Source organism: Urocitellus parryii, chromosome 9, assembly GCF_045843805.1.
Source record: "Urocitellus parryii isolate mUroPar1 chromosome 9, mUroPar1.hap1, whole genome shotgun sequence".
Lineage (NCBI taxonomy): Eukaryota > Metazoa > Chordata > Mammalia > Rodentia > Sciuridae > Urocitellus > Urocitellus parryii.
In genome coordinates, this window is record NC_135539.1 from 22298731 (window position 1) to 22367236 (window position 68506).

Sequence of the window (68506 nt, forward strand, 5' to 3'; positions counted from 1 at the left end):
ATTTTGCACCACATAATGAAAAATAACCAATTAACCATAAACCTAATTTGATTCAAACTCTGACAACTAAGACTAGAATGATTAAAGCACATAATAAATGAACTTAAAATCTGAAACTCCAGAGAGCAGGTCTTTCCAACTCCCCTTTCTCTACCTGTTAGAAGTTGCCTGAAATTCCAGTCTTCACCTCTGCTCACGGGTTAAGTTTGTCTCCCTGTGCATCTTCACCAGCAGATGAAGAACTGTCTGCAGAACCAATCACTAGCCTCCTACTTTGCAGCATTATTTCTCAAAATTATATAGATGGCTTTCTTATTCTAATTTCACAAACCCACCTAAAAGCATCATATGCTGGCATACTCGCTGCAGCCTATATAACAGAGGACTGAGAACAACTTAAGTGTCAGCAAGAAGACTGGCTCATTATGTCATCTTGTCCCCCAACCCCACCCTGGTTTTGGGAATCCAACCCCGCCGCCGCGGGGAGAAGGAGCCCAGGTCGCGCAGAGGCCCAGCCACGCCCGTCCGCGCGCGGCACCTGCAGGCCCTGCCCGCCTACGTTCTCAGGTCTCGGGTCCGCCCAGGTGAACCCCGGCCCCCGCACTCCCTGAACCGCCACAGGCCCAGAGCACAGGCCCCGAGAAGTCCAGCTCCTCCCGAAAGCAACCGCGCGGGGCCAGGGCGCGAGGGCGGGTCCGCAGGCGCCTAGCGGCCACGACCAATGAACGCACGCCGACCGGCCTATGGACCAATGGCGGAGGCGCGTGGCACGCTGGGGCGGGACCACGGGGGGCAACGGCGGCGGTGCGTCCGCACGCTGGGGGCGGGTCCGGCGCACCCGACTTTTCCAGAAGCTGGTGAGAGCGCCGCCCGGCCACGCGCTGCCGGCTCAGGTTCCGTGCGCGCCCCCTCTTCTTTTCTCCGGACAGCTATGGCGGCCGTGAAGACTCTGAACCCGAAGGCCGAGGTGGCCCGCGCGCAGGCGGCGCTGGCGGTGAACATCAGCGCTGCCCGCGGGCTGCAGGACGTGCTGCGGACCAACCTGGGGCCCAAGGGCACCATGAAGATGTAAGGCGGGCGGGGTCGCGTTTCCGCCGGTGTGCGCTCGCTGCGCCGCCCCTCTCCTGCCTCCGCGGGCCTTGGAGGGGTGGGAAGGCGCCCCGGGCCCCGGGGGCTGGCACGGGAGGCCGGCTGGGTTCCTTGACAAGGCGCAAGCTGACTTGGCGTTTTTGCCCCCCCCCCCCACAGGCTTGTGTCTGGCGCTGGGGACATCAAGCTCACCAAGGACGGCAACGTGCTACTGCACGAAATGGTGAGGTTCCCGTTCTGGTCAGGTCGTCGTCTGCCCCAGCTCGTTTGCCTTACAGGAGGGATGGGAGAAAATCGTGTCCGAGATTCCCCGCAGACGGGAGAGGACCAGGAGAGCGACATGGTCGGGACGGAGTGCCAGTGCTGTGCAGCCAGGGGCCCTGAGCCTGAATACCGGCTCTCCTGCCACTTGTTGTCTGGGTTAAAGGATTGTTTTAGTCCATTGTCATTTGAGAAATTAGGGGCGGTTGACACAACCAGCTGGGCAAAACAGCAAGATTTTCTGTTTTCAATTAAAATCCCTTCGACTGGGGTCGTAGCTCACAAGACTGATTGCTTGCCTAGCATGTGCGAGGCTCTGGTTCCTTCCCCAACAGCATACAAAAAAAAACCAGGAATACCTTTGATACATCTCTCCACCTTAAGTCCCAGGGATCGGTGTTGTTGAAAGGCACTGTGGCACACACCTGTAATCCCACCAATTTGCAAGGCTGGGAAGCCAGCCTGGGCATTCTGGGGAGCCCCTGTCTCAAAATTCTTGCTCATATCTGTTCTTCCAAAACTTATCAGCTCATACACATTTCTTTCTCTTTTTTATTTTATTTTATTTTATTTTTGTCGTTGATGGACCTTTATTTATTTATTTAGATGTGGTGCTAAGAATCAAACCCAGTGCCTCACACTTGCCAGGCAAGTGCTCTGCCACTGAGCCACAACCCCAGCGCCCCCCCCCCCCATTTCTTTCCTCTAATTTAAGTTGAGAATAGAATTTGGGATTTTGATAGTAGTATCCATGGTATCAATATCCAGATGTTTTTTAATCACAGGATTATGAAATGTTTGTTTTTGCATGGCTAAATGGTAGCCTTTGCTAATGACAAACAAAGTTATAGTTTAAATTTGTTGTCAGAAAAGCCATATTTTTTACTTTAGTTTTGGTTGGTTTTTATTGTAAAATATGACAACTACAGAAAAGCATATTAAACATTTATTGTTTAATAATAATTAACAAACTGAACACAGGAAGAAACTAAGAAAGAAACTGCCACCTCAGAAGTCCCCTTTGCCCGCACCTCTTCAGTTGCCATAGATTTTTTTTTTCCTTGAAAAATTATAAATGAACAGAAAAGTTGAGAAAATGAAACATTCACATGCCCTTTAGTGGGTTTTTCTTTTTTACATTTTTGCTTAATTTTTCCCTCTTGATTGGAAGTGAATCACAGACATGGCATCTCATTTCTGAAATGTTCTTTATATCTGGGTGATGGGAATTGAGCCCATTGTCCATCCTAAGTGTGCACTCTCACATTGAGCTATACCTCCAGCCCTTAAAAATGCTCTTAATGGGCTCATCATCCTCCCAAAAATGGCCAAAATGTCATTATTGTACCTCTTAGCAGCTTTCCTTTTTCCTTTTTGTTTTCCCCCCTGGTAACGGGAATCACTTAACCACTGAGCCACATCTCAGCCCTTTTTAAATATTTTATTTAGAGCCAGGTTTTGTTAAGTTTATTAGGTCCTCTCTAAGTTACTGAGGCTGGCTTTGAACTCTTAATCCTGCCTCAGCTTTCCAAGCCACTAGGATTACAGGTGTGCGCCACCAGGCCTGGCACTGATGCAGCTTTACATATAGTCTGTGTGTGTTTCACATGTGTCTTTCCTGGATGGCTGCTGAAGTTCCCCAGGTGCAATGGAAAGATCTGTCTTTAATCTATTGCTGTGGGACTGACAGGTGAGCAGCATCACCTGCTAGCATCCCTGCCAGAGTGCTTATCAGCCAGTTTAGGTGAAGTAGGAAGCAGTGTGCAAGATTGTATATGTGGACGTACTAGAGATTGAACTCAAGGGTGCTCTGCCACTGAGCTACATCCTATATTCTTTTTTTTTTTTTTTAAGGTGTAGTTGGACACAATGCCTTTCTTTCTTTCTTTCTTTCTTTATTTATTTATTTTTGTGGTGCTGAGGATCTAACCCAGAGCCTTGCACATGCTAGGCAAGCGCTCTGCACTGAGCCACAACCCCAGCCTCATGGCTTAGATTCTTAATCAGCCAGGCTCTGTGATCCCAGGAACTTGGGAGGCTGAGGTGGGAGGATTACAAGTTTAAGACCAGCCTGGGCAATTTAACAAGACCCTGTCTCAAAATAAGAAGGGCTGGGAGTGTAGGAGTGTAACTCAGTGGTGGAGCACCCGTGGATTCAATCCCCAGTATCGCAAAAAAAAAAATGTATCCCCAAAGATAGAGAAGGCTGAGAGCTGTTCAAGGTTAAAGGAGCATAGAAAAACCAAAGGCGGTGCAGGAGATTTGGTTGAATCCTTTGTGATTAAGAATCTGGAGTGGCTTCAGAGGCATGGTGATTTTCCTGTTTTTACAGGAAAATTTTTCTTTCCCACAGTGACTCCTTGGAAGATCTTTGCTAATAGGGTCCCACTAAGTTACCACAGATGACCTTGAATTTAAAATCCTCCTGGCTCACTTGCCCAAATAGCTGGGATTGCCAGTGCGCACCTCCATATATTTTGATCATCATAGATTGATATGCAAAATAGCAATTTGCAAGTTTTTTGTTAAAGGAGTATTAGCCAAATATTTGGGCAATTAAGGTAGACAGCATTTAAAGAGATTCTCAACAGATTGGTTTCAAGGTATATTTATTTTAAGTAATGTAATTTAAGTAAATTTTTTTCCTTTTCAGCAAATTCAGCACCCAACAGCCTCCTTGATAGCAAAAGTAGCAACAGCCCAGGATGACATCACTGGGGATGGCACCACTTCCAATGTCCTTATCATTGGAGAGCTGCTCAAACAGGCAGACCTCTACATTTCTGAGGTACATAGAATTGTCTTGTCTCAATTGTGTGTAAGAAATGTGATGTTTGTAAATTGATGTGTTAACAGTAGCTGAGGCCACACAGCATGTAAAGAGCAGGAGGTATAAATCTGAGAACCTGGGTCTTTATCGTGGTGGAAATAGAAATGTTTGATGATGGATATGTTATGGAATCTTTGTTGGCCTGCAAGTTTTTTAATCAAGTTACGTTTCATTTTTTATTTCTATCTAGCTCTACAACAAATTAATAATATGAGATGTAGAGGTCTGAACTAGCCATAGTTACAAGGAAAAGGTCAGCTAAATGTTAGACATTTGAGTAAAAAGAATTCTACAACTTTTTGTGGGGTAGGGGTACTAGGGATTAAACTCGGGGACACCCAACCACTCAGGCACATCCCCAGCCTTGTTTTGTGTTTTATTGAGAGACAGGGTCTCACTGAGTTGCTTAGAACCTCGCTTTTGCTGAGGCTGGCTTTGAATTCAAGATCCTCCTGTCTTAGCCTCCCGAGCCGCTGGGATTACAGGTATGCACCTCCACGCCTCACCAAATTCTACAACTTTTTTTTTTTTTAGCCCTGAATAGTTCCAAATTTAAAGCAAACCTCGGTGAGTAACTAATCCACTGTCAGAATTCCCTGTGAAGAGAGAGCGAGCAGATGTTTAGTCTATATTTATTTTGATTGCTAAAGATGTGAATTAATTTCAGATTGCTTGTAGAAAAGTTAAAATGTTCCTACTAGCTGGGTGTGGAGGTGTACAACTGGAATCCCAGCTACATGGGAAGCTGAGGCAGAAGGATTTCAAGTTTGAGGCCAGCATTGGCAATTTAGCAGGACCTTGTCTCAAAAATAAAATAGGACTAAGGATGTAGTTCAGTGGTAGAGCACTGCCTAGCATGCATGAGACCTTGGTTTAATCCCCAGTATGGGGGTGAGGGAGTTCCTACTAATAACAGATTTCTAGGGATCACTTTTAGGTTTTGATATTATCCCTGGTGATTTGCACAGCAAACACCCAAGTGTGCTTTATAGTTCACTTGGCTTTGACGCTGTGCTAGAGCAATGTCTGTTCTTTTCCTCTGCATTGAAAGGTATATTCTGTTCTTTCAAATGTATTCAGAAAGTCAGCACATCATGCTGCTTTGGTTATGTTAAAAGGCATGAGTGATCCCAAATCGCCCTTCAGAAATTATCTGAACTTCCATGAATAATTGCATCTAATGGAAGGTGCCAGGTTTAGTGGCAGTGTTTTGATTGTGTGTTTATTACAGGGTCTTCATCCTAGAATAATCACTGAAGGTTTCGAAGCTGCAAAGGAAAAGGCCCTTCAGTTTTTGGAACAAATCAAAGTAAGCAGAGAGATGGACAGGGAGACACTCATAGATGTGGCCAGAACGTCTCTCCGTACCAAAGTTCATGCTGAACTTGCAGACATCCTGACAGAGGTATGTGTTCAATTGGTGTGTGTGGTGTAGTAAACATGGAAAATACCTTAGAGCAGAAGCATCGGTGTTCTTAGCAATTCCAATTAGAAGGTACTGTCTGAAACCTTCAGTGTCCACCATTTGAAGTAAGTAGGTTCATTTCTGTCCAGGCAGTGATATTTAATCCAATTCCCTGATATATGAAGTGAGAAAATACAAAGAACAACTTACCTCACCAGGTTATAAAAATACAATTGGAACTTTCATTAAAATGCTAATAAAACAATTTTTTGAAAGGAATATAAAATGAAGGTTTAATTAGAAAGCTCCTAGTTAATCAGTAATTTAAATATGGTGCATATGTGATGGTTTAATACATGTGTCCAATGTATAACAATCAAATCAGGGTAATTAATTAGCATTTCTGCTTCCTTGGGTATTGACCTTTCCATGTTGGGAATCTTCTGACTCTTAGTTCTTCATGTAATTATAGTAAGCTATAGTTATTAGTATTTTCAGCAAAATAGGAGTGATTATTTAATATTTTAGAACTGTAAATGACTAGAGCCTTTTATTTCTACTGTAGTCTCATTACTCATAGGAAAAATCAGATTTTAAAGTAAAGAAACTCAAAACTTCTAAAGAAGAACTTCAGTATTTTAACATTTTATTTTATTTTTTGGGGGGGGTTATTATTTTTTAGTTGTAGTTGGACATAATTTCCTTATTTTATTTATTTTTATGTGGTGCTGAGGATTGAACCCAGGGCCTCACAAATGCTAGGCGAGCACTCTACTGCTGAGCCACAACCCCAACCCCCAATGTTTTTAACTTTTGCAAATTGAATTTATATAACAGTTGTACTCCCATTGTAGGCTGTAGTGGACTCCATTTTGGCCATTAAAAAAAAAGATGAGCCTATTGACCTGTTCATGGTTGAAATCATGGAGATGAAACATAAATCTGAAACTGACACAAGGTAGGTGATAGAGTTCTGTTGAACCACTTCTGAGTGTCTGTTGGGGTTGAACCTTGTGCCTGTGAGCAGGGGCTCCACCCCTGAGCCAGTCTCCAGCCCTGAAATAATAATAAAGTGGATTTATAAGTTGGATGTTCACAAAAATAAATATTTATATGTTTGGGTAAACATAATTTATAAGGAATAAATTGCAGGGTAGTCCATTTGTTCCTAGTGATATTTCCTCTTGAAGACCGGGGAGGGTATGCTGTGTTTTTTAAAGACGGAGGTAATATTTATTTGAAGGAGGCAATCAAGAGTTTGATGTCTGCCATTTGAGAGTATCTGCAGAATTTTCCATTGATGATAGTGGTGTTACTCTTGTTGGAATAGCCTGTCTTGCGCTCTGTAATACTGCTTTTTCACAATTGACCATCCCTAGGTTTCACTAGAAACTTCAGATAATTCAAGAGAGAAAATTAATGGTATAAAAATTGTCAGTATAATCTTTTGAGTGTTTCAGTTTTGTCAGTGAAAGACTCCTATTTTGGAAATCAGTAACTTTAGCCCACTGCCAGCACAGGCTTCATAAATGAAGGTTCAGCTATGTGAGAAATCCGAAGGGAGTTTGAATTAAAAAGACAGATTCTAATTACCTTTAAACCAGCTCCTGACGGCTTCTCCTACCTCTAGCTTCAAGCTACCTATTAGGGTAGCAAGGTTTACTGAAGAGGCCAGTGAGAGAGAGAGAACATGCCAGGGAGTGGACTTTATTGGGGAACAAAAAATTCTGGGGGAAAATCCCATCCAATGAAGTTTAAGGGGGGCAGTGTCCCAAAGTCATGGTGCGACAATTGGGTCTTTAGGGGTAGTGGCCAGACACACCTCCACACGGACAAGCCCTGAGAAGGTTGGGGAAAAGAAGGGTGGGGAAGGACCTGAGAAGGGTGGGGAAAGCTCTGGACACAAAGATGTGTCTAAGCGCCTCTCATCCAGCCAGGGAGGTATCTCAAATCATGTACGAGGATGGCCTCCCACAAGTAACAATATGAATTCTTGTCTTTTAACAGCTTAATCAGAGGGCTTGTTTTGGACCATGGGGCCCGCCACCCTGACATGAAGAAGAGAGTGGAAAACGCATACATTCTCACATGCAATGTGTCGCTGGAGTATGAAAAAACGTGAGTGGTCGCCCCTTTAAGGGGGAGTGGAGGAGATTGGTGTTTTGCAGCAAGTTCCTTTTGAAATTTGTTTTGTCCACTGTGAGGGCAGTAATAACTCATTTGGGTTTGGGAGGCCAGGAGCAGATGACTACTAACAATGTATAAGGGGCAGGATTGGGTCTCAGGGACTTTGTAAGCTTTAAGATGAATCAAGTTTCTCAGGCTGCTTTCTTTATGGTAAACATTTTTTCTCTTTTTCTAACAGAGAAGTGAATTCTGGCTTTTTTTACAAGAGTGCAGAAGAGAGAGAGAAACTAGTAAAAGCTGAAAGAAAATTTATTGAAGATAGAGTGAAAAAAATAGTAGAACTGAAAAAGAAAGTCTGTGGTGATTCAGATAAAGGTTTTGTTGTTATCAATCAGAAGGTGAGAATGAAAATTAGAGTTACAAAAGAAAAGTGTTGTTCTTTTCTACTCTTAAGGCAAGATATACTGAAACTGATTTTATTTTTATAGGGAATTGACCCCTTTTCTTTGGATGCTCTTGCAAAAGAAGGCATAGTAGCTCTGCGCAGAGCTAAACGGAGAAATATGGAAAGGTATGAGCAGATCATCTGAATAATGTAAATTTCACTAGTTGGCAAGTGAATTAGGATTTTTCCTTTCCTCCTTTATTTTTCACTTTTTTGTGGTATCATATAAATAACATCTCCCACTTTAAGGGCTCCAAGGAATGGCATTACTGCATTCACACTGTTGTGCAGCTGCCACCAGTGTGCATCTTGAAACTTTTGTCATCCAGATAGGTTACTCCCAATTCTCCCTCTCCTTACCTTGGTGAACACAGGTCTGAGTTCAGTGCCTCCTGTAAATGGAGTCATGGTGTTTGTCCTTTGTATCTGGCTTGTTTTATTTACTTGGCATAGTCTGCATGCTGTATCAGGCCAGAATCTCACTCTTTATTCCATTGTGTGTGCCATGTTTTATCTTTGATCTGTTGGTGGACATTTGGGTTGTAGCCACTTTTTGGCTATTGTGAATAATTCTGTGAGCATTGTTGAGAACAAGACACACCCTACCCCTGGTTTTTCTTGTGAAAAGGTTCCAGAGAGCTGGGTGTGATGGCACGCACCTGTAATCCCAGCGGCTCGGGAAGCTGAGGCACAAGGATTGCAAGTTCAAGACCACCCTAAGCAACTTACCTAGACCCTGTCTGAAAATAGAATTTTAAAAGGCTAGGATATGGCTCATTGGAGCACTTGGCTAGCACATGCAAGGCCCCAAATTCGATCCCTAATACCAGGGGTACAGGGTCATATTTGAAGCCTGTTTGCTGACTTTGGGGGAGGGTGGCTTTAACAGGTTAAAAGAAAAGATTCTTTTCAGCTGATTGTTGATGAATGGAAAGGCTTAGGTTGAAATATTTTTGAGAATGCAATTTTAGCCTGTAATTCTGGAGATTTCTTCCTGACAGTGGTTAGTCTTCTCTTTGAGCGTAACTGCTGATGCTGCTGACACGTTTCACACTTTACCCTTTCAGGCTGACTCTTGCTTGTGGTGGGGTGGCTCTGAATTCTCTTGATGACCTCAGTCCTGACTGCCTGGGCTATGCAGGACTTGTCTATGAGTATACCTTGGTAAGTGTGTTTTCCTCCCAAACCTGAATTCCTCAGTAGAAAAGTTTAAATTGAGGATCAGGTTTTTCTTTGTTTATATACGTTTTGTTGTTTGTTTTTTTCCATTGGCATGGAAAGAAATGACAATCTTTACTAAATTTGGCTTTAATATGGTCAGTATAATTAGTATGATTAATATGTTATTTATCCTCTCCATACACTCCTCTCCTGTTCACTCTTTGTATATATTCTGTTTTTTAAAATCTCTCTTACACACAGGGAGAAGAGAAGTTCACCTTTATTGAGAAATGTAACAATCCCCGTTCTGTCACATTATTAGTCAAAGGACCAAATAAGCACACACTCACTCAGATCAAAGATGCTATACGCGATGGCTTAAGGGCAGTCAAAAATGCACTCGATGATGGTAAGAGCTCATTGTGTTTAAATCTTGTTCTTTTTGCTAGTGTAAAAAGCATGGCTGAATACTGTGTATTTTAGTCAGTATTTTACACAGCCAGACACCATGCAAAAGTAAAGTCTTCCTTTTATAATAACTGTGGTATGCTAAGGTTTTTCATAGTGTGCCCCTATTAAAAGTGAATACAGACAAATGAACTAACACATGCTCACGAGAGTGCCAGCTCAATTGAACTATTGTGCTGTTAGGTTTGTCCCTTTGCATGTGGGTTGGGTGTGTCACTCAGTGGTGGAGAGCTTGTCTAGTAGCATGGGGCCCCAGTTCAATCCGAAGCTCTGCAGAGCAGACAAATGCAATGCTGTTGTTAAATTTTTAGTTATGAAAACGGCGGATTCCTAAGAAGTTAATTCATAAGTGGTTTTCTATATATATCTTGTTTCCTTGTCATTGGTTCATCATTTTTCTTGAGCTTATTATCATTTCTCCTCTTCTCCACACAACAGGCTGTGTGGTTCCAGGTGCTGGTGCAGTGGAGGTGGCCATGGCAGAAGCCCTGATTAAGTATAAGCCCAGTGTGAAAGGCAGGGCCCAACTTGGAGTCCAGGCGTTTGCTGATGCATTGCTCATTATTCCCAAGGTGTGAAAACTTGAACAGTTATTAAATATATCAAAACAATTAAACTGAGCAAACCTTTTTGATAATATAGGTTTTCTTCATAATGTGAATTTTGGGTGAGCAGGTTGAATCCTTTTCTACTTGACACTTATACTCCCATCATATCTATATACTTTTTTGGGGGAAGGGGTACAGGAGATTGAACCCAGGGATACTTAACCACTGAGCCTCATCCCCAGCCCTTTTTACTTTTTAAAAAATATTTTTTAGTTATAGGTAGATACAGTGTCTCTTATTTTTATGTGGTGCCTGAGTGCTCTCCCTCTGAGCCACAACACCAGCCCTTTTTTATTTTGAGACAAGGTCTTGACTAAATTGCTGAGGTTAGCCTTGAACTGTGATCATCCTGCCTCAGCCTTCTGAGCCCCTGCGATTATACTATCCACATCATCTCAAAGCCTTTTGTTCTGGGAGACTTGACTGTCCTTGAGGTTTTGGATGACAAGAGAACTGTTTTAAGAATATTTGCAGTAAAGGCATTATGCTTGAGTACAAGCTTGCTTTTTGTATTTTAAACTGATGTTAAAAGTTATAAAATAACTTTTTGTTATTTTAAACCACTGTTTTCTGTTTGTTTGGGGTTTTTTATGGTGCTTGGGATTGAACCCAGGGCCTTGTGCATGTAAGGCAAACACTCCACCATCTGAGCTATATCCCCAGCCCTCATTATGAGGTTTTGTGTTTTTACTTTTTGGATTGTAAATACTGTTCATTTGTTGTAGAACTTCTTAATTACTGCCTTTTCAAGAATTAAATTTGTTTACTTTAGGTTCTTGCTCAGAACTCTGGTTTTGACCTTCAAGAAACACTAGTTAAGATTCGAGCAGAACATTCAGAATCGGGTCAGCTTGTAGGCGTGGACCTGAACACAGGTAAGAGAAGGCCTCTCTGTAGGGCAAGAACAATACCAAGCATGTGAGGTCACTCTAGGAGGGTTGGAAAGAGTCTTGGCAAGCAGCTCTGCAACTTGATGCCAGTGCTGTCCAGAGCTCAGGGCTCTGCCGGGGTGGAAGCCTGAGTACAGATTTCTTGGAGATGTTGCTGAGTGGTGGTATGAAGCTTTGTTGATAATGAAGGGTTTTTGTATTAACCCAGTCTTTTAATCAGGAACTGATTAAAAGACTATATTATGTGATCAGATTGACAAATGAAGATATAGTAAGTAACAGGGATGTCCAAGCATGTGGTAACCCATGAGATCACCCTGTCACTGGAAGGCATCTAAGCACAGGTTAGCCACTCATCAGAGGTATTGTGGAGGATTTTGTATAGTTACAGAGGAGAGAATGAGTAATAAGCAAGTCAGCACCAAACGTTCTTTTATATTTTAAATGTTTTCAATGGCTTTATTCTGTTTTAGAATTGGCAACACTTCATAAAATAGTGCTCCCTATACCTTTAGACTGCGTCTGATATAATGATGTACTGTGTTTTAAGAGGACTTGGTTACCTTTCAGGTGAGCCAATGGTTGCAGCAGAAGTGGGCGTATGGGATAACTACTGTGTGAAGAAACAGCTTCTTCACTCCTGGTAAGTTTGGGGGAATAAAAATTAAAACATCTTTCAGAGCTAGGTATAGGGGCAAATGCCTGTAATCCCAGCAGCTGGGAAGCTGAGACAGGATTGCAAATTCAAAGCCAGCCTCAGCAAAAGCAAGGCACACTAAGCAGCTCATTGAGACTCTGTCTCTAAATAAAATACAAAAAAGGTCTGGGGGTGTGGCTCAGTGGTTGAGTGCCACCCCAAAAAAAAGCTTTCAAAGGGCTGAGGAGGATAGAATTTGGTGGTTGAGGGCTTGTCTAGCACATGTGAGGCCCTGGGTACAGTCCCCAGCACTGCATGGGCAGACAGGATTAAGACTTGACCAAGACACAAGCGTATTAGGTAGACGCGCAGCTTGCTTGCCTTTGGGAATCAGCATACTCTTCATAGTGGTACCTTCTGAGTTTTGTTATCCTCTGAAGGATGTAATCTGCTGTAAGGTAGAGACTCAACCAGCCAGCCCTGAGTAGAAAGAGGACATCAGCTGGATGTGTTTTGTATAGTCTAGTTGGGAACAGCAGGTTGTCTAGTTGGGAACAGCAGGTTGAGTTAAGGATTCCTTTTTGAGCAATCTGTTTCCCTTTTAGCACTGTGATTGCCACCAACATTCTCCTGGTTGATGAGATCATGCGAGCTGGAATGTCCTCTCTAAAAGGTTGAATTTAAGCCACTCTTGTGTCATCTGAATCTTGAAGACTATGGAATGATCCTGAGGGATATAGTGGTGGATTTTTGTACCAGCCTCAAATGATTGTTAAAGGAATTTTCTTCTCCCCTATGAAAAAAAAAAAAAGATTGGTCACATATTCAAATTATGGTGTGAAATTATAATTACAGTATTTTTAAAATTGCACTGAGTGTACATGCATAAAGCAGGTCCTTTTTACCCAGTGAACAGGATGTTTTGTTTATTACAGTGACATAAAATTACATGTCAGATAAGCACGTCATCTGCCTTATTAAATATTCCTTGAAAAACATATTAAGGAGTTGATTATTTCTTTGGGTTTACTTTAATGAAACAGTTTCGTGTTAAACCTTCAAGTTTTATGCTAGTGTAAAGAACACTAGATGCTGCTGGGAACATAGCTCAGGGATATAGCACTTGGCTAGCACACCTGAGGCCCTGGCTTTGATTCCCAGTACCACCAAAAAAAGGAACATTAATACCTTTGGGTTTTGAAAGAATTTTTATTTTTGTGGTATAAATTTCAACTGGGTCAGTTGGACCTTTTACATGTTATTGAAGTAGCTTTCCTAAAATGCTCCCTCAGAACACTTACTTTGCCAGGTGTGGCCGACACCGGTAATTCCAACAACTGGTGCTGAGGCAAGAGGATCCCACGTTCAAGGCTGGCCTGTATGATTTGGCCCAGTGGTTGAACCCCCCAGGATTCAACTCCCAGGACCACCAAAAGAGGGGGAAAGTTACTTGGTAGTAGATAGGAAAGACCAGTGAGCTGCAGGCCAAGAAACAGCGCAAGTGTAAAGTGATAAAATGGACGGCTGGAAGACCGATGGAGGTGGTCGAGAGCAACTGGATGAGATGAAAATTTTTTTAGGCTGACAACTTAAAATGATTTTGCAAAATACTCAAGCCCCCTGTAGTCAGCTCGTGGTACTTTGGCTTCCTGGAATTGTTGGCGCCAGCGACAGTACCGCATTCTCCAAGGAGAAGCTGTGGCCCGCTTTGCGCACAGCTCTACAATGTCCCCGCGAGTGCCTGGCAGTGGTCTTGGCAATGGCGGAATGCAGACATCCTGTCGGAGGCCACGGCCTGCCCGGCGCCAGGCTGGGTCCGCGTTCTTGGTGCGAGGGCACTCGAGTCGTGCGCATGCGCGGGCGGCAGCCGGCGTGCGCGCGCGTGCGCAAAGGCCCCATGGAGTGCGCGCCCTACTCGCCCCGCGCGTCCTCAGCATGGGGCTCTTGGTGCCGGCGCTGTGGCTCCTGTCGTTGCCTCGGCTCGGGCTAGGTGGGTGTCGCGGCGCCGGGACGGGGGGGGGGTGGGATTCGCTGCTTCACCTTCCTGCGGGGCGCCTGCTGCGCACGAGGAGTCTCATCCCTCATGCCCGTGGCCCCGCTTAAGGGAGGGCGGGCGGTGCTGGTCCTGCCCCTTAGCGGCGCGCCCTCCGTGCGGGCCGTGCCCCCGGTTCTCAGGCCTCCGCGAGCCCAGCTCCCCCGCACTGCGCCGGCCTGCAGGCGAGACCGCCGGAACACGACCAGCTGGTGCTCTTCAGGGTCTCCATCTATCCAGAGGCACCTTTTAGCTCACAGGTGCTTTCCCAGTTAGCTCGTTTGCGGAGTTACGGTAGAATCGTTTATGGGCGCTGCAATTTTATGTTCTTCTTTAATTTTTAAATTAAATACTTTTTAAATTTGCGATTCCACTCCCTTTTTTCCTTGAAAAATATTTCTTGAGAAAATAAAGTGGATGAAGTCAGTGTGTCAGATGAGACAGAAGTGCCAGAAACTGGACTCTAGGGAAATGCACAGTGCTTGGATATCCTCCGTGGAAATCCTGAAGAATGTGTTCAGCCAGGAAGTGCTCCTCCTGGGAGCCGCACTGTGGAAGTGGAGACTGGACCCTGGATCTAGTCCTGTCTTTGCTGGCCAGCTACTCTCTCCCAGTCCCTGGCATGCTTACTCCGCTCACACTTGACCACTGCGCTACACCCTCAGCCATCAATCGGCTCATCAAGTCACCTCTTTTGGGGGTCTTGGTTTCCTCCTGTGAAGTTTTTTAAAAAATTTTTTTACAATACCTTTATTTTATTTATTTTTTATGTGGTGCTGATGATTGAACCCAGTGCCTCACACATGCTGGGTAAGCACTCTGCCACTGAGCCCCAGCCCCAGTTTCTGTGAAATAAGTTTAAGATCATTTTTATTATATGATTTTCTTCTGAGACAAACAGCACCTTTTTTTTAAAACTATTTTTTAGTTGTCAATGGAACTTTATTTATTTTTATGTCGTGCTGAGGATCAAACCCAGTGCCTCTCATCTACCACTGAGCCACAACCCTAGCCCCAAACAGCATGTTTTTAAAGGAGTTCATCCAATTTTTTTTATAATAATCATTTTACATTTGTGCTAACTGCTAGGGGTACACTAGCAAAATAGATGTCCTTTCCATTTCCTCCTGGAACAGATGATAACAGATGATGTGATAGTGAGGATACTGAGCATTCAAGCCTGTAGTCCAGCATTCAGGAGGTGGAGGTAGTGAGAGCACTAAAGCCCAAGAATTGGAGAACAGCGTGTGACATAATAACACTGTCTCAAAAAAAAAAAGATTGGTGGTGTTAAGTGGAGAGGAAGAAACAGCATGATCAGGGTGGAAAGTGCTGTTATATTTGAGGGTATAATTCCTGGATTTGCCTAGCTGTCTGGGGCAAAGGGTTGTGTGGAGAAATGAAGAGGTGACTGAGGACCTACCATGTGCTCAACATTCCACACATTATTTTATCTTGGGTTCCCCTCCCCTAGGTTTTTCCAGAGTCTAGGACCCCAACTCAGGGCTTTGTGTGTGCTAGGTGAGCTCTGCCACTGAGCTTCATTCCCAACCCCAACATTTGACACACTATTGTAACCCATATCCCTATTTTATAGATGAGGGAATTGAATCTCAGATTGAGTCATTTGCTTGAATTCTCCCAGCAAATTAAGTAGCAGAACAAGAATTTAAAGCCACATTTTTTTTTTTGAGAGAGAGAATTTTTAATATTTATTTTTTTAGTTATTGGCGGACACAACATCTTTGTTTGTATGTGGTGCTGAGGATCGAACCTGGGCCGCACGCATGCCAGGCGAGCGCACTACCGCTTGAGCCACATCCCCAGCCCCCTTAAAGCCACATTTTTAAAGCTCCTGGTTTACTTTTGCTGTGCCTAAGTAGTGCATGTGATCGAGGAGCCATTACCACTTGGCTGGTGAACACATTTGCATAATACATTGCAGGTAACTCCCCTCCTTGTCCACAGGAAATGCACAGGCAACGAGCATGGTCCAGCTGCCTGGTGGGAAGTTCATGATGGGAACAGATGCTCCTGATGGCAGAGATGGAGAAGGGCCGATCCATGAGGTGACAGTAAAACCCTTTGCCATCGACATATTTCCTGTCACCAATCAAGATTTCAGGTATATCAGTGTTTTCTGGGGGAAGTAAAGGCTCTTTCTAATCATTTGTCACATCTAAAAGGAACTAGCTTGTTCAGTGTCATATCATCGCTGCACTGGTACTGTGGGGCTTGCCATGCTTGTCTCACATGGAGAGCCTGAAGGACCAAGAGTCCTGACCCACTCTCTGCAGGAAGAACCGAATTTGGCACTCACATCCAACTGACCCAAGCCAGTACATTTTCCTCTGACAGCATAACTGAGAAATGCCAGCAAAGTCAAACACTCCAAGAACCCTCCTGTAGAGGTGGAGATGAGGGGTGGGAAGATCGGGAGAGGGGTCACACTAGCTAGAAGTCCCTTGAATTGCCTTTGTTTTTTTGGGGTTTTTTTGTTTTTTTTTTTTGAGACAGAATTTTTTTTTAATATTCAGTTTTTAATCGGTGGACACAACATCTTTGTTTGTATGTGGTGCTAAGGATCGAACCTGGGCCGCACGCATGCCAGGTGAGTGCGCTACTGATTGAGCCATATCCCCAGCCCTGCCTTTGTATTTGTTGAAGGAATCAGCATTGTTTTAGGAGTCAAATATAATAGCTCCGGCCCAATCTAAGAAGCTATGATGAGTTGCCCTAGTTTCCCCAAAGCCATGTTTTGAGTAAGGTAAAAGAAATGATCCAAAAGATATTTGTAGATGGTGCAGGGGAAGATATATATATATATGAAATATTCAAAAAATATTTATAGCCAGGTACAGTGGCACACACCTGTAATCTAAGTGACTTGGGAGGCTGAGGCAGGAGAATCACAAGTTCCAGGCTAGCCTCAGCAACTTATCAAGACTCTGTCTCAAAATAAAACATGAAAAGGACTGGGGGTATTGCTCAGTGGTTAAGTACCCTTGGGTTCTATCCCCAATACTGAAAAAAGGAAAAGAAAAATTATATTCAAGAGAGAGGGAGCGGGGCTGGGGTTGTGGCTCAGCGGTAGAGTGCTCACCTCGCACATGCGAGACCCTGGGTTCGATCCTCAGCACCACATTAAAAAATAATAATAAGTGAAATAAAGGTGTGTGTCCAACTACAACTAAAAATATTATTTTTTAAAAAAAGGGAGGGAGGGAAGACAATAAAGTAAATATGGGAAATTTCTGGAATGTTATAATTGGTGGCTAAGTCTTTTTTAATCCAGTTGTTACTTTAAATGGGTCAGAATGTTGTCCCCTGGAAAGCAGGGACCTTGCCTGTCCTATTCCCCTGTGGCTTGCCCCTGAGGTCCTGTAGCAGGTTCAACACCTCCTTATCTCTCAAGATGTGTTTGTTGAATGATCAGCAAATCAATACTGAAAGTTTCTGGAGGGAGTTCTAAGTCTGAATGTTAGTATTGTTAGCAGTTGTAACTACAGGGACATGGAAATATGAATTAGGAAGAAATACTATTTGGTGACTTTCTAATCTGTATTTTCCAATTTTGTAATCCTGAGAAGTGTATCTCATATTTATAGGAACTGGGAAGTTTTCTTGGCAAACTGACTATAAAATGCTGTTTGTTGCTGGTCCTTGCCAAAAGACTGGGTATGATGATGATACATGAAAAAATCACAGAAACATTCTGTAGCCTACTCCTTGCAATGCTATAAGGAATAACTCTGTACCAGCCCAAATCTCTGGAAATTTAACTACCAAACAGTGTCATTTCTCAAAGAATGTTTTCACAAGGAGATTCTCATACATCTTTTCTATATATGTTTGTTTGAAAGTTTGGAAAACAAAAACGTATCATTAATATGTGCGTGACTTCAGAATTAAACATAGGAAATGAAATTTAACATTATGCTCTTGAAAAATATGTCGTATTTGTAGACTTAAAACATGTTCAAAATAAAAATAACTTGCAGGAAAGCCAGGTATAGTGTATGTCTATAATCCCAGCTCCGTCAGAGGCTCAGGCAGTGGTTCAGAAGTTTGAGGCCAGCCTGAACAACTTAGTGAGACGCTGCCTGAGGGTTAAAAGGGCTAGAGAAGCAACTCAGAGGTAGACCTTGCCCAGCATGTTCAAGTCCCAGGGTTCACTTCCCAGGCCCAAGGAGGGGAAAAAACAAACCTTGCAGGGAAAAACTGATTCGGAAGCAAGAATTGGCATATTCCTCAGGCCCTTGGACTCAGTGATTCCACCTCTAGAGGTTTGTCCTAAAGAAAGAGTTAAGATTGTCCAAAAACACAAAGGTGACATTGTAGACTAATATTTAATAATTAACAATCACTCAAAGATAATGTATCAATGTGAGACTGCTCACCAGCCATTAGGTCCTATGGAGTTGGCCCAGCGCTGTGCAGTCCTCCCTGCAGTCTGCCTGCTAGAGTCCACAGACCATACCCAGCCATGGGAAAGCCACTCTGAGGACTTGGTGGGCTTCCTTCAGCCCAGTATCTTTTATATGTGTTAAATGCAAATTATATCCTGGTGATAGGGTGAATCTTTTGGAGCTCTTGAGACCCATGGGGTGTGACTGAGGTCAAGGACACAGGAGGTTTCCCAGAGTGAGTAGGAATGGGGCTCGGAACCCTGTTGGCAAGCGAAACTCTCTCTTCAGGGAGTTTGTCAGGGAGAAGAAGTATCGGACAGAGGCCGAGATGTTCGGGTGGAGCTTTGTCTTTGAGGACTTTGTCTCCAGTGAGCTAAGAAACAAAGCGACCCAGCAAATGGAGGTGAGAGTACCTGGCACGCAGCCAAGGGATGGAGTGGGGCCTGGTCAGCATGGCCTAGGCCATGGTGGGGGAGAAAGAGTCAGATGAGCAGTGCTCCTGAAGTTCACCCTGAGCTGGTTCTGGTGTAGTGAAGCTGAGAGAATCCAGGTAAAGACCGGGTGTTGGTGCCTCCTGAAGCTTCAGGAGAGCACCTTGAGGAACCTGCCTGCAGTGAGGCTGATCAAAGTCCAGCCACAACTCACCGGGACCCCATCTCAGTCGAGGCCTCTGCTCTGCTCCCGTGGCTATTGGAAGGTGCCTTTCCTGGGCAGAGCGTCTTCCACTGTGTGTCTTCTGTTTTGCAGCCTGTTCTCTGGTGGCTTCCAGTGGAAAAGGCATTTTGGAGGCAGGTAAGTGTTGATTCCTCATTTTCTACCCCTTCCCTTATTCTCGAAGCTGTCTTCCCTAGATCCCTCAGCCACCAGGCCAGGCACATCAAGTCCTAAAGGATGACAGGGAGTTCAGGGAAATAGCCAAGCAATCCCATTTCCTCTGCTCCACTCTTTTTCTGTTGCCCTCCTGTTTCTTCTTTAGTCTGCCTTCTAACTGGAAGTCCCTCACTCACCAAGCTGTTTCTCCCAACTTCCTTTCTCCATCTAGTGGTAAACACTTAACTCAGGCCCCCTAAGCCTAGCCTTCCTCAGACTTTCATGAGCTCCCAGAGCCTGTCTCACCTAATCCTGGCTGTCAGCCTGCAGGTCCTGGCTCTGGCATCCGAGAGAGACTGGAGCTCCCCGTGGTACATGTGAGCTGGAACGACGCCCGGGCCTACTGTGCCTGGCGGGGGAAGCGGCTGCCCACCGAGGAAGAGTGGGAGTTTGCTGCCCGAGGGGGCTTGAAGGGTACAGATGTCAAGACAACTTCTCTATTCTCCTCCACATTCCACCCTGCCTGGGGGACTTCTGAGGGTGGGAAGAGCTTGTGCTCCCTAGAGCAGTGCTTCTTAAACTCCCTGTGGGGAAGGGCCAGGGTTCCCTGTGTTGTTTCATTGCTAACCCACCTCAGACCAACACGCATGCGCAATGCCACGAAAAAATGAATGGTTGAAAACACTGAGTGAAAAGGAGACCTAATGTTTTTGTTGGAGATTCCATAGGTACAGGTTAGATTTCCATAGATCTAGTTAGAGCAGCACAGCTTAGGGAAAGCACAGTTTCCAAAGTAGCAGGGGTTGACATTAAAAAGCACCACTTGCTTATAGCTTTGTCTTGGTCAGTCTTGGCTGTGCAAAAGGTCACAATAATACAGAGCAGTTTCCCACGTTGAACACCTCCACACCTCTTCAGACGAATACCTGGGATATCAGTAGTTGAGGTGCTTAGTGTGGTGGACGAGGTTGCTTCTTGCTTGAAATCCAATGAACTAACCTCTCAATGTGCACTCTCTATTTCTATACTCATCTCCATGTGAACTGGCAACAAGGCTTCTAGGTTGACCTGATCACAGCACCTCAAGGGGTACTGCAGAGCCCTGGGGGTGGGGGTCAGGCCAGTGCCCCAGGCAGGGCTGGGTGGGGCAGAAGTAAGCCACCTCCTCTTCCTCACCTCCCAGCTCCCTCAGGTGCCCTCACTGTTTGATTTTGTTTTTCTTTCCCAATTCTTCCTCTCCTTTCTGGCCTGTGTCCTGGCCCTCCTCACAGGTCAGGTCTACCCATGGGGGAACCGGTTCCAGCCAAACCGTACCAACCTGTGGCAGGTAAGACCCACTTCCTCCTCAGCAGCACCAGTCTCCTCCTGCAGGAGATGGGCATCATGGGAGGGAATGTGGGGCTCAGAGGGCTTGTGTCCTGATGGAACTGAAAACTCTGCACTGGTAAGACAAAGACAAGAGGGTGTGGGGGAGACTTCACCACAAAGGGTGACGCTGGAGCTGGTCAGGTAGGAGGTTGCCGAGTGAAAAGTCCAGGCATTCCCAGCCAAGGGAGCACCAGGGCATGTTCAGAGGTGTGGCTGTTTCAGGAAGTAAGGGGCTACAGGAGATAGGAAAAGAGCAGGATGGGGAGCCAGCAGGGGTTTACTTGTTTGTTTCTGGGAACGAAACCCAGGAATCCAAGGCCTGGGCTTGCTGGGCACGCAGTGTATGGCTGCAGATGTGCGCTGGAGCATCATCATTCTGAGTCAGGAAGAAATGCACTGAGGCTGACTTGTGCAGGAGCAGGTGAGGTAGAACTGCAGATGTGACGGGATGTGTTGAGTCCCAGGCTATGGAAGTGGCCCAGGGATCATCAGTTCTCAAATTAAGTGGAAACAGGATCAAAAGAGGAAGCCAAATGGGAGAAGCATATGTGAGAAGGTGGATAGGGTTTGATAATTCATCAAATGTGGAAGGGTGGAGGAGGGTGGACTCTAGCCTGAGCCCAGGCTTGGGCCATATGGCTAAGGTGCTGCCTCATCTACACAGATAACCTGCACATCAGCAGTCAGGGGGGAGTCTATGGGCTCAGGGTCAGCCCAGGTCAGGTGTTCTTGTCAGTAAAGATTGAAAACAGGAGGGGAGCCCCTGTCTGGCTCCCAAGGCCCAGGTTTGTTCCCAGCAGGGAGTCATCAGGCATCTACCTTTTAGAGGATGGCTGGAGGCTCTAGAGTTGGGGGATTCCTCACCAGCCTGTTAGGAAAAGCATCAAAGAGGGCCTGCAGTTATAATGACCTATTTATGTTTTTTTTGTTTTTTTTTTTTTTTTAAAGAGAGAGTGAGAGAGGAGAGTGAGAGAGAGAGAATTTTTAATATTTATTTTTTAGTTCTCGGCGGACACAACATCTTTGTTGGTATGTGGTGCTGAGGATCGAACCCGGGCCGCACGCATGCCAGGCAAGCGCGCTACCACTTGAGCCACATCCCCAGCCCGCCTATTTATGTTTTTGTTGGTGTGTCTGTGTGGTGCTGGGGATGGATCCCAGAACCTTGCACATGCTAGGCAGGTGCTCTACCACTGAGCCACACCCCAGCCCTTGCTATTGTTTGAGATAGGGTCTCGCTAAGTTGCCCCAGCTGGCCTCCAACTTGTGATCCTCCTCCCCCAGCCTCCTGAGCTGGTGTTACAGATGTGTGCCACTGCACCTGGCCACTTTGCTGAGTTTTTAAGGGAGGCAACACGTGGCACTGAGGATAGTCACATTAAGGGAGAGAAGTGTAAGTGATGTAGTGCATGGTGGCGCTGAACAGATCACCAACCGTCACCCTCCTGGTGTGAGAGCTGCTTACAGGCAGTGGTGCCAACCACGCCCCAGGTTAAGGAAAGGTGACAGACCTCAACAAGTTATGACAGCAAGCATCAGTCATGTTTTTAAGGATTTTTCTTGTAAAGAGTAGGAGAGAGGAACAGTAGGGTGGGGTGGATGAGAGGGCATTAAGGTTGTTGTGGTAGAAGGGAGAAGGCTCAGGGGGGTACCCGTGGTCCTGCGAAGGCAGCAGGTGCAGGACCTGGAGGAGAGTGGGAAATGCCGCTCCCAGTAGCTCCACAGCGCGAGGGTATCAAGGCAAAGGGCAGGAGGTCTCTGAAAGCCAACAGTAGGAGGACAGGCTGGACGTGGACCACTGTGGGCACAGAAATGCACTCTTCCTGACCCAGCCTGAGGGGAGCCTTAGGTTATGGCCCCAGCCCCTTTCTGGGCCAGCTCTGCAGCAAGGGGACTGTGGATTTTTCCTCCAGGCAGGGTTTCCTGTCTTGGAATAGGCTGATAGACCCTTCAGGGTTAATTTCTCCCACCAGGGAACATTCCCCAAGGGTGACAGAGCTGAGGATGGCTTCCACGGAGTCTCGCCGGTGAATGCCTTTCCCCCACAGAATAGCTACGGTAGGCTCTCTCCCGAGTTGCTGATGGTCCTAATGCTGCCCGTTCTCCCCAGGCCGCAGACGGGTTGGGGGATCTCGTGCTTCCCAGCCTGGCTGATGCTCCTACTATGTTGCAGGGATCTATGACCTCATGGGCAATGTGTGGGAGTGGACCGCATCACCCTACCGGGCCACTGGCCAGGACATGCGTGTTCTCCGGGGTGCGTCCTGGATCGACACCATTGATGGTTCTGCCAACCACCGGGCCCGGGTCACCACTAGGTGAGAGCTTGGTCCTGTGGAACACGGCTCAGCAGCCAGGGCCCGGGGGTCTGTCCTGGCTGCAGGAGCCCAGGCGGCTGATGTGGGTGCTGCTTCTGGGCACCAGCCTCTGCTGGGGTTGTGGGCACAGAACAGGAACAAGCAAGAAGAGTTAGGGGCCTGGGGCAACTTGTAGCATTTCCTGCTAGCTCACCACCCCAGGGGGGACTGTGTGGCCCACTAACTATATGGGCATCCCTCTCATCCTCCCTAAGCAGGTGGGAGCAGGGGGATGGGGGTAGAGTGGCCACATCAGGTCATTGCCGGTAGACATGGAATTACTGACTCTCCAAGTAGATGGGCACATGAAAAATCATTTTTTATAATCCTTTGCTTTACAATCAAGAAAAAAAAGGCTCAGGAGGTCCTGGGGCCTCCTTATTTCACACAGATGTTTAGTGGTGGCACCTGGCTGGCAGAGTTCCTGAACCCCCTTCCAGGACCCTCTTTCAGCATCTGCAGGTTTAATTTAGCTGATAACCTCTGCAGCTTCTTCCACTGGATTCCTTAAGGTCTTAGAGTCTGCTGTCTGTGGCCTCACGACATCAAGGCTACCGAGGTTTATTTGATGCTTTGAAATTTCTGGGTTTTCTTCGCCTTTCTCTTTTGAACAAAGTAGTGGAGAACCAGGAAGGCCTGGAGCAGGAATCTGGGTTTTCTGCTGACTGCCCCACCCGCCTCCTACCATACACATGGCCTTCCTGGCCTCTGATTCTGTATCTAGGAAATGCTGACATCCTGCCTTGCAGAGCAGGGGAAGTAGCATGTGAAGGAAAGCTGGGGAGGGTAACCTCCCCAGTGCCATTTCACTCCGTGCCTACAGGGTTTGGGGCTATGCTGTTCTAACCCCCCACAGTGGAGGTTGTTATAGTGATAGCCAAGCCCTGTCCTCCAGTGCCATCCCTCAGGGCCACTCCGCATACCCTACTCTGTCCCACACCCCTTGAGTGGTTCTCACCCAGGACTTGCCCTTATACCAGGTCTCTCCTGGCCACGCTGCTGCAGGCCTCAGACACACCAGCCTCAGCAAGCCTGGGGTGGGCAGGAAGGGTGGGATGGCCACCAGCCCCTCTCAACACAGGCTTCTCTCCCCTTCTCTGATGGCAGGATGGGCAACACTCCGGACTCTGCCTCAGACAACCTGGGCTTCCGCTGTGCTTCAGGAGCAGGCCGCCTGCCCGGGGAGCTGTGAGTTGCTGGCAGCATGGACAGGAGAAAAGTTCCCCTGAGACCCAGGTCATTCCCTGGCCATATTCCAAACGCAGCTGACCCTAAGCTCTTAAACTGCAGCTTCGGGGACACCCTCCCCTCCCTTCCCATCTTCCACAGCAGGCATTTCCCAAGGCAGGGTGGGCTCTCCCTCTGAGAACTGCCCCTGTCTCAGGGAAGGAGCCTGACTGCAGTGACTGGGAGCTGGGTGTCCCCTGGAGGCCAAGCATTGACCATACAGGGCCAGATAGGAAAACTGTTGGAACAGAGGGCTCCAAAGTGCAGTTCCCAAAACATTTGTAAATCTGTTACCTTCCCTTTCTCCCTGATTGAGAGATCTGACATTTCCTCAACACAAAATTTTCTAAGGCAGCTGTTTTCCCAGCAGATTTTTGTAGAAGGAAAATGCTTCCTTTATCTGCCTATAGTGTTTCTTGCTCCTTTCAAGGAACTATCTGTAAAAATGCAATGGGTTAGGCTGGGGATGTGACTCAGTGGTAGAGCACTTGCCTACCATGTGGGTTTGATTCTCAGCACCACATGTAAATAAATGAATAAAATAAAGGTCCATCAACATCTAAAAAAAATTTTTTTTAATGAAATGGGCTTCTCACACACACACACACACACACACACACACACACTCACACTCACACTCACACACTCACACTCAGAACCTACAGGCGCTCTACCACCGAGATACACCAGCCCTTTTTATTTTTTATTTTGAGACAGGATTTTGGTAAGTTACCCAGACTGGCCTTGAACTTTACAAGTGTGCTGCCATGCTGGGCCCAGTGTCAATCTTAAATAATTTACCAGGAAGCTGTGCATTGTGGCAGTCACAAAGCAAATAATCCAGAAGCTTTCCCTTCTGATGTTTTGTTGTTGTTGTTTTGTTTTTTGGTACCAGGGATTGTACTCAGAGGCCCTTGATCACTGAGCCATATCCCCTTTTTTGTATTTTATTTAGAGACAGGGTTTCATTGAGTTGTGTGAAGCCTTGCTTCTTGTTGAAGCTGGCTTTGAACTCATGATTCTCCTGCCTCAGCTTCCTGAGCTGCCTGCCACTGTGCTGGCTCCCTTCTGATGTTAATTGTATATCTTACTTGTATAGGAGCTTCTGATGCCTCTAAAAACATCCCTAGCAAAAAACCTGCTCCATGTCATCAGATGTCACCACATCAATAAATTTGCAATTGTGTATCTCAGATATTTCTCTTTTTTGGTACTGGGGATCGAACCCAGGGTTGCTTTACGCCTGCCTGAGCCCCATCCCCAGCTCTCTTTATTTATTTTGAGACAGGGGTCTTTCTATGTTTCCCAGGCTGGTCTTGACCTTGTCATCCTCCTGCCTCAACCTCCAGAGTTGCAGGCATCATGGTGTGCGCCACCACACCTGGCTGATCCTCACCCTGGCACCCCTAGGAAGGGTTTCAACTGTCAGTAACCCTGGCTCCCCATGGAAGGAAATTGGGATGGTGCAGGCTGGGCCTTGGAGAAGCAGGAGGACTCGTGATTGTTTCAGACCACACCTGTTCTACATTTATCTGTATGCGGTGCACACGCACACGCTGCTCGACTTGCGGAGGCCTTGCAGGGACAGCCGCCTGCATCCGAGGATTCAAGCCAGGCCCTGGTGCTCCTCGCACACAAGCCAATGCGGGGTCTCATGGCTGCCTGCCCCACCGTCCCTCAGTAGTCTTCCTCGGCCAGCGAGAGGAGCACGGCCTTGGGTGTGTTCTCGAAGAGCGCGGCCCTGTTCTGCTGCTGACCCTTCTTCACCCAGTGGCCATAGATGCGGAAAGCGTAGGCATCGATGAGGCGGCGCAGCGGCCTCAGCGCATACGGGTCGCGGATGACGATCTCCCGGGTTACCGGTTTCACGCGGCGGTACTGGTAGTAGATCCTCACTGCAGCCAGCACGGTTAGCGCGATGACCTGCGAAGGACCTGCTCTGAGAGCTCCCCTAGGGTAACCCCAGCCCTGCGCAGGTCCCCAGCCCACCAGCATGATCAGAGTGATCCTGCCGAGGGGCCACTCAGAGTGTCCCCAAGCAGCCCACTGGGCCCTGCGCAGTCCCCCACATCCCCAGCCTGCCAGCATTATCAGAGCGATCCTGCCTAGGGGCCACGCTGAGAGTGTCCCCCAAGCGGCCCACTGGGCCCTGCACAGTCCCGGCCCATAGAACCAGCCAGGTGCCATGCTCTTCTGCAGCCGGGAGTTGAGCTGGAACCCTCCCAGGTGAGGAGCAATGCACTGGACAGTGTGGATGTGAGAGCCCCTAGGTGTCTTGGGGCTAAGACCTCAGGAGCAGCAGCACCTGCCCTAGGGCCACAAGTCAAGGGAAGGACAATACCTTGAACTTGCCACGAGGGCTGAAGTGCCGCACCTCTTCCACCACGTACTGCTGGAAGAAAGGGTGTGCCAAGGCCTCCTCCGCAGTGCAGCGGTTCTGGGGCTGCACTACCAAGAAGCGGGATACCTGAGGGAACAGAAGAGAGGAGCTGAGCACCAAGGCGACCCCCCCAGCACATCAGAAGACCCCTCCCCAGGCCATGCTGGACGAGCCTGGAGTCCTGGCCTCTCACCAGGTCCTTCACGGTGTCTGAGTAATCATCCCATTCCGGGGAGCCAAACTGGTAGTTGCCACTCATGATCATCCTCAGCATCAGCATCTGCTTCCGGTGCCAGAAGGGTGGGGAGCCAGCCAGCAGGGTGTACATGATGACCCCTGTGCTCCACCTGGGTTGTGCAAGGGCAGCTTGTTATCCCTAGCAGATGGGCAGGTGAGTGCAGGAGGGCTGGCTGCCCCTCCTAGCAGCATCAGGGAAGGAGAGGGAGCATCTCTGTTCCAACCTAGTCCTGCCCATGGGTCCCTCCTCCCTCCCCACCTCCTGCACTCACATGTCCACCTCCTTCCCATAGCCTGGATGGTCATCGTTCATGGAGCACTCAATGATTTCGGGGGCCAAGTAACTGGGGGTCCCACAGACCTCTGCAGAAGAGTTACTGTCAGGACCAGCCAGCAGAGGGCACTTAGAAGAGGAAGGCCAAAGATATAGTGGAGATGTAAGGGAAGTGGGGCTGGGACTGGGGTTGGCCTAACACTGGCCAACTTCAGGGCTGAGGGCAGGGGCAGGGTTCACACAGACCCAAGGGCTGCCTTTTGGTTCCCTTTTACCCATCCCAGCCTGGAGCTTAGGCAGTGGCAACCTGGCTCAGCACAGTCCCGGAAGGAGGACTCAACCTGAAGAGGCACCTAGCCCTCCACTGGCAGGACTTTATTCTAGTGGAAAATGGCAGGGAGAAACCCAGGCTCTCTGGTCCTGGAGAACTGACCAGGACCAGAGAGTTCAGAGAGCCTGAGCCCCTGGCATGTCACCAGACCTCTCAGCTTCTCTCCCGGCTGCAGCTGACAGGAAAAGCCAAAGTCCGTGAGCTTGATATTCATGTTGTCATCCAAGAGAATGTTCTCAGGCTTCAGGTCCCGGTGTACGATGTTGAGCTTGTGCAAGGCACTGATCACTTCCAGCAGGGCTCTCATGATCTTTCTAGGGTGGGCACATATGTTGCTCCTTTCTTTTTCCTTTTTAAAGTTTTTAATTGGCTGTGTTTTTTCTTTTACTAGAGCATTATAGTTATACATAATAGTTGGGCTCATTTTGACAAAATGATACATGCATGGAATTTGACTCCATTTCAGTCCCCTTTACCCACCCTTCCCCCACCCTAGTCTCTGTCCTCTGTCCTCTGTTCTACATGTCTTCCTTTCACTCATGTATTTATGTTTGATTGGTGCTTTGTAGACACACAAATCAAACACTCCATAAGACAGACCGCGTTCCACCCCATGTTATTCTACTCTGCAGGGTCAAGAAGTAGCAGGGAGAGCAAAGCTCACATACCAGCCACACTGCCAGCACAGGGAGGAGGGCTTGGGATAGGCTGGGAGGGTCCAGACCCAGCCAGGGAGGCAGGGCACCAAGACAGCAGTGCACACTCCCAGCTGAGACAGGGCACACCATGCCTCCTAGACCTCACACCTGTGCTGCTAGGACATTGGAAGGGCCTGGAAAGATGGGCAGACAGACCCTCACCTGGTTTCTTTCTCACTCAAGGTGACCTTCTCAGTGAGGTAGTCAAAGAGCTCCCCTCTCTTCATCCTGTGGGAACAGGTTCTAGTCATGCTTGTCCCAAGATCACCCCTCACCCTGCTCCCAGAGGGACAAGATGGGCTGCCACTCCTCCTGAAGGACCCAAGTCTGGGGAGAGGAACTGGGGGAGTGAGTACAGAATTTGGCAAGAATTGGAAGAAAAGAGGAGGCTGGAAAGGTGGGATGCACACCAGTGCCAGGGTCCCTGTCTATGGAAGTGCCATCATAGGCTGGGACCTGTCAGAACTCAGATCAAAGCTGGAGGTTGAAAGGCCTCCTGAGCCCAGGGTTCCAGGTGCAGATCAGAAGGACTCGAGTATCCGGAATTTTCCCAGGAGACAAATGGGAGGAATCAACACTGAATGTTGGGAAGGTTTGCCTGTTACAGGGTCAAGAACTGCCACTCAATCTCCTTACCTCTTGGGAGGATCTTGAAAGGGTCTCTGCTAGAATGATCTAGTTATGCCCTGAGGGCTCCTGAGGGCACCAGCAAAAATAGATTCCCCAAGCAGCCTCTTCAAAGGTTAAAGACATTTGAGCTACCCCCAAAGGTGGGACAGGATGGTGCAGGTGCTGCAGATTGGGGAGAGCGGCAGCTGGCCAAGTCTGGAGGGGTCTTCGGAGAGTCTGCAGAGACTAAGTAGGAAAAGGCTCATCCTGTCCCTCCTTCCCACCCCTCCAAGGGTCAAGGGATCCCCATGGGGAGGAGAGTGAATGGAGGAACAGATTTGTGGCCAGCATCACAGAGAGGAAGAAAACCTTCAGCTTGGTTGGCAGCTTGAGAAGGGAAAGGGTGTCTTTTTGAGATGACCTATAATTTACAGAGGTGAGCCTCGTTTTACACAGTACCTGTAATGTGTTCCTAAAAGGTAATGTGTGAATCCAGTCTTTATCCTCGTTTGTTTCCAGTGCTGGAGATTGAACCCAAGGCCTCCCACATGTTAGGCAGGCACTCTAATCACTGAGATACACCTCCAGCCCCAGTCTCTATCATTTTAGTTCATTTGAAAGATACTAGGAGAACTCACTATCAGCAGCAGCAGCAATGATTGGCCAGTGAACACTGGGGGCCATGCATGGCACCTCAGTGGACTCTACCTTCCCGGAGCTAACCATGTATTTATACTTACATGTGAGGCTAAATTGTTACTGTAAGTCAGTAAGCCTGGTGTGGTGACACACACCTGTAATCCCAGAGACTCAGGAGGCTGAGGCAAGAAGACTGAAAGTTTGAAGCCAGCCTAGGCAACTTAGTGAGGCCCAGCCTCAAAATACAAAATGAAAAGGGCTGGGAATGTAGCTCAGTGGTAAAGTGCCCCTGGTCCATTCCCAGCACCACAAATTTAATTAATTAATTAAAAATTTAAAAAAATAATACTGAACATAATATAGCTACAATGCGAAATATTTCAGCAATACATAACTTACTTGAATAATTTCTCAAGTAACCCCTGTCCCTAAAACTATTGCATATGGAGAAATCATACTTGTTTTTGCAGAGGTTGACATTCTCAGTAAAAAGGCAGTGGAGGGGAACAAGGAGCAGAGCATTCCCTTCCCTGGGAAGCTTTAATAACAAAGACGATGACAAGTTTGAACACAGTTCATAGAGTACTTTGTGTTGCTCACACTTGACACTCAGTGACAAGGAGCTCAAGCAAAGGGGTGATCTTGATACTAATGGTATTGACCTTTGAACCACATCTTGGATGCAGCCTCTGCCCTCCACACTGCTGACCCACATCCTGCCACTGGGATCCTCATCAGAAACCAACAGTTCCATGGTGGAGCACCTGCCCAGGTGCACCAGGCCCTCTGGGGAGAGTCAGGGTTAGGGTTATCATGGCTATAGTGCCTGCAGCACCTGCTCCTTGGTTCCAGCCTCACATCCTGCTGCTCTGCACAAGCTCACTCCCCCTACTCGGGGGCCTTGCAGATCCCGGCCATGGGGCCCACGAGCCAGCTCTTCCCTTGGCTGCAGACCTGCTTGGGGCCTTTGCTCTGGTCCTTCCATGCCTTCCCCCTACACCTCTACTCAAGTCACCTCCTGGAGACTCTGCCTGAAGTTCTGGTCCCCCTAACCCTTTGCTGTGCCTTATGGGCATGTACATGTACTCGACTACAAGTCAGAACCTGGTCTGGCCCTTCCATTGCCATGTCCTCCATGTCTAGAATAAATATGGAGTGGCCCCAGCACAACTGTCACTGCAGTTAATAATCAGTATCACTTACGTTGTGCCAAGCACGGTGCCAATATTGCTCCCATAAGACAGATAAGAAGACCAATACTGAGAAAAACCACCTGGCCCATATGTGGTGGACCCAGGTTTCAAAGCCTGGCAGCCTGGGCAGGAGTCAGAGTGGAGGTTCTCCAGCAGGCCCCGGTGTGGCTGGCTACAGGATTGGGTACTTACAGGTCAAACACCAGGAAGAAGAAGGTATTGGTCTCATAAGTGTCCTTCAGTTGTACTGAAATGGAAACATCTAGCTGGTTTCAAGTAGCAGGGGGCAGGGTACAGGGGCACGGGGGATGAAAGCTGGGGTAACGTGGAGGGAGCAGGCTGGTGGTCAGAGGAAGTCAACCTGGACGTGGGCAGGCCCGGGACTTGACACTCCACCTTCCCACCCCTACCCACTCCAGCCCTGCCTGTGACCCTGGTGTCGGCAGCGAAGGGCTGGTTGGTGACTCCAAGCCATGGGGCCCTGAGGCTGCAGACCCTCAGTCTGGGCAGCCACTCAGTGGGTCACATGGCCCTTCCTGGGCTCTCAGAGCAGGATCCTGGCAGAGTATCTGCTGTGGCCTGGGGCCATCACTCACTGATGTTCGGGTGTCCAGAGACTTTGCGCAGGATGTCCACCTCCTTCAGTGTGGCCTCTCGCAGCTCCTGCACTTCCTGGGGGCTGAAGCTGCCTCCACCGGTGATATCGATGATCTTCACAGCGTACTCCTGACATGTGGGCTTGTGGATGCAGCGCCTGACCACACTGCTGACTCCCCTAGCGTGCAGAGCACAGGTGACAAAAGGGACCCTATCCCAAGGGAGTCCCAGGTCCAGGCCGGGACCAGGATGTTCTGCCCTTGTAATTCACACTTTCCCCAAATCCCTGTGAGTTTTGGGGGGAGATGGGGTGAAGAAATAAAGGCAGAGGGGTGATTTTCCTAGAGCTGGGCATAGCAAGGCAGGCTCAGTGCTCCTCCTCAGCAGGTAGAGAGAAGGGGTACCCTCCCCGGGCCACAGCCTTCCCTAGGATTCCTGACTCTAACCCCCAGCCCAAGGCCAGGTTTGGATGTGCTGAACAACAGCACCTGGGAATCTTTTGCGGGAAACATCTCTGATCTCATTCCTCTTTCCTGTCCTGGATTCAGGAGGGCAGGCCCCTAAGCTGAAGGATTCTCCAAGGGTTCAGTGCTTAGGGGATGGACACGGGTCAGTGTTCAGGGTTAGCAGAGATGGCACAGCCCACAGGGCCTGCTGGAGCCCAGACGCACTCCTCAGGACAGTGTGGCTCCTACCTGCCCAGAATCTCCTTGGGCTCATAGTTCTCGTAGAAGCCCTGTGTGGAATGAGTGTCTGGCAGCCCCTCATCCCGAGTCATAGTAGCTCCTCAGGGTGAGTCCCAGGGTCCCTAAAGGAGAACAGAAAGAAGCCATCAGCCTCCTGACATTGGTGGTGTGCTCCTGAGAGCTGGAACTGTTTCTCATTCACCCTTTTCTTTTTTTTTTTCTTTTTTTTTTTTGGTACTGGGGATTGAACCCAGGCTTGCTTCACCACTGATCCATGTCCCCAGCCCTTTTTCAAGGATTTTTCAATTTTGAGATAGGATCTCACTAAGGCCCTAGGGCCTTGCTAAGTTGCTGAGTCTCGCCTTCAACTTGCAATCCTCCTGCCTCAACCTCCTGAGTCTCTGGGATTACAGGTGTTGATCACCGTGCCCAGCTCTCATTCATCGTTATACCTTCTGGCACAGGACAGGCCTATAATGAATGTTCAAAATAAATATTAGTGAAAAAATCCAGCTGCCTCTGACTGCCCAGCCCCTTCTGGTCCCCCAGTGATGACCACCTTTCCTCCCTGTGACTTCTCTTCCTCTCTGCTGGGAGCTTTGGAAAGAGCCCAGCTTGCTTCTTCCCACTAGCTAATGCTCCTGTGATCCTCAGGACACTTGAGGCTCTTTATGGTCACAGATGGGGTTAGCAAATTGTTGGCCAAGCCCAGGCTTAGCCCTGGGGCAAGAGATCAGGTTAGCTCTAGAGAGGCCAGCACATCCTTGTTTTTAGAAAGAGCCAAGCTAAACCACAGAGGGCAAATTAATGTGCAATTTACTTTGCCTTTGAAGGAGACTAGACCAGTCCTGTTTTTCTTCTGCAACTGTGGAAGAGGCAAGAACCCTGACTTGGTGCTTGCATTCTGATCCTTGTTCATCATGCCTCCTTTCCTTTCAGGAAGCCCTTCTCGTTGCTCCTCTCTTGCTTTGCCCACAGCCAGGGCTTCTGTAATCCCTCCCTCATCCACTCATCCCATCTTTCATTTTGTAGAACATAATGCCTATGCTTGGCCAAGCACAGAGCCAGGTGCTCTAAGGGATGCAGAGCTGGGTGGCAAGTCCCGGCCCAGCCTCTGGAACAATCTGCCAGTGTGTGCTGTCATCTCCGTTGGACTGTGACCTCCCCTAGGATGCATCCATCACCTCTGCCCTCTGTGCTCGGGTGTGGGAGATACTGCTCCTAAAATGGGAGTCCATGGCTGGGTAGGGAAGCCTGTGGTCCAGGGTCCTACCTAACAATGGGGAGGACTGTTGAGCCGGTGTGGCTCTTCTGCAGTGTGGGGCAGTATAGTCAGGAAAGTCGAGCCTGTACCTAGGGAGCCGAGAAGGCCCACTTGACCAGGGAACTGGGCTCCTACCTCAGGTGCAGGCTTTGACAGGTGCAGACAACAGGAAGAGGGGAAGATAGAGAATGGGCACAAGCTGCCTCTGACCCCACATCTATCACACCCTGGTCTCTCAGGGAGGCTGATTTGCTGACCAGCCAACCAGCAGCCCTGGCTGCCTTAGGACCCAGGCTGACCATTCCAGAAGGCCTGGTGTCCCTGCTACTGGGTGCCTGGTTACCAGAGGGAGGCTTAGAATAACAACAGTCTCCTTGCCAGGAGCAAGGGCTGGACTGCACAAAGGTCTCCTCTGCCCCGTCAGCAACCAACAGAGCCCGGGAGAGTATGTTCCCCCAAACAAGCCCCTTTTCTGGCAAGTCCTTCCAAGTTCCCAAGATGGGCATTCCTGCATCTCGAAACTGAGCAGCACCAGGCTCCTCCCTTCCCCAGGCCTCCATGGGCAGAGGGTATATCTGGACCCATGCCAGGAGGCCATTCCCTGACAACCAAGTGGGCCAGGTCCTGCTGCGCTCACCTTTTCTGGTGTGTGTGTTGTGTGTGTCCCTCTGCTCGGAGGCCTGAGCAGAGCCAACTTTGTGTTCCTATCCACTGCCCATCAGCCTTTCACATCTTTCCCAAGCCCCTTTGGAGAAGATTCCCAAATAGGAGTGGGTGGTCGGGTCTTTTAGGAACATAAAAGCCTTCCCCCAAAGCTAGAGTTGGAAAGCAGTCATCAGGGCCACTGTGTACAGAGACTCCCCGGCAGTGTTTCAGGAATCGGTGTGGCCACACTCCCAGGCCTATCTGCATTTGGAAGGGAAGAAAAATGGGCCTAATGGGCCCAGGAGCTCTGATTTCTCTACCTGCAGCCTCCCTCTCCCACCTGTTGCTTGGCCACTCACCTGTTAGTCTTGGCAGGCCCTTGAGTGAATGTGAGAAGAATCCCAAAGGTCCCAGAGCCCCTGGAGGAGAAGGGATAACAGAAGGCTGAAGCTGTGTCCTGAGCAGACACTTGTGGCCGGAGTAAGATATCCTGTGCTTTTCTTTGGGGTTTTGCTAACTGATGACGGAAAGCTTAAGTGCCAAAAATAAATCACAACTGCAAGCCTGGGATGCAGGCCAGGCTCAGCAGGGCTAGGCCCAGGGCCAAATCCTGCCAGGGGCAACCCCTGGTGGAGGGCAAGGGAGGTGCAGGTGGCCCAGGACCATGGGACAGCGAGGCAAGGCCTTCCTTCTGGAGCTCACCTGGCTTCCAGGCCCAGAGGAGGCAAAGCCAGAATTGTCAGGAACATGCACATTTCTCTGGGAGTGATTCCCCTGAATGTCAAGAACAGCTTGGTACACAGGTGTGGCAGCTGTCACAAGGCAGACACCAGCATGCACTGCCTTCTGTGTGGGCCCCTCCTGAAGACAGGCCTCAAAGCTTAGAGACCCTCTCCTGGGGAGCTCACCTCTGCTATGCCTTCCACAGGTTTATCTGAAACACCCTCCTTCTACTCACCTACCTACCTGGTGACCTTGAGCAAGTCACTCTTCTTGTACTGGAAAGAGTCCCACATACCAAAAAATGTCAGGGTGCCCCTGAGACTGGTTCCATTTTAAGGGATGGACAGAACTAGGAATGAGATTTGCAATGTGCTGGCATCTAGTGGATACCCACTTTTAATGGGGGGGGGGGGCGCTGGGGATTGAACCCAGGGGGTACTTTACCACTGAGCCACATCCGCAGCCCTTTTCTTTTTGAGACAGATTCCAAGGCTTAGGGCCTCACTAAGTTGCTGAGGCTGGCTTAGAATTTACAATCCTGTCTCAGCCTCTGGAGTCTGGGATCATAGGCATGTACCACTGTGCCAGGCCAGACACCTGTTCTCCTTATAACCACCCTATGTCTTTTCTCAAACCCCTAACATTCCAAAGTGGGGAAGAATGTGTCACACAGTGTTTCACACAATATTTTAAAAGGATTTCAGTCTCACAGGACCCAAGAATCCTGGTATTAGGCATTCTAGTGTGACTTGCTTGAGGTCACCAAGTAAGTAGTAGAAAGGCCTACACTAAGCCAATGCAGTGGGAGCCAGGAGTCTTTCCACATCAGCCCATCAACTCACATTCTGAATTGCCATAAAGAAAGGAGATAAAGGGCGGGGGATATAGCTCAGTTGAGAGTGCTTGCCTTGCATACACAAAATCCTGGGTTCAATCCAGCACCACAAAAACAAAAGAAAGGAGTTGAAACTGACTTTACCAATGAGCCACAACCCCAGCCCCTACTACTTATTTTAAAAATGGACATTTCTTTCTCCTCCTCTCTCCCACTCTCCCTAATCTAGGCAGAGTTAATCTGTCCTGAGTACACACCCACCATAGGAACAAAGTAGTCCAGACTTTGGGGGGTACCAGAAGGTCTCAGAAATGTCTATCTCCCAAATTCACAAGTGAATTGCAACTCCAGAGAACACATGGAATGTGGCTGAGGGGCAGAATCACAGCCTGTAGGACAGGAGTCCCGTGTTTCTCCTTTGCTGGCAAACCAATAAACCTTTTTTTTTTTTTTAACCTAGGGCCTTGTGCATGTGAGGCAAGCACTCTACCAACTGAGCTATATCCTCCGCCCAGCAATAAACCTTTTTCCTTTTTCTCAAAACCATGTCCTCGTTGTTGGATCAGGGACAAGGACATGTCCTAAGTTCAGCAACAGTTTGTCTATATGGTGCTGGATACTGAACCCAGGACCTTACACATGCTAGGCAAATGCTCTGCCACTGAGCTACACCATGACTGAAAGATACTTTTGAGAATACGAACTGCAGAAAATGAGGGAAGATCAACTCCTAAAAGAAAATGAAAATTTGAGCTTTCCACGAGGGATGTAGCTAGGTTTCTTTCACTTAAAAATGGCGTGAGGGGTCTGGAGCTGTGGTGAGGCACTAGGTTCATTCCTCAGCACCACATATAAATAAAGGTGTTGTGTCATCTAAAACTTAAAAATGACCTGGGGCACAGGAAGGGGAGTTTGAGGTGAGTGGACACACTGGGGGACAACAGTACTGACCTGGCCCCAGGAAACCCATGCAGTAGGAAGCCTGAGGCTGCATCTCCTTTGCCAGTCACTCCTTTACAACAGTATTTTTTAGGATTTGTTACTTTTTGTGGTGCTGGAGATCAAACCTGAGGCCTCAGGCAGCTAGGCACGCACACTACCTGGCCCTCACACCCCAGCCCCCAAGGCAGGCCTGCATACTCCTCCTGATGCACCCCTCAGGCAGCTGTCAGACCCTCCAGGTGGATACTAATTTAGCATCCAAAGCCTAGAGAAGAGTGAAATGGAGACCCGTGGAGACTACTGTGTTCTGTTGTGAGATTCATCATGTTCGGCATGTAGATCTAATTTATGAACTCATACTTAAAGACCGACCATCACCACAAACCTCAGGAGAAAAATCATTTTATTCTAATACTCAAAGAACATCAGAACAGCTGACTTCAGGAGGCCACATATTTGCCAGTCCCAACTCTGTGAACTTCCATACAGTTAGAATACTCACTTGCTGCCATTCACAAAAACTGAAGCTATTAAATGAGGCTTTACATTGCAGTTTTATATTCATACTTTCACTATCAATTACATTTTTATGTTAAAGTAACTTGGTCATCAGAGCCGATTTTCCAATTCTTCAATTTGAACTTCTTGATTAGACTAATCCTGCAAACAGAAAATGTAAGTTAGAAGTACACTGGCTGCAGATACTGACAAAACAAATGTCTGAGATAAGCTACTGAAGGCTTCTTTCAACTAACAAAGTTTCAACTTTCCAGCTGCCTCAACAGAAAAGACAAGGTGCGTGTGCTTCTAGGAACAAAGTTCTGAGGGAGAAATTCAGCTACTCTGATACTGTATGTAATGCCAACAAGTCTTCTGACACTCTTGGACAGGCAATCTCTTAATTCCATATTTCAACCACCTAAAAGGATTTAAAATTTTTCCCTACTTCCTACCTAAATGAAGGAGGAAAAATAAAATTCTTAAAACAGGCAGGAGACACTTACACAAAAGTAAGTTGACTATGAATTTCAGAAAGCCAATCTCAAGAGTCTGAGGAACTTAATGTAATTTTATACTCACAGCCTTAAGGCTAAGAGACCACTCACATGTAGTAAAACATAACAAGATCTGGCATTTATACTTGCTTAAGGAAGAGTCATAGTTAGAACACAGCTGGTGAAAGCACAGAGAAATTTAAACAATACTTCTTCTAACTTGTTGGTGTCATTTATCAACAGACTCCCTAAGTACCACAGGCTCAGGAATACTACTGTGAACTGAGCATATGCAAGCCTGCTCAATCACTTACCATTAGCAATTCTGCACTGCTTCAACACCTCATTGAAACCCTCACAGAGCTTAACATCAGCTTGGTTCTGGGCACACTCCAAAAATTGTTTTATCTCATAAAAGCAAGGGTCACTAAGCTGCTGCTGTTGTGCTGGCTGGGTTCCCTGAGGCTCCTGTAAAGTCAAGGCAAAACATTTGTAACTACTGAGAAAGAAAATTGTTACAGTTTTTGCAGTTAACTGGGGAAACAACCAGGATCAAATACAAATTAATCAAAGTGTCCACATAATAACACTGAAAGTGAAAAATATCAAGAGGCAGAAAGCAAGTGAATTTTAATAAAACTTCAGCTGCAATAAGAAAGTTTCATGAACACAAAAGCAAATAAGGCAGAATGGTTATCTGGGCACATCAAGATTAAATGGGGCTGTGGTTACAGTTCAGTGATAAAACATCTGCCCAGCATGTGTGAGGCCCTACTAAATGAACAGAATACAAATAAAACATACCGGGGAGGTAGCCCAGTACAATACCCACACAGGCAAAAAAAAAAGAAAGAAAGAAAGTTCCAATGAAACTCGATGGAGGAAAAATGGGACTACTATGGGAAAAATAGGGGTGAGTTTCAAGAACACCAGAATTATAGAGTCCCAACTTGTATTCATTAGTAAAGAAAATCCACACACTTCAGAGAGGTGCTGGAAAATATCAGGCAAGGGATCACAAAGCAAATTTTTGATTACTTAATATTGAGATTAGATTAATAAGAAAAATCATTGAGATTAAATATTTGAAGGGGAAAATGGCTATTTTACAGGGAGTCAGGCTGGACTGTCCCAACTGTACACCTTGGGAAGAAACACAATTTATACAGTACTTGTTGGTGTTGGTCTGAATCACTAATAGGGCTTTTGACAACACACTTTCTATTAATGGTATTGTAGATTCTAACCTTAAAGACAATTCCTAGGCATAAAGAACTTATAAACAATTATATTTTCTCCAAACATACCTGGTAAGTGATATCAGGCTTTGCGGGCTCTCCTCCACTGAAGCCTCCAGTGATGGCATGGCCCAGTGTGTGCCCAACAGCAGAGCCCACTGCCACACCAGCTGCAGTGGTTGCCATCTGGGCCATCAGACCTGGCTGCCGGGGTGCTGCAGCAGGAGACCCCACTGCAGATGGTGGGGCTGCAGCTGGTGGCTGAGCTGCTGGTGCTGGCCTGGGTGCAGCCCTCATCTGAGGGGCCCGGCTGTGAGAAAAAGGAACAAGGAACAAGGATGAAGTACTTCTAACTGGTTTTGTGAACTGTCAACTTAAAAATGAACTCTCTTCCCATCCCCACTCCTGCAACCATTTCAAAGTTTTCATATAGGTCACAGAATCTTTTCAAAACACATTTATTCCAACATTCATAATGAAAAAAGTAAAAGGGCGGGGAAGCTCAGCACTAAAGCACCTGCATCAGTCTTTGGTGCCACCAAGAAAAGACAATGAAGGAAGAAAAAAACCTAGAATTCATCTACTCAAACATTAGGCAGCAGTATTGCAGAGGCTGGGAATATAACAGAGGCAAAAACCTCTGCCTTGGTGGAGCTTAAGTTCTACTGAAACTTCCAAGAATTACTTCATATAATTTAAAATGTCATGATGCCTTTTGATACAGTGGGCTAAAAAAAATTAAGTTATATTAAATATTAAGGAATAAATTCATTTTCTTTTGTTTGCACTGGGGATTGAATCGGGGGGGGGGGTGCTTTATTCTTTACTTCCAAACTTGCTAAATTGCTGAAGCTGGCCTTTAACTTGCCATCCTCCTGCCTCAGCCCCCAGAGTCGCTGGGATTACAGGTGCCTGGCCAGGAGAAAATTTCTTTAGAGAGGCTATGTTGGGGGATATCAGAATCTCAGTAGAACCAAAGAGAGCCTCACCGTGCCAGCTACATTGGAAGGCTCTAGCCCTGGGCTGTCCCCAGGAAACCGAACCCGAGGGTCGCTCGGGACGAGTGCGGGAGCAACCTGGGCAACACGGCGAGACCCTTCCTCAAACCACAGGAGACTCGGCTGGGGAGAAGTTTGGGCTGGCATCTCGTTTTGGACTGGAAGGCGGCCAGCGCCGGCGACTGCCGGGCTGCAGCACGTACCGGGGCTCCCACCCGCGGCCACCGGCGCTCCCAGCATTCCCACCGGAGCGTCAAACACCGCTGCGCCACCTTTAGCTCAGGTCAGGCCCTCGGAGCCTTCGGGTCCCCTCCCCGCAAGTCCCTGCCGCGGAGCGCCCGGGGGAGCTCCCGCCCCGGCGTGACAGCCGCACCGGCGAGTCCCGCACCACAACAGGAGACCCCGTGTCCTGCGCTCCCCGCACCCTAACCCGCCCGCCCCGCGACCCCGCGTCCCGCAGCCAGCAGCCGGGCGTCCAGGCGGGGGCCTCGCGCCCCGCGGAGCCTCACCTGGCTGGGGGAGCCACGCGCGAAGTGCGGCTCCGGCTTCCACGCGGCATGGTAAGTTCCCGACGGCTCGGTGTCCAGAAGGCGAAATGCAGTGCGCAGGTGACCACCTCCGAAGGCTAGCGGAAGCTGGGGATGGGGCTGCCCGGGGCGCAACCAATCAGCGCGTAGGCGGGGGCCGGGCGCCGACGTCCACGGGCCCTGAAGGTCACCGGAAGAGCAAGACGTCACTACGGTTTGGCAGCGCAGTGACGTCATGAGCGGGCGCCGGCGCTCTGGGAGACCGGAAATTGTTGCGGGGCGTGTTGGGCGCGAGCAGAGAGGCGACGGCCTTGGGTTCCTCGCGAGGGTTTCGAGAATGGATTCAGGAGACAAGCGCAAGGAAGCCGCGTGTCCGTGTGACCCCGCTAAGGTCGCGCGGCATGAGCGCCTCGTGTCCGTCACGACAGCCCCTCTGCGTGCCGCCGTGCGTTTACGGTCCGGAGCGGGCCCGGCGTGACTTCCCCGGGCCGCGAGGCTCACCCCGCTGTGACTAGCAGCGATCCCGGGCTCGGTCCGCAGTACCGCAGATAGTAGTAATTACACACAGACACACACCCCAGATCTGCCTTCGCGGAGCTTGGGTTTCAGAGAGGGGAACCCCAAAGCCTCCCTGAGTCAGGCAGTGGTGATGCGAAGAAGGCGCTAGATTAGCGGCGGGCTGGGGCCTGCCGGGTGGCGGCGGTGTTGCCCTGCCCTGCTCTTGACCTGCCCGTGGAACCTAGCTGCCTCATCCTGATCTTGTTTTTTTTTTTTTTTTTCTTTTTTCTCTTTCTGGTTATCGAGTCCAGGTCATTCAACCACCGAGCCACATCTCTGGCCCTTTAAAATTTGAGGCCCTTTTAATTTTAATTCCTTGTAGCTGGAATTTAGGTGTGGGCCATCTTGCAAACTGTTTTTGAGCAGCAGATGCTGGTGGGTCAGGTGGGCTAGCCAAGACTGACTGGATCTAAGGTGTTGCCAGAGTGACTCAGGCAACCTCTAACTTCATTATTGTCTTGTCTGATTGCTAAATGACAACCCCACACACCCGGCACCACTAGTAAGAACCATAAAACGAGTGAAAAGAGGTGGGTATTGTTGTATAAGACTGTTAACAATGCTGAATCTAGTTTGCTAGTTTTATTATTATTATTATTTTAGTTGTAGTTGGACACAATGCCTTTATTTTTACGTGGTGCTGAGGACCGAACCCAGTGCCTCATGCATGCTAGGCGAGCGTTCTACCACTGAGCCACAACCCCAGCCCCTGGTTTGCTAGTTTTTTGTTGAGAATTTTTGTATTAAGATCCATAAACAAGAGCAGTGGCTCAAAAGGATGAGACAGGAGGATCACAAGTTGCCAGCCTCAGCAACGCAGGGAGACCCTACAAAAAAGGTTGGAAATGTGACTCAGTGGTAGATTGCCCTTGGTTCAGTCCCCTTATTGTTAAGCCCCCCACCTAAATTCACTTACAGTGATCAAAATTTGAACCAAGAAACTTAAAAGTTGTTATAAATAAGAAATTTAGGTAAACGGACTCAATGATTGCAGTAAAAATTCTCAAATTAGGCAATAGGCAACAATTTTATTTTTAGTACTATCATTTAGAGAAGACTGTTTCTATTTTTGTTTTGAGAAGGGTTCTTGCTACCTTGCCAAGGCTATCCTCAAAATCCTGGGCTCAAGGGCTGGGGTGGTGGCTCAGTGGTAGAGGACTTGCCTTGCATTCATGAGGCACTGGGTTCCATCCTCAGCACCACATAAAATAAATAAAAGGTATTGTGTCCATCTACGACTAAATTTTGTTTTTTTAATTCTGGGTGTACAACCAGAGATATGAAAAAATTGTGCTTTCTGTGCATAATATGAATTGTAATGTATTCTGTTGTTGTATAAAACAAATTAAAATTAAAAAAAATTTTTAAATCCTGGGCTCAAGCTATCATAGGACTACAGATGTGTTACTATACCTAATGGCATCAGAATTTTTTTCCAGAGGCAGATATCAAACCCAGGGCCTTTAAAAGATAGGCAAGAGCTCCACCACTAAACTACATCCCCAGCCCTAACAGGAAAATTTAAATTGCATAATGTTCCTGATTGTAGAAATTAGCTGTAGGAATGTTCGTTTAACACAGAGAAAACCTGTAAACAACTTAAGCATACTACAATATAGAATTATTTATAAGTTAAATATGATGAAATGTACACTGTCATTAAAGTTATGAAAGGGTTCTAGGGATGTAGCTCAGTATTGTTGGTACTGGGGACTGAACCTAAGGGTGCTTAATCACTGAACTACATCCCCTTTTTATTTTTTAATTTTGAGACAGGGTCTTGCTAAGTTGCTTAAGATCTCACTAAATTATTGAGGCTGCCCTTGAACTTGGGATCCTCCTGCCTCAGCCTCCCAGATTGATGGACTTATAGGCGTGCACCACCACACCTGACATAGCTGAGTGTCAGAGTGCTTGCTTATCATGAGCAAGACCTTGGGTTCAATCTCCAGCATGGAAAAAATTTATAAAAGAACATTTGACATGATATATATACACCTCTATATGATACATCTATGTACACGTCTATCTATGAGATACATCTATATACATGTCTATCTATATGATATATCTATATACATATTTATATGATACATTCCATCCCCAGTCCTTTTTTATTGTTTGAAACAGGGTCTCCCTAAATTGCGTTCGCCAGCTTCAAACCATAAGTTCCCCTTGCTTCAGTCTAGTGAGTCACTGGGACTGCAGGTGTGCACCATCATGCCTGGAGTCATCACAGTATATTAAGTGCAAGAGCAGGTTATAAAGTGTTTTTCACAGTTTATTTTGAAAACTTTAAAGTACATATACACCCAACTGAGTGCCATCCCCATCTAGCACGGGCAGCTGAACTAGGTTGCTTGAGTTAGCTGGGCTCTTTTTGATTTTAGTTTAAAGTCTCCAGGATCATCAGATAAGTCTCTTTTTTTCCTGAAGATGTGGAATGGCCCATGTTAATTTTTTAATGTCCCTTACTCTCCACTTATCGGCTTCCTTCACAACCCAAAACACGTTTCTCTGAATTTTTAAACTGCGCTCAACCCAAGTCAAACCCACAAATTCACATTGAGTGTCCCTGTTGGGGCGCCAACTGCCACCCCCATCCAGCACGGGCAGCTGAACTAAGGTCGTATGAATCTGTGGTGACGCAAAATAAAACAGACACATTTACCTTTACACAATCTTCAGGACAGCTTCCCCAGGCTCTCAGCCTCAGGGTCCCCAAAAGGGAGAGCATGGTTGGAAGTCAGCTTTTATTTGGGGGGGGGGGGAGGCACTGTTCTTAGAAAATTCTATCCATAAAATGGCAGAAGAGATAGGATTACAAGGGAGCAGGTGAGTGTAGCTCAACCCCTGCAGATGACGCCTGCACCTGAAGACCTGCCTTGCTATCCAAGCTGGGACAATTCCCAAGTCACCACGAAATGTAGTGACTGGTCAGAGCCTTGTGCTTCAGCACTGGAAGGCATGGTCATTCAGAACGACTCCCCACAATTGGGTACTGGAATTACAGTTTTTCTGCAATGAATACACAATAATGAAATATACCATGGTAGTTTAAAATGCATCCACACATCCTTAGAAATTCCCTTCAAAAGATGGAGCTTTATGTCTCTCACTTTGAATATGGGTGGTATATAGTGACCCACTCCTGACAGGAAAATCCAAAAGTGAAGGTCTAACTTTGGAAACTAGTTCATAAGAGTTCTGCAGCTGCCTCTACACTCTTTTTTTTTTTTTTGGTTGTTCAAAACATTACAAAGATTGCAGAATCACATCGGTTACACATCCACATTTTTACATAATGCCATATTAGTAACTGTTGTATTCTGCTACCTTTCCTATCCTCTAGCATCCCCCCTCCCCTCCCCTTCCATTTTCTCTCTCTACCCCATCTACTGTAATTCATTTCTCTCCTTATTTTTTTCCCCATTCCCCTCACAACCTCTTATATGTAATTTTATATAACATTGAGGGTCTCCTTCCATTTCCATGCAATTTCCCTTTTCTCTCCCTTTCCCTCCCACCTCATGTCTCTGTTTAATGTTAATCTTTTCCTCCTGCTCTTCCTCCCTGCTCTGTTCTTAGTTGCTCTCATTATATCAAGGAAGACATTTGGCATTTGTTTTTTAGGGATTGGCTAGCTTCACTTACATAATCTGCTCTAGTGCCATCCATTTCCCTGCAAATTCCATGATTTTGTCATTTTTTAGTGCTGCGTAGTACTCTATTGTATATAAATGCCACATTTTTTTTATCCATTCATCTATTGAAGGGCATATGGGTTGGTTCCACAGTCTAGCTATTGTGAATTGTGCTGCTATGAACATCGATGTGGCAGTATCCCTGTAGTACGTTCTTTTAAGGTCTTCAGGGAATAGTCCGAGAAGGGCAATAGCTGGGTCAAATGGTGGTTCCATTCCCAGCTTTCCCAGGAATCTCCATACTGCTTTCCAAATTGGCCGCACCAATTTGCAGTCCCACCAGCAATGTACAAGTGTACCCTTTTCCCCACATCCTCGCCAGCACTTGTTGTTGTTTGACTTCAGAATGGCTGCCAATCTTACTGGAGTCTACACTCACTCTCTTTGGGTTCCTCACTCTGAGGAAAGCCAGATGTCATGCCACGAAACCCAGGCAGCCTTTGGATAGAGCCTCATGTGGCAAAGAACTGAGGCCTGTCACAGTCACTGGAGTATGCCATTTTGGAAACAGCTTTCAGAGGTCTGTGAGCCAACAGCTTAACTGCAGCCTCAGGAGACACCTGAGTCAGGATGACCCAGAATGACCCTGAGGTGAGTACAGTCAAGAAGACTGCACTGTCAAGTGGCACTAGCCATCTCCATTCGTGCAGGTGCACCACTGTGTTCATACAACAAGGAAATTGCCTAGTGCATTTCCCGGAACACATCCACTGGTTAAGCAGTATGTGACTTGTTTTAAGCCACTAAGTCTGAAGTAATTTGTTACGCAGCAGTATATAATACACATTTTTCTACAGCCACCATGTTTTAAATTTAATTAAAAAGTTCTAGCATCTAAAACAAGCAAACTCTATTAAGCAGATCATCTTACAGTGTGTCGGTTTGACACGGCCACTGTCTGGGCATGCTGTACTTAACAGTTGGCTGTGGAAGAACCAAAATGGTAAGTTGCTCTACATGTCATTTTTCTTTGGAGAACTGAGATATACGAATATAGTGCCTTTCACATATCTGACAAAAAAATAACAGCTGGAACTGCTGATCTGAAAGTACTAAGAACTATACAAACAAGTCATTAAGTGAAGTTTTAAGTTAAAATCCAATATATGATTTTTAGGACAATATAAGGATTTCAAGCTTTTTACATTATATGGTTAGAGAAGCCATTGAGGGTGTTTGTATGATTAAAATTTTCTCTAGGAAGATTAATCTGGACATGGTATTTGAATGGCTTCTGCAGGTTTGGCTAGAAGTCCAATGCTCTATCCATTGCACCACAGAGCCAATTTGTGCATTATATTTGAGAGGTAGAAGGGGGACCAAGCAATGAAAACATTATTAAAAATTACCTTTAGGCTAGGCATGGGGCACATGCCTGTAATTCAAGCTACTCAGGAGGCTGAGGCAGGAGAATTTCAAGTTTGAGGCCATCCTGGGCAACTTAGCGAGACCCTGTCTCAAAATAAAAATTAAAAAAGGGTTGGGGATGTAGCTCAGTGGCAGAATGTGCTTGCCTAGCTTGTATGAGTTGGGTTCAATCCCTGATACTGGAAAAAAAATTAACGCCTGCTGTGTGTGTGTATGGTACTAGAGTTTGTTTGCTTGTTTTTAAGTGGTCCTGGGGATTGAACCCAAGGCCTTGTACATGTGAAGCAAGCTCTCTACCAACTGAGTTATGTCCCTAGCCCTGGTACTAAGAGCTTTATACTCAGTATTTCATTTACACTTAGAGACATTACAATTACTACCATTTTATAGGTAAAGGAAAGATGCTTAGATTTTAAATAACTTGTCCAAGGCTCCATAGTGCTTACCTCCAAAGCCAGACTACTACCATACTACATTGCTGAAGACATTTTAGCAGAATTAAAGTAGTAAGTGAAAAAATTTAAGATTACTCAAGAGTAAGTAGAAGAAAGATATTCTATAAATTTAAAATTAGCTACCACTCATTTGAGTACCTATCATGTGCTGGCTCTTAACTGTGTTAGATGCTTTCTAGATTCTGTCTGTAATAGTTTTGCAAGGTGAACCAATATCATTTCCACTTTACAAATGAGAAAACGAGCTTGGTGGAAACTTAGTTACCACTCAAAAGTTTTCTGGATGCCAGAATGGCAGATTATCTCAGCCAGTATTCACATGAGCTGTTCCTTTCAATATATTATCTTCTGTCCCAATCAAGGACACACTGATAGGTGCAGAAGGCCTGCCTGAATGCAGACTAAAGAGGACAATCAGCCTGCCATATTCTGCTTAATTTTACAATTGTAACTCAACTCTTGTCCTTAAACATGGAGTTTGTGAGTGGTTCTGAAACATACAACACTGTCGAACAGCTAAGGAAAATTGATGCTGGAAAAGTGAATGCCTTTATCTGTTGGTTTGGGGCACTTTGAACTTTTTTTCTGGAGATTGAACTCAAGAGCCCTTAACCTCTGAGCTACATTTCCAGCCATTTTATTTTGAGATAGGATCTCACTGAGTTGTTTAGAACCTTGCTGAGTTGTCCAGGCCGTCCTCAAACTTGCCTCAGCCTCTGGAGTTGCTGGGATTACAGGAATGCACCACCAAGCCTGCCTAAAACACTTCCTGTATCTTGGGGAAAATTATAAATTTGAAAATGTATTTGAAAAAAAGCTGCCTTTTTTTTTTTTTTTTACTAGAGATTGAACTAGGAGCACTGTACCACAGAGCTATATCCCCTTTTACTTATTTTTGGTACTGGGGATTGGACCCAGGGGTACTTTATCATGAGCCACATGCCCAGCTTTTTCTCTTTTGACACAGGGTCTTGCTAAGTTGTTTAGGGCCTTGCTAAATTGCTGCAGCTGGCTTTGAACTTCCAATCCTCCTGTGTTGGCCTCCAGAATCGCTGGATTACAGGTGAGCACTTTACCCAGCCCCTTTTCATTTTTTGAAGAAGGGCCTAATTAAATTGCTGGGGCTGACTCAAACTTGTGATCCTTTTACCTTGGCCATTAGTCACTGGAATTACAGGCTTCACCTCTGTACCCAGCTCCTCATTATTCCTTTATCAGTTAGCTTAAGGAAAATGAGCTTCCTGTAAATTTTTTTCATTTTTTCTTTCCCTTTTTTTGCAGGGGAGATGTACTGGGGATCCAATCCAGGGCTTCATCAGCGCTAGTCAAGGGCTCTATTACTGAGCTACATTCCAAGGCTTTTTAAATTTTGAGACAGTGGGGGCTGGGGATGTGGCTCAAGTGGTAGCGCGCCATGCCTGGCATGCGTGCGGCCCGGGTTCGATCCTCAGCACCACATACCAACAAAGATGTTGTGTCCGCCGAGAACTAAAAATAAATATTAAAAAAAAAAAAAAAATTCTCTCTCTCTCTCTTAAAAAAAAAAAAAAATGCTGTCTTTAAAAATAAATAAATAAATAAATAAAATAAATTTTGAGACAGTGTCTGACTTTTGCCCAGGCTTGCGTCCAACTTGTGATCTTCTAGCCTCCAGAGTAGCTGGGATTATAGATATCTGCAACCACAAAATATTTTGCATTTTCAGAAAAGTGTTCAACTACAGTATGGTTTGCATATATGTATTAACATACCATGTAGAAAAATTCTGGTTAAAACAATGAAATATTTACTGCTATACTAAACAAGGTCTACTGCTTAATTAGCTGTGTAATCTCTGGAAAGTTACTTGAACTCACTGTGCCTTAGAATTTCTTCTCTAAAGTGGGGATAGCTGCATCTACCTCAAAGGATTGTTAGGACATCAGTTAAGTGCAGAGAACCTACCTACTGTTGAGTGTGTCCTATTATAACAAATTTTAAACCTTCAGTGTGGTCTGTGACATTTTGATAGAAATCTTGTACAAATTCCTCTTTGGTCTCCCCCATCCGTCTCTATGATCTCTTCTTTGCATATAAGAACCCAAGTATTTATGCACCAAAAACGAGTTACTATAGTAACTAGAAGAGGGAAAAAAGCCCAGAAGAGTTGAAAATGCCATTCTTGCTGTTCTATTTAATTAAAAACTCTAAAAGGCATACCCACTTGGACGTTACTTAATTAACAATTGGTAAGGAAAAGATTGAAGCGGCAAACTTAAGGATGTCGAAAAGTTCTGTTGACCAACATGGAGGACCACAGTTACAGCTGGACTAAGTGAAAATACTTTTATCGGGTCCTTTGAGTATCCTGTAGAAAATCAGACAGAAAAAGAAATCAGTACTCTAGTGTGAATGTGAGCGCTGGAAGAGCGCTCCTGTCTTCCAAGCGGTTCCTGCGCTTCGTTGCGGCTTTGGGCCCTGCTGCGGTGTGGCTGGCGGAAGGCGGCTTTGCACCCCTGCAGCTACAGCCGTGAGAGGCGAGCGTACTGCAGCGTGGCCGGGCAGCCCCGGCGGGAAGACGGCCCCGGGTCGCGGTCTCCACCTACCAGCGCTTAGGCGAGGCAAGTGCGCGGCCGGGGCTGCAACTGGCGCTGGCGACGCTTGCGCTGGCCGTTGAGGAGCCTCTGCGCGACCTTGCGCTCGTGGCCGCCGGGCACAGGCCGGTTGGTGCGCAGTTCCTGCTCGCGCCGCGTCCGGCCCTTGCTGCGCCCCGCCCCGGAGGCCGGGAAGTCACGCAGGTAGTGGTAGTCGAGGCAGTCGTACAGCTCCTCCTCGTAGTTCACCGGCAGCTTCGCCTCAGCTGGCGGCGGCCGGGCCCGGCGGACGCGGAGATGAGCAGGCTTGGGGCTTGGGTCCATCGCGCCCCGCCGCGGAGGAGCCAGCCCTTGCGGGCCCCTGGAGGGCGGAGCGGCCCGGCCCTCCGATTGGCTCCGCCGGAGGGGCGGGGCGAAGGGGCAAGTTGCCCGCCTCGCGCTCCCATTGGCTCCGCCTGGAGGGGCGTGGCCAGGGTGGAGCTTCGCCGACGTCATAGAGCCCAGAAGGTGCTGGCCTGGCCGGCGACGGTGACAGCCTGGTGATAGTCGCTGCAGGCTGAAGAAGGTTGGCTGGCGAATTCCTCTCATCATTCTGTTTGTGCTGGCCTGCAGGCGAGAACCATCCAGGTGTGCAACAACGAGGGGCTTCTGGGGAACGGCGGGCCGAGTGCTCGCGAGGACCGCTTGGTAACGAAGCCCAGCGAAAGGCGGGCTTCCTGGAGAGGTGTTGGTCACCTCGGAAGCGTGCTCTGAAAATGCATCTGCCTGTACAGCGACTGCAAGGAAGTTGTCAAGGGCTGGGAGCTCCTGTGGCTGGCGGGCCCACACGTTGTTTTTTCCGTTCACCCTCGCCCCTTTGCGCAGTTGCTAGGGCAGCCGAGGCGGGAAAGAGCCCCGCGCGCCGCTAAGCTGACCTCACGCAGGCCCAGAACTTGGGGGTCTCATTGCCTAGTCCTGCCTCTCTCATCCCGCTTGTAGGGAATAGGCGGGAAGGCCTACCTTTGGTTCTTCTTGGCTTGCTCGGTTAATGCTTATCCTGCGAAAATTGCAGATACCCCTAAGGGTAGATTGAAAAGTATTCCCTACTTAAAAAGGAAAAAGAAAAACAAAAGCTTTTCAAACTTTGGTCTTACAGAGTTCCCACCTGTGACAGTTGCTGATTTGAACTTTTTCCTGCGCACTCTGGGGCCAGATCTCTGGTGGGCACGTGGCCTGCCTAAGTCCTTAAATGAACAAATCCCAGAGTATTTTAAATAAAACACTGAGGGGGTTTCAGCTTCCACCCACATATCTTATATCTGTGTGAAGAAGGAGAACTAATGCTTGTTCACTATACCACTCTCCTATACATAATTAAAAAAAAACTCTTTAAAATTTGTTATGAAAATGCGCATTCTCAAAAGCAGAACAATGAACTCTCATTCCCATCACAAACGTTCAACAGTTGGCAAGATCCTGAAATTTCATGTATTCCCGTTTTCTTCTACTGCTGCATTTTAGAACAAATTACAAATATGTAATTTCACTTTTGTACATATCAGTATACAGCTCTGAAAAAGTAGAAAAGTAGAACTGTGTTTTGCAAAACTACAATGCCTTTTCACACCGGAAAATCAGCTAATCCTGGAGTTATACCTAGTCCAGAATAAAATTTCCCTAGTAGTCTGGCTGCACTCTCTTACAATTGGTTTGTTCAACTCAGATTACATACAAAATCTACATATGAAATTTACTTCCATGGCTTTTATATGTCTCCTATTCTAGAGCATTCCTTCTCTCACCCTTTTATTTTCTCCCTGTCATTGCCTTTTAGAAACTGGGTCATTCTGCATGTAGAGTTCCATTTTGTGAATTTGACTAATTTTCTTCCAGTGCAGTTTAAAATTGTTCCTCTCCCACATTTCCTGTAAATTGAGGGTGGATATAGAGATTTGGTACCTGGATTCAATGTGGTAGGGTGAGTAAGAATACTTCCCAGGAAATGATGTGCACTGACAATACGCAGTGCTTCACTGTTCTGGTTTCAATGACGCTGGGCTCCTATGGAGACAGCCTGCCTCTGTGATGCTCTTCATTATACTCTGTCTAATGGTTTTGTCCAATGTTCATTGCTTACTTGCTGTTTTCATTTGCTGTTATTTCATCAGGGATTGTGGTAATTTTTTCTTTTCTTTTTATGCAGCACTGGGGATCAAACTCAGGGCCTTGTACATACTAGGCAAACACTCTGTCAAGTGCTACTCGCCCAGCCCAGTTAATTTTCTAACCCAATCATTCTTTCTACATTTATTATCTATAATTCTTTCTCTCATGATCTAAGGCTACTATTTCATTGCCCTTAAATATACCTTGATAGCAAAGGAAGGACAAATGTTTAATTCTTCATTATATGTATGTTATATATGGATAAATACCTTTATTATCTTTATGTGGTACTAGGAATGAACCCAGTGCCTCACACATGCTAGGTGAGTACTCTATGACTAAGCCACAACCCCAGCCCCTAATTCTTCATTTTTAAAGTGGATTTTGCTTTTTTATCCTATGAGAATCATTATGAAGCTGTGGATCTTTTTAAAGTATAATCAATATGTTTCAATCAATTTCATATATATATATTTTTTTTTAAATATTTATTTTTTAGTTCTCGGTGGACACAACATCTTTGTTGGTATGTGGTGCTGAGGATCGAACCCGGGCCGCACGCATGCCAGGCGAGCGCGCTACCGCTTGAGCCACATCCCCAGCCCATATATATATATTTTTTAATGCTCAAATTTCCCTGTATGTGGCCAAGGAGAGCTCCTTCTTGTGATCCTTTTTCTCTGGCCTTAACATAGTCTTGGAGAATGTACTTGATTTCTGACACATCAAAGTGTTCATGCTCATCCTATACATTTCTGCCCTAAAAAGTGCCCATACTCATCCTATACATTTCTGCCCTAAAAAGTGCCCATACTCATCCTATACATTTCTGCCCTACAGCCAAAACCAGCCATTAGCATCATATTCACCTTTAGAGATGAGCTATTTTGATGCTAAGCAGATCACACCCTATATGATCTATAGGAGTCCATTGGTTTGGATTAAGCTTCTGAACTATGCCCAGCAGATCAAACCAAAGTGGAATTTGCTGAAGTTCCACACCACCTAGCCAAACTAAGTTGTCTATTTGACCTTCCAAGAAATTGAGAGATGTTAGCCAAATCCCCAAACAGACCAGTTCTTTCCTGATAAAAGTCAAAAGTAAGGAAATTCCCTTACTTTTGACTTTTATCAGGAAAGAAAGTTTGAAACAATCTTTTTTATTCTCTGTGGCTGCTTCATAAAACCAACTTCCTCTGCTCAGCAATTTGTTGCCTTATTCTATAAATGCAAATGAAAGTCAATCAGATCTTTAAATTTGTTATAACTTTGTCTTTTGACAATTGTGCTAAACACTTGGTTGATAGCTTTGCCTTTAGGAGGCAGAGCCTATTTATTTGGAGACAGGCCTTTGAAGGGTGTATTTTGTCCCTGGCCCCTTTCTCCCTCTCTTGGCCACCACTAAGGTGAGCAGCTGTGCTGTATCACACATCCCTCATCATCATCTGCCTCATCACAGGCCCAAACACGAGGAAGTGGACAGGGACTAACATCTCTGAAACTGTGAGCCAAAGTAAGTAATGGAAAGTTGACTAACTCAATCATTATAAGAACCCTGTGAGATATGCTGTCTTGTTTTTTCCTGATAAGGAAAATGGTAATAACTTTCCCAAGGTTGTATAATTAATGAAAGCAGACTGAGACTAGGACTAAAGTCTTCTGACCCCAGCATCATTACTTTTTTTTTTCTCTTTTTTATTTATTTTTTAGTTTTCGGTGGACACAACATCTTTGTTTGTATGTGGTGCTGAAGATCGAACCCGGGCCGCACGCATGCCAGGCGAGCTCGCTACCGCTTGAGCCACATCCCCAGCCCCTCATTACTTCTTCCTTTTCATTGTGTTTCAATCCACAATTGCTAAATATCCATGCCCTGCTGGCTTCTAGAAGATATATATATATTTTTATTTATTTATTTATTTATTTATTTATTTTTGCAGTGCTGGGGATTGAACCCAGGACTTTGTGGATGCAAGCCAAGCACTCTACTAACTGAGCTATGTCCCCAGAAAGCAGGTTCCAATATCTCTCATTCTCCTGCCTGAGGACTCTAAATGTATGCTGATTAGATTATTGGGAAGCATTTTCCCCCTCCACAGTTCTGGGGATTGAACCTAGGGCCTCATTTGTGCTAGTCAAGCACTCTACTGTTGAGGTATACCTCAGAGCCTGGAATAAGATTTGAAAGTAGCTTTTGTGCTGATACAGTAGTACACACCTGTAATCCCAGCTGCTCAGGAGGCTGAGGCAGGAGAATTGTCAGTTTAAGACCAGGCTCAGAAACTTAGCAAGAGCCTGTCTGTAAATAAAAAAGAAAAGGGACTGGGATGTTGCTCAGTGGTTAAGCACACCTGGGTTCAATCCCTGGTAAACCTCCCCCCACAAAAAAAGTACATTGTTTAGGAGCCAGAGCTGCAGCTCAGTGGTAGGGTGCTTACCTCGCATGTGTGAGGCACTGAGTTATGTCCTTGGCACCACATAAAAATAAAAAAAGATTTTTTTAAAAAAAAGTACATTGTTGAGTGGTTTGACTCCATACTCGATGGGACAGAGACAAGCAATGCTCATGCTCTGGGAGTAGTCTCTAATTCCTCATGTTAGCCTACATGTGCACAGATTATAAAGCTTTATTTCTCTCATTAGGATTCTCAATAAATCATTGCAGCAACCCTGTGAGTAGTAGAAAAAGAAGTGAAGATTCATTTTCTTCATCTGGCTTGGTCAGGATCCATAGCTGAATGACACTGCACACCCATGTTTGCTTTTGAACCTAAGCAGAGCTTACTTCTGTCTCTGTTATCCCTCAGGCAGGACTTAAGTGACACTGGCTTTACCTCACATCCAACACTGCTCTTCCCCACTCATTTATGCCTTTGCCATGTTCTTGTGGTTGCCTGTACCCTGTCAAGATTGTCCCTCCCCCAGCTATAGGTGTAAAATAAGTTCCCATTCATTAAACATGTGTGTGTGTGTGTTTATGAATAGATAAACACCTATAGTATTAAAAAGTATTAATGAAAACCAGCAAAATTCAAATTGCTGTTTAAGCCCTGGTCATTCATTCAAAATGTATTGGTCAAATATCTACTATGTACCCAGCATTGCTTTAGATTTCCAGGATAAAGTTTCCTATTCACATGCAGTTTATATTCTAGTATGAGACCATGAGATCAACAATTTTTTCAAAGATGCACAACATGTCTCCATTGGTGATGAGTGCGATTAGGAAATATGTAATTTTGTGCTAGAGTCAGTAGAAATATATTTAACAAGAAGAAATAGAAACATGGGCACATTGTGGATGTGATATTTCAGAGGGATGGGAAGACCTTCATGAGAAGGTCTTGGCACTTGAGCAAAATAAAATAAAGAGAGTGAAGGGATGTAACTAATTGGTAGAACATGTACCTAGCATGCAAGGCCCAACATCACAAAATAAATAAGTAAAATAAAATAGAGCCAGGCACAGTGGTGCATGCCTGTAATCCCAGCAGCTCAGGAACCTGGGGCAAGAGGATTGCAAGTTCAAATCTAGCCACAGCAACTTAGTGAGGCCCTAAGCAATTTAGCAAGACCCTGTCTCAAAAAATAAAAAAGCCTAGAGGTGTGGCTCAATGGTTAAGCACCCCTGGGTTCAATTCCTGGTACCAAAAATAATAAATTAATTAATTAAAATAGAGAAAAAGAAAGCGACATCAGCAAATGGCAGGCCTGGGTATTCCAGACTTTGGAGAGAATAATTTTAAGACTATTAGTGATACGCAATGATACCAATAATATATCATGGGGGAAGGCAAATAATGTGTGTGCCTTTTTATGTGATTCAAGTCTATTTTGTATAAATTCAAAACAGATTCCCATAACTAGGATGTTATATTTAATCCCCATGATAACCAAAAAGAAAATATCTATAGATTATTCATGGGAGAAAATGAAGAGAAAAACAAAGACATTAACTAAACATGAAGGAAAGCTAGTAGTAGAGGAGATGAGGGATAGAAAAGAGAAAACTAGTAATGAAACAGCAGAGAACTTCCTTCTGATGACTTGAAACATAAATGGATTAAAATCAAAACTCATGGATTAGCAGAAGGGACAGAAACACCCATCTATATCTATCCTGTATACAGGAGACTCACTTTAGGTGTAAGGTCACAAATAGGTTTAGAGTCAACAGGAAAAAGAAGAGATTTCATGTAAACGGAGAGAGCTGGGTTGGTTATCCTAGTGTCAGAAAAAAACAGGCTTGCAGTCAAAATGATCACAGGAGACCAACGAGAGTTCTGGGTCATGATGAAAGATCAACTCACCACAAATATGTTGCAATCATAAGCACTTGTTCATCACACTCAGGAGCTCCTCAATACATGAAGCAAATATTGACAGAATTGAAGGGAGAAACAGATATCAATAAAGTAACAATAGAGAAATCAAGGACTTAAACAATACTACAGAATCATCTTTATCTAAAAGAAAGTGTTACTTCTGGGGGCTGGGGTTGTGGCTCAACAGTGGAGCACTCACCTAGCATGTTCGAGGCCCTGGGTTCGATCCTCAGCACCACATAAAAATAAATAAGTAAAATAAAGGTTTTATGCTCAACTACAACTTAAAAAAATACATATTAAGAAAAAAAGAAAGTATCACTTCTGGTCACAATGAAACAAAATTAGAAAACAATAGCAGAAGAAAAACTGGGAAACCACAATGCATGGAAGTTAAACAGCCTGAAATGACTGATGGATCAAAGAAGAAGTCATAGAGAAATTAGGAAATATCTCCAGGGAAATTAAAATGAAACACAATGGACCAAAACTTATGAGACGAGGCAAACAGTCCTAAGAAGGAAACTTATAGCAATAAACAGAGAAAGGGGCGGGGGGAGAATGACGGTGTGACAAGCAAACAAGGAATGGTATGTTCAGACGAAGGGAGGCAGGGTGGGGGGCAACCAGAAGCTGGTGGAGAGATAAGGAAGGTCCAGCTGACCTGCATCCTGGATGACAGGCCCCAGAACTGAGAGAATAAAATTCTTCTGTTTCAAAATTAAAAATAGGGGCTGGGGTTGCAGCTCAGTGGCAGAGCGCTTGCCTAGCATGTGTGAGGCACTGGGTTCAATTCTTAGCACCACATAAAAATAAAGGTCCACCGACAACTAAAAAAAAAAAATTAAAATAAAAAATAAAAAGGGCTGGGGATTGGGAATGTGGCTCAGCAGTTAAGCACCCTTAGGCTAAACCCTCAGTACCAAAAAAAAAAAAAAAAAAGGTTAGAAAATACACAAAAAAGAAAATTAATCACCTTTATCCCAATATCTTAACGTACCCATGATCATTTTGTATATCAATTTTTTTGTTTTATAGTACTGGGTATTGAACCCAGGGCTACTCTACCATGAGCTACAATCCCAACACACTCCAGCCCTTTTTATTTTTTATTTTGAGACAGGATCTCACTAAGTTGCTGAGGCTGGCTTAGAACTTGTGATCCTCCTGCCTCAGCCTTCCAACTTGCTGGGATTACAGGCATGCACCACCATGCTCAGCTGTTTGCTTTATTCTTTAGCTCTACATACTGCCTCTCCTAGGAAACTGGAAAGATAAGTATAACAAAAATCTGTGTTTCCACTCATATGCTTCTGACTAAATCTGCTAATTCTCCAAACCTCTGGAGACCACTGGGTGTCATGTGTCCAGTTCTGAGGCTGCCTGGATTAGCTTAGACCCCACAGGTTAGGAACTCAGCCTTACAAGACCACCCCTACTTCCAATGCTAGCTGCAAGTCCCAGATTACCCCCTGGGCTTGTGACCAACCAGTTGTCATCCAGCGGTTCCCATTCTTGGGTAAAATCACTTGCTAGAATGGCTCAGAACTTGGGAAAACAGTTTACTATTACCTGGCTGCCATAGACATATCATTTTATTGTGATAATTATCCTTTCAGGTTGCAAGAAAGAGCCAGACAGTCTTATTCTTGGAGACTTTGTAAAGAATTCTACTCTTGGGGCTGGGGTGGTAGCTCAGTGGTAGAGCACTTGCTTCACGTGCATGAGGCCCTGGGTTCAATCCTCAGCACCACATAAAAATAAATAAATAAAAATAAATAATAAAGATTTTTTTTTTAAAAAAGAATTCTACTCTCTAGCCTGCTATTCTGCTGAGGTCTCTCTTGAGGGTCTTTAACTCTGGTTCCCACCATCAGCCTTTCTTTGGATTTTGCTGGCTCCACTAGTCAGCCCCCAACACAGAAGACTTACTTTGATAGAGGAAGATCCCCACTGCACATGGAAGACCCACACAGTAGGTGCAGGCTCTGCTCGAATACACTCGGTTCTGACAGAGTTTTTTTCACAATCCCAGGTGGGCCAAGGCTTTTTATTTTTATTTTTTTAAATCTTTTAGTTGTAGTTGGACACAAAACCTTTATTTTATTTATTTTTATGTGGTTCTGAGGATCAAACCCCCAGCCTTCCACAGGCTAGGCAAGCGCTCTACCACTAAGCCACAACCCCAACCCCAGGGCTGTTGTTTTTGGAAGAGTGTAGTAGGGGTCAGTGTGAGTGGCTTCTAGCTGTATGATGATCTGCGAACCTGCTCATGTGTTGATCTGAACACTCATAGTGGCTACCAGGAGCTGCCCACATGTGTCCTGGCTGCCATGGTGCCGCCTGCTTTACACAGTTCCTTAGTTGATCCCCACAACAGCCCATGGAGGGCAGGGATATTGCACTTCAGACAAGATAACTGAGTTGTTTGTCTTAGAACGAGGATCTGATGGAGTAAGGCCTGCTAGGGTCCCATGCTCCTCTGATACCATGGGGCTTTCCTTTACAGGACCCAAACAGGAAGGGTTTTCTGAGGGCAGTGGAAGCACTATTTATAATTTATATATACTTTTGGTGGTATAAGATAGCAATTTATTAGTTACAATTCTGGAGATCAGAAATCCACAGTGGGCCTCGCTGCACCAGAGCCAGTTGTTGGTAGGACAGTGTTCCTGTCTGGAGCTCTAGGAGGGCCTGATTCCTTCCCTTTGCTGTTCCTAAGGCTGCTTGTAGTCTTGCCTGTTGCTCATTCCCATCTTTTGAGCCTTTCTCATAATGCCATCTTTGGTCCTGACCTTTCTGCTTTCCTCTTCTCTGTTTGCAATTACATTGGGCCGGCAACAGGCTCCCCATGGTGCATGGTGGTTAGCAGCATCTAGTAGCCCCTAGTGGCCAGGGCTTTCCAGGTGCCCTTCCTGGTAAACTTGTTAGGTTCAGCTGATGAACAACCTTAATTTCATATGTACCCTTGGTTCCCCCTTTCCCTGTAACACAGCATAATTGTATGGGATAAGGCCATGACATCTTTAGGGGATGCTGTTTTGCCTACCACAGTGACTATTTTGTGCCAGGTGCTGAGCTAAGCACTGGAGAATTAATGAATTCTCCATGGGGAACACATTCCCTAACCTCCCTGGTTCATGGAGGAGCAGCTCACCTCTCATGCTCCCCAGGGTTGGGAGCAAATAAGGGCTTCTGGTAGAAGGCGATGCCAAAGGGGGCAAGTGACAGGTGAGCCAACTAGAAAGCAGTGTTTACGGGGAAGAATACCAACAGAGAGAATGGCACACTCAGAGGCTCCCTGAAGAGACAATCTGGACACTTAGGGGGAGAAAAATTTCAGTGGGGCTGGGAAGCAGGTAAAATGGTGAGACTCCTGGTTGAGGCAGGACGGAGTGTGGGCTGTTAAGGAGTTTGGAGTTAATCCAGAAGGCCAGAGAGAGCTGTTTAAATCAGGGTGACATGAGCAGATTCGTGGATCAGATCATCCGTGAGAGCAGAGCGCTCAGCAGGTACGCTGCAGACCTAAAGGGGAACCCTCAGGTTAGGGAGGGCTTTATAAAATGGAAGAACATGAGTAGTTTAAGTGCTGGTGAGGAAGATCTAGGGAACAGATTAGAGATACAGGGAAATGGGAGAGAAAATGGTAAGTGTGGTCACAGAGGAGATCCCCAGGGGGTAGCACTTTCCAACAGGAGGGAGAGAAGGAAACTAGAAGGGAGGACTGTGTACATTAGAGGCAACCGTTCAGGGGGTTTGATCTGGTGGTTTCTGAGTCTTTGCGAAATACAAGATGGGGTCGTGGATTACAGAGGAGAGAGAGCTGCTAAGGGTTAGGGACAGAAGCCTCTGGGGAACATGGGGCTCTCTGCGGAAAGACCAGGGGTCCCATGGAGGGTACAGTTATGAAGTTAGAATGGCCTTGAGCCTGTGGTTACTGGGATTGCTCTCCTGTTTTCCAACTGTGTCTGTAGTCCTGGAAGAACCCACGCCCTCCCCTCTCTTCTTTCTTTCCCAGGGTGGAAATGGGTCCTGTACTAGTTACCACTTGATTTTATCAGTTCCAGATTCACCTTCACCACTGGCTCAGAACCACACAGATGAGTCCTTTACAGGTTTCCTGGCCACTAGACACATCATTAAACAAGGTCAGTAGAGGGCGCAGAAGGGCTCTCTGGTTCCACCACCCAGGAGGGATCCCCTCCTCGGGCACTCGGTTTAGGATTAATAGTTGCTCCTTATGTTGACATTAGTGTAGCTCCTAATCTTAACCCTCTTTAAAGTTCTCTCAAGCCAATCTCTTGTTATGCAGGTCACTTGTTATAATTAATAATTATTCATATTAAACTCCATTTATGTAAACCTCTGTCTCCTCTCTGAATCCTGAGAGGCACTTGCCACGAGGAGACGGGAACCAGGATCTGGGTGTAAGTTTGGTTTGCCTTTTGCCTTGAGATCAGAGCTGAGCTCCAGGGGAATGAGGTGTTTGTAACAGGAAGTGACTTTCCAATCAATGCGCTACCACCTGCTGACTGTGATGACACGCCCGCCCGAGGCTGACGCCTGGGGAGCTGAATGGTGACTGTGCTGCAGGATGACCCTTTAGTGCAGTCAAGACCTGGCAGAGGAAAACATTGCTCAAGTCTAACTCAGCCTGAGTCAGGCCCAAGAACCAGAGCACTCTCCCCGCTGCTGGAGAAGGACCTCAGACATCTCCTGTTTCCAGGGCTGATGTCTTCAAGATCAACTCAGTGGTTGCAGAACTGCAGCAGTTGGATTCACAGCATCACCCAGTTTCACATGAGATCCCAACACGTGATCTGGTGTGAAAGTGAGGGCTCCAGTAGGTAAAAAATGGGACCCTCAAACTTGCAATGAAACGTGGTTTAGACTCTCATGAAAGCTGAGAAACCAAAAGGGTGGATTATGCCAGTTATAAATATATTGTCTCTCAGCTCCAAACCCATCATTTCCTGCTCTGCAAAAATAAAGATGGGGGCTGGGATTGTGGCTCAGTGGTAGATCACTTGTCTAGCATGTGTGAGGCCCTGGGTTTGATCCTCGGCACCACATAAAAATAAGTAAATAAAATAAAGGTATTATGTCCAACTACAACTAAAAAATAGATATTTAAAAAATTAAATAAAATAAAGATGGATCCTTTAACTATGCTCCTTGCAGCTGGCGTGATGTCAGACCTTGCCAGTCACCTGAGATGTCCAGGAGGGAAGAGGTTTTCCCTTCTGTTTCTGGTATGCTCGTGTTGGCAGACCCTAAAACACAGGCAGCTTCCCCGTAACCAGCTCTTGGTTCATGGATGGCTTCTCCAGCGCCTGGCTCCTAGACATGCTCCTGATGGCCCTCTGCAGCCCCCAGCAGCCAGCAGCTTCCCTGCACTCCTCCTCCTGCAGTTTCACGGCATGGTTGCTCCGGTGCTCCCTCTGAACATGTTTCCTCAGGACCCTAGAGGGTTTCTGGCAAATTTCAGAGGGCATATTGCCAGGAAATTATCCAGCACACCTCCTGGTGACTACCACCCAGAGTCCCACAGTACTGCCTGTCTGAAAAGCTCTGATCTTGGCTCCAAAGAGGAGGGGCGATCAGCCTTGGGTGGCTCTTTGTCTCAGCCCTGGAGATAGTTATGCTTATGACTGCTGTTACTGTTTTTATTGTTGTTGATGACCAGGGATTGAACCCCAGGGGCACTCACAGAGCCACCTTCGAGCCCCTTTTGTTTTTATTTTGAGACAGGGTTTGCTAAGTGCTGAGGCTGGCTTTGCACTTGTGATCCTCCTGCCTCAGACTCTACAGGAGGCCTGTTCCTTTGCTCCCCTGTAACTGTGTTCTTTAAAGTTATTTTTGATCCTCTTGCAAATCTTCCGTGTTCAAGTTACTGTGTGGTTTCTGTCTTCCGTGTGGACCCTGACTGATGCAGAGCAGGGGTTCGGAAAGAGGATCAGATTTGGAGATCTAGACTTTTTTTTTTTTTTTTTTGAAGCTTAATATGTCCAATAACCTACTCCTTTTTCCTTATCCTGAATAGTGATTCCACTCAACCACAGGCAGAAATTGAGAGTCCTGAACATCTGCTTCCCTGTTGTCCTGTGCACAGATCCCCAGGTCAGGTGGGTTCTGTCTGCTGCCTATTTCTCACCTCTCCCCCCATACCCACTCACACTGTTCCAGCCCCAGCCCTTGCTCAGAGAACCCCAACAGCTTCTAAACTCTGCTTGGACCCTCATCCCAACTGAATTTCTTCTTCAAACCTCAGACAGATTGTCTTACCAAAATAAGATCTGATCTTGTTGTCCCCCAGGGTGATTCTTCAGCCGGTATCCATTGTTAATAACAGTAGCCTCCAATCCTGTTCCTGTGCTCCCATTAGTGAAAAAGTTTTAAACACACATCCATGATACATACACATTAAATTACACACGTGTGTTACTCTACTTAAAGTTGATTATAATAAAATATAGAAAAAATTAAAATGATTAAGATTTAAAAATATACATAGATGTTCTAGTATTTTCTTCTCATATTTTGATAGTTATTTTCAGTTATCCCTGGGAAGTATTTGCCTGCTTTGGAGACCACTAAATAGTTGGACACAAGAACAGCTTAGCAAAGCCCTCATGGTGATCCTTATCTGACTTTATTTATTATTGCTATTACTATTACTACTATTATTATTATTATTTTGTGGCTCTTAGCATTGAGCCCATGGGTACTTTACCACTGAGCTAGATCCCTCCCCCACCCCGCCAACATTTTTATTTTTTATTTTGAGACAGGGTCTTGCTAAATTGCCCATGCTGGCCTAAAACTTGTGAACCTCCAGCCTCAGCCCCCTGAGAAGCTGGAATTAAAGGCAGGCACCAGCACAACTGGATCTTATTTGACTTTAACACTTGATTTAACCACTGTTTTAGTCATCTTTTGCATCTCTATAACCAATTGACAGATAAGAACAACTTTGAGTAGGAAAAGTTTACTTTGGCTCCTGGTTTCAGAGGTTCAGTCCATGGTCAGCTGACTGCATAGCCCTGGGCCTAAGATGAGGCAGAACATGATGGTGGAAGAGCTTGACGGAGGAAAGCAGCTCAGGACATGGCACCAGGAAGTAGAGATAATTCCACTCAACAGGGACAAAACATAAACTCCAGTGACACACCTCAGTGATCCACCTCCCCCAGCTACACCCCACCTGCCAGCAGTTGCCACCCAGGTAATCCTTCTGTGGATTAACCTACTGGTTAGGTCAAAGCTCTCATAACCCAACATTTCACCTCTGCCCCTTCTTGCACTGTCTCACACATGAGCTTTTGGAGACACCACGTATCTGAACCATGGCACTGCCTCCCTGCACTCCCACCTCTTACTTTGCCATTGAAGTTGGGGACTTCTATGCAAGGTCCCATAGTCCTTTTTCATATTTCTACCATAGCAGTTTTCTTTGGTGGCAGCTCTGGAATCTCCACCTCTGAAGACTTACAGTCCAAAATTTGGTCAGGGCATTTGCCTTTGGAGCTACTGCAGCTACTAGACTTGTCTCAAGGATGCAGATATGTTTTTGACCTAGATGGTAGAGACTCTGTGTGGTGTTAGTGGAGGATGTTGAACATGGTAGTCGTATGGAAGTGCCTCACACAACCCATTGCTGCTGTTGGCTCGTCTTTGGGAGGACCTGATGCTGGGACAGTCCTGGGAGATTAGGAGGTTGGTGCAGAGGCCTGTTGGGGTTTGTTTCCTCTTGATCAAGAGGAAAGAGTGGCAAGGTGTGGATCAAGAGTGACACCAGGGCTATTGGAAGAGTTTTGTGTGCCTGATTCAATCTGTTCTCAACTAACCCCAGCCTGAGGCTGTTTTAACGATGATGTTAGAGGGAGAGTTGTTCAAGCTAATAAAAAAATAAGCTCCAAATGATTCATGAAAAGCAAATTCATTTCATGAGTTCCTCCCAGAGATGGGCCAACAGCAGCAATGAGTTATGTGGGGCACATGAGGATTTGCAGGTTGTAGTGAACCACTCAGGGTGTGTGGCTTTGGAGCCAGGGGATTATATGGTCTGGTTCACATTGTACACACCTCTCCCTGGCTGGCTTGAGGAACTAGATCATAGGGGACAAGGGGCAGTAGGGTCATCTCTGTGTGGGTCTTATGGCAGCAATGGTGGGTCCTGTCCCTGGCAGCTGTTGCTACTCTGAGCCCCAATAATGCCAGGAGACAGGACTCAGAATGTGCTACATCGGGGGAGATCCAGTAGAGTAGCCAAGAACACATGTGACTTGTGCCCTGGGCAGTCAGGATTTTAGAGGAAGTGGAGTTTGCAGAGAGCAGGTGGAATGAGGGTGAACCCAAGACAGCGCTCTCAGGGCCACGACTGTGTTCTCACTCTTCACCTTGTAGCAGTAATCTGGGCAGCTTGGGCCACACCTTCACTTCAAGCAAATGAAAAGCATTTGCTTTTCATGAGTCATTTGGAACTTATTTTTTTATTAGTTTAGCGTGAATGTATGTGAGGCCCTTTGTGTCCTTAAGTTCTGCATCTATAGATTCAACCAACCAAGGATTGAAAATATATGGGAAAACTGTCAGTACTGAATGTGGACAGAATTTTTTCTTGTAATTATTCCCTAATCAATCTAGTATATGCCATACTAAGTATTGCAAGTAATCTAGATAATTTAAAGCATACAGGAGGATGTGTGTGGTTACGACCAGATACTGCACCAACTTTCCAAGGTTCTCACTGTGGAAGAGACGTTGGCTTGCTTCTAGGACTTTGGAATCCACCCTTAGCACAGACGCTAGAGTTCACAGTACTGTCATCCATGAAAGCGACAGAGAGGACGGTGAGTCACTTGTCCTTTGCCCTTGGCCACCTTCCAGCAGAGTGTCCCAAAGGGCTGGATGGGTTGGACACCATCGCCTTCTACGTGGAACAGGAGGTGCTGTGAGCATGACCCTTGTCAGGGTGGAATCAGAACCTGTGTCCCAAATCATGAGACATTGGATGACAGCTTGGTCAGGTGACAGAGTGGTCAGGTGACAGAGATTACGTTTGCTTTCTCACGGTAAATCCCGGGCCTGGAAGATGGGTACTGAGGAAGTCGTGTGGACACATGTGAGGGTGGGTGAGCTTGAGCAGACCGCAGCAGGAGGCTGGCAGAGGGGCACTGGCTTGGGCCCAGGCCCAGCTCTGACCCTGTCTTTATCTGCTGTGTGATCCCAGGTTTTACAAATACCCAGGAACCTCAGTGTCCTCCCCTGGAAAGCTAAGGTCATGATTCCTATTTTGATGAATTATATGTGGGTCCAATGTGTGCAAGATAGCCAGTATGTAATGTGTGCTGAGTAAGTGTGATTCCTGTAGTCACGAAGCTCATCTATCTGCCCCCCCCACCCTCTCTGCAGAACTGGGGATTCATCCCCATTCCTTTTTGTACTTTTTATTTTGAAACAAAGTCTTACTAAGTTGCTGAGTCTGGTCTTGAACTTGTGATCCTCCTGCCTTAGTCTTTTGAGTTTCTGGGATTACAGGTGTGCACTGCCACACCTGGCTCACGAAGCTCATTTTCTTTCTTTCTTTATGTACATCATTCTTTTTTTTTTTTTTAAATATTTATTTATTTTAGTTTTCGGCGGACACAACATCTTTGTTTGTATGTGGTGCTGAGGATCGAACCCGGGCCGCACGCATGCCAGGTGAGCGCGCTACCGACTGAGCCACATCCCAGCCCATGTACATCATTCTTAATAATTGCTTAATTTAAAAAAAATTAGAGTGTTTTGTGAAATAATTTGTAATTGTTATATAAAATCCAAGTCATATAAAAATACAAAGAATAAAGTAACAATCATGAAATTTCCTACCACCAAATATATCATTTTTTAACATTAGGCGATGCTCATTTCATGCCTCTTTTTGTGCAAATAGGTGGTTAAAATATTAGGCAGATAGACAACAGAATGCATTAGGAATAACTCTTCTGTATAGCAGAAGCTAAAGAAATTAAGTACAGTGAAAGAATTTCTTTAGATAAGTGCTTGGGTATAAGCCATATCTGTTCTCAAGATTCATGAAAGCTGTGATAGAAGATTTTAAAATACCACAATGCTGTTGAATCTGCAGTTTCCATGTGGGAGCTCATCGTTGCTATATTTCTGGTACACGTTTGGGGGCTCCTGCTTCATGCTTTCATTCATAGCTGACATCTTAGTAGAATGTTCTTGATTCACTTCCTTTCTGTCCGTTCTTCCTTGGAGCTGACTCTAGTATCCTCTGGCTCCGGCTGGGACTGTGAGAAAGCCTGTGCTGGCTGAAGGTCCTCCTGCTCTCCTGCCGGAAGGCCTGTGGAAGGTTTTTGTCCTGGTAGTTTCAGTGGTTTGGCCAGGATTGGCTCTGGGAAGTGCCTTTGTAGGTGTATGGTGTGCCTCTCTGTCTCTGCAGGTCTGTCCTCTCTTCTTTCTTAAGTTCTCTATTTACTCTCAGGACGACCAATGGACAACCCAGGGTTAGGCTATTATTTCTGTCCAAATTTCCACAATTAGTATTTTTTTCAATTGCTTGAATCTCTATTATTCTGTGGCTTCGCTGTGATTACATAGGGCTTCTCCTGTGTCATCTTGCGGGTGCTCCTCCTGGTTCCCAGTTGACTGGATGTAGATGGTGATGTTCAGTCCCCTCTGCTTCCTTGGTTCTCCACGCCCCCTTTTCCTTACTCCATGGTGTCATTTTCTTATCCTTGCATGCCTATCTCCTGACTCTCCTACAGTAGAAAGCTCTCTGGGGCATTTCCTCCCATTCTGGGCTCCATTTTCTTCCCAGCAGGAATGCAGCACCTTAAGGGCACACCTCTTCCCTGTCCATCTCTCCTCTCTGGGTGATTTCTTCTAGCCTATGACTTTAAATGCCAATTTAATGCTAACAAGTGCCAAATCGACACCCTTAGCCTACACCAGTCTCGAGCATTCAACTTAAATCCTGACCAATTCCTCCACATTTCAACTTGTATATCTAATGTGCATCTCAAAATTAGAATGTCCTATGTGACATTCTTGGTTTCTGTCATCTACCTTCCCATCATCTGTTCCTCCATCTGTCTCCTCCACTACAGTGAGTGACACATGTTCTCCCTGTTGCTCAAGCCAAGGGCCTCAGAGTCGTCCTTCTCCCTGTTTCCCACATTCAATTCAAGTCCTGTTATTTCTCCTTTCCAAATATCTCCTGGGATTCTGCATTTCTTATCTCTAATAAGCTTCCGTTTCTTTCCCAGAGACTGCAGCTGGCCGCCTCCTTCCAATGTTCCTTGCCCATTATTTTTGGTGCTGGGGATTGAACCCAGGGGTGCTTTACCACTGAGCCACATCCTTAGACCTTTTCTTTCTTTTTTATTTTCATTTTTGGTGGTGTTAGGGATTGAGCTCAGGGCCCTGTGCATGGGAGGCAAGCACTCTACCAATTGAACTATATGCCCAGCCTCCCAGCCCTTTTTATTTATTTATTTTTTAATATTTATTTTTTAGTTGTAGTTGGGCACAATACTTTTTTTAATATAACTTTATTTTATTTGTTTATTTTTTATATGGTGCTGAGGATCAAACCCAGGGTCTCACGCATGCAAGCCAAGCTCTACCACTGAGCCACAACCCCAACCCCTTTATTTTTATTTTGAGACTGGGTATCGCTAAATTCCTGAGGCTGGCCCCAAATTTGCAGTCCTCCTGCCTCAGCCTCCAGAGCTGCTGGGATTACAGACATGCATCACCTTGCTTGACAGGATGTGGTGATTTAAATCATATCCTCAAATTCTTAGACAGTTGTGTCATCCAGAGATGGAATGTCCTTGAATACCAGCTTAGTCACATGCTTCTGAAGTGCCATGCAGTGTTTCCTGTGATGTCAAGGCTAGTTCAGAAAAACCCATTTGGGTTCCACGTGGCTCTGGGGGGGGGGGGATTGCTCTTAGACCCATTTGTCATTCTGTCTGGAAGCCCAGGCCACAGGACGGCACAGTGAGATCCCAGCTGACTGCCACATTCAAGACAGCTATCTGAGCAAGCAAACCTGGGAAATGATTCCAACCTCAGTCCCTGCTGGAAGGCAGCCACATAAATGACCTGAGCAGGAAGCTTTCCTCCTCAGCTCCTCCCACTGCAGACAGCAGGTGTCTCTCCCTTCACTTAGGAGTGTGCTGTCTTCAGAGGCTCTCAGCCTCTGTGTCTTGGTCATGACCCCAAACAGCCCTTCAGCAGGTATTGGCCCTAGATAACAGAAGCTCCCCAGACTGAAGGTGAAGTCCACTCTTGGAGAGGGAGACAGACAGGGAGAAGAGAAAGCTTCTCTCTAGAAGACAGAGAGGCTTGTCTATAAAAACACCAAGGGACTTAAATTGGTTTTACTTCTACTAACACATCTCATTAAGCTTCTGTTTTCCGTAGCCCTTTTCTTTCTTTTTTATTTTCATTTTTGGTGGTGTTGGGGATTGAGCTCAGGGCCCTGTGCATGTGAGGCAAGCACTCTACCATCCCCAGCCCCCTGAGTTGTATGTGTCTTTTAAAGGCATGTGAATTGTTTTCTCAGTAAATTTGAACATAAAGTGTCTATCCTGTCATTGAGTGAAGCAAATATTTTATATTTGGGAAACTGTTTTTAAATGATTGTATTATATATCTGGCATGGTGGCACATGCCTATAATCCCCAGTACCAGAAAAAGATTTTATTATAGAAAGGCGTGGATAAGACCAGGACGAGGCAGGGGACCCATCACCAGGGCTGTGTGCCTGTTCTTCGCCCACCTTCTCAGTTTCCTGTTCCCCCAGGCTGCTCCATAAGGGCACAGAGTGCTGAAGGAAGGGTACTAGAGGGAACCGAAAGGACCGGTCTTGGCTTCATGGAGCCCACCTCTTTGAACTCTTTTGTTTACTCCAAAATAAGGCAAGCACTGAAAGCCTCACTGTGCCTGGACCTTTGTGACTGCAGGTGTTTTTCTCCCTAACAGCATCGGGGATTGAACCCAGCGGTGAGCAGCACTGAAGCACATCCCCATTCCCCTGCCCTGCTTTTTAAAAATTTGTGACAGGCTCTTGCTAAATTGCCACTGCAGTTGTCCAGGCTGGCCTTTAACCTGCAATCCTCCTGCCTTGGTCTCCCAAGTAGCTGGGACTACAAGTGCTCCACCACACCGGGCACCTGTGCACCCTCTTTGTCAGGGTGGGGACTGACTGCATGAAGGCATGCATTCCTCCTCCTTCACATACCTGCTCAGGGACCTGCACTGCCACATGTACCTGGGCATCTAACCTGGAGCCTTCCTGGGTTTTCCCTTCACCCTTGCCACCAGATGTACTTGCTCTCTAAGCTCTGCCTGTTTACCCCTTGTCTGCTTCTCCTTTATCTGTATTCTTCTCCCCAGGGCCATTATTCCAATCTGGCTATAATA

At 46.3% G+C, this 68506-nt stretch overlaps 5 protein-coding genes and 2 non-coding genes across 10 annotated transcripts; 4 read left to right on the forward strand and 3 right to left on the reverse strand.

Moving 5' to 3' along the window:
- The first annotated feature begins 833 nt into the window (after window positions 1–833).
- Window positions 834–12921, forward strand: Cct6a (chaperonin containing TCP1 subunit 6A). Its single transcript, XM_026400426.2, has 14 exons — window positions 834–1068; window positions 1249–1312; window positions 4004–4138; window positions 5412–5585; window positions 6440–6543; window positions 7593–7703; window positions 7951–8110; window positions 8201–8283; window positions 9225–9321; window positions 9580–9727; window positions 10225–10358; window positions 11167–11269; window positions 11855–11927; window positions 12527–12921. The coding sequence occupies exons 1-14, from the start codon at window positions 932–934 to the stop codon at window positions 12597–12599; spliced, it is 1596 nt and encodes a 531-aa protein (XP_026256211.1). The 5' UTR covers window positions 834–931; the 3' UTR covers window positions 12600–12921.
- On the forward strand, window positions 5141–5275 carry LOC113190927 (small nucleolar RNA SNORA22). The gene has a single exon (XR_003301838.1). It is a non-coding gene; the product is annotated as a small nucleolar RNA SNORA22 (small nucleolar RNA).
- Window positions 9776–9911, forward strand: LOC113190926 (small nucleolar RNA SNORA15). Its single transcript, XR_003301837.1, has one exon. It is a non-coding gene; the product is annotated as a small nucleolar RNA SNORA15 (small nucleolar RNA).
- Window positions 12922–13812: 891 nt separating the features above from the next.
- On the forward strand, window positions 13813–24583 carry Sumf2 (sulfatase modifying factor 2). 3 transcript variants are annotated; one of them, XM_026400439.2, is made up of 9 exons: window positions 13813–13911; window positions 15922–16078; window positions 18651–18765; window positions 19110–19154; window positions 19496–19646; window positions 20444–20499; window positions 22514–22598; window positions 22714–22858; window positions 24005–24177. In XM_026400439.2, exons 1-9 carry the CDS (start codon window positions 13857–13859, stop codon window positions 24087–24089), a joined length of 894 nt encoding a protein of 297 aa, XP_026256224.2. In that variant the 5' UTR covers window positions 13813–13856; the 3' UTR covers window positions 24090–24177. The 3 variants fall into 3 exon arrangements, with proteins under 3 accessions (XP_026256224.2, XP_026256225.2, XP_026256226.1); XM_026400440.2 differs by lacking the exon at window positions 22514–22598 and having other exon boundaries at window positions 24005–24583; XM_026400441.2 differs by lacking the exons at window positions 13813–13911; window positions 15922–16078 and adding an exon at window positions 16492–16564.
- Window positions 24584–25343: 760 nt separating this feature from the next.
- Phkg1 (phosphorylase kinase catalytic subunit gamma 1) lies at window positions 25344–34184 on the reverse strand. 2 transcript variants are annotated; one of them, XM_026400335.2, is made up of 10 exons: window positions 34037–34184; window positions 31778–31890; window positions 31082–31260; window positions 30678–30732; window positions 28207–28272; window positions 27497–27660; window positions 27014–27104; window positions 26698–26851; window positions 26466–26591; window positions 25344–26047 (listed from the first exon to the last, which is right to left on the reverse strand). In XM_026400335.2, the coding sequence occupies exons 2-10, from the start codon at window positions 31858–31860 to the stop codon at window positions 25802–25804; spliced, it is 1164 nt and encodes a 387-aa protein (XP_026256120.1). In that variant the 5' UTR covers window positions 31861–31890; window positions 34037–34184; the 3' UTR covers window positions 25344–25801. The 2 variants fall into 2 exon arrangements, with proteins under 2 accessions (XP_026256120.1, XP_026256121.1); XM_026400336.2 differs by lacking the exons at window positions 30678–30732; window positions 31082–31260; window positions 31778–31890; window positions 34037–34184 and adding an exon at window positions 28681–30671.
- Window positions 34185–36562: 2378 nt separating this feature from the next.
- Window positions 36563–40110, reverse strand: Chchd2 (coiled-coil-helix-coiled-coil-helix domain containing 2). The gene is made up of 4 exons (XM_026400404.2): window positions 39918–40110; window positions 38480–38720; window positions 37487–37640; window positions 36563–36837 (listed from the first exon to the last, which is right to left on the reverse strand). Exons 1-4 carry the CDS (start codon window positions 39965–39967, stop codon window positions 36827–36829), a joined length of 456 nt encoding a protein of 151 aa, XP_026256189.2. The 5' UTR covers window positions 39968–40110; the 3' UTR covers window positions 36563–36826.
- An 8068-nt stretch (window positions 40111–48178) lies between these two features.
- On the reverse strand, window positions 48179–48969 carry Nupr2 (nuclear protein 2, transcriptional regulator). Its single transcript, XM_026400425.2, has 2 exons — window positions 48606–48969; window positions 48179–48367 (listed from the first exon to the last, which is right to left on the reverse strand). Exon 1 carries the CDS (start codon window positions 48915–48917, stop codon window positions 48612–48614), a length of 306 nt encoding a protein of 101 aa, XP_026256210.2. The 5' UTR covers window positions 48918–48969; the 3' UTR covers window positions 48179–48367; window positions 48606–48611.
- Window positions 48970–68506: the final 19537 nt, after the last annotated feature.

What these genes read in the sequence shown, in the direction of transcription:
- Phkg1 (XM_026400335.2), bottom strand. Translation starts at nt 31,860, where the DNA reads ATGACTCGGGATGAGGGGCTGCCAGACACTCATTCCACACAGGGCTTC. An exon ending in GCCGGGAGAGAAGCTGAGAG is followed by an intron (nt 27,105 to 27,496) that starts GTCTGGTGACAT and finishes ACTCTTCTGCAG; the next exon opens with AGGTCTGTGGGACCCCCAGT. An exon ending in GCCCTCGTGGCAAGTTCAAG is followed by an intron (nt 26,048 to 26,465) that starts GTATTGTCCTTC and finishes GGTCCTTCGCAG; the next exon opens with GTCATCGCGCTAACCGTGCT.
- Sumf2 (XM_026400439.2), top strand. Translation starts at nt 13,857, where the DNA reads ATGGGGCTCTTGGTGCCGGCGCTGTGGCTCCTGTCGTTGCCTCGGCTC. An exon ending in TGCCCGAGGGGGCTTGAAGG is followed by an intron (nt 19,647 to 20,443) that starts GTACAGATGTCA and finishes CCCTCCTCACAG; the next exon opens with GTCAGGTCTACCCATGGGGG. An exon ending in CGGGCCCGGGTCACCACTAG is followed by an intron (nt 22,859 to 24,004) that starts GTGAGAGCTTGG and finishes CTCTGATGGCAG; the next exon opens with GATGGGCAACACTCCGGACT.
- Nupr2 (XM_026400425.2), bottom strand. Translation starts at nt 48,917, where the DNA reads ATGGACCCAAGCCCCAAGCCTGCTCATCTCCGCGTCCGCCGGGCCCGG.
- Chchd2 (XM_026400404.2), bottom strand. Translation starts at nt 39,967, where the DNA reads ATGCCGCGTGGAAGCCGGAGCCGCACTTCGCGCGTGGCTCCCCCAGCC. An exon ending in CGCGTGGCTCCCCCAGCCAG is followed by an intron (nt 38,721 to 39,917) that starts GTGAGGCTCCGC and finishes TTTTTCTCACAG; the next exon opens with CCGGGCCCCTCAGATGAGGG. An exon ending in AGCCTGATATCACTTACCAG is followed by an intron (nt 37,641 to 38,479) that starts GTATGTTTGGAG and finishes TTGACTTTACAG; the next exon opens with GAGCCTCAGGGAACCCAGCC.
- Cct6a (XM_026400426.2), top strand. Translation starts at nt 932, where the DNA reads ATGGCGGCCGTGAAGACTCTGAACCCGAAGGCCGAGGTGGCCCGCGCG. An exon ending in TTGTCTATGAGTATACCTTG is followed by an intron (nt 9,322 to 9,579) that starts GTAAGTGTGTTT and finishes TCTTACACACAG; the next exon opens with GGAGAAGAGAAGTTCACCTT. An exon ending in AAACAGCTTCTTCACTCCTG is followed by an intron (nt 11,928 to 12,526) that starts GTAAGTTTGGGG and finishes TTTCCCTTTTAG; the next exon opens with CACTGTGATTGCCACCAACA.